The sequence below is a fragment of the Schistocerca nitens genome, chromosome 2 (assembly GCF_023898315.1).
Source record: "Schistocerca nitens isolate TAMUIC-IGC-003100 chromosome 2, iqSchNite1.1, whole genome shotgun sequence".
NCBI classification, from domain to species: domain Eukaryota; kingdom Metazoa; phylum Arthropoda; class Insecta; order Orthoptera; family Acrididae; genus Schistocerca; species Schistocerca nitens.
The window spans coordinates 639,168,705-639,240,793 of record NC_064615.1 but is presented as its reverse complement, the minus strand read 5'-3'; the positions used below and the strand labels follow the sequence as shown (position 1 = coordinate 639,240,793).

Below are 72,089 nucleotides of genomic sequence, written 5' to 3'. Positions count from 1 at the left end.
TGAGAGAGATAGTATTGAATAGCAGTGAGGCCAGGGACATGATAGGTGTTGGTGTTTACACAAATCTGTAGGACGCCACTTGGCACCCTCATGGTAGCCTCCTATGCTAACATGTTTATGAACCATCTGGGGGAAACTTTTCAAGCCTCCAAAAACCCAAACAGGGAAAGGTGTTGTGGGTTAGTATATAGCTGGTAAGCAGTATAAGGAATGAGGTAGCAGGTTTGGAGTGAGGAGGATGTTGAGAGAGATAGTATTGAATAGCAGTGAGGCCAGGGACATGATAGGTGTTGGTGTTTACACAAATCTGTAGGACGCCACTTGGCACCCTCATGGTAGTCTCCTATGCTAACCTGTTTATGAACCATCTGGGGGAAACCTTTCTAGCCTCCCAAAACCCAAACTCCTACCCTCGTGGTGATTCAGTGATGATATCTCTATGTTCTGTAACCAGAGCTGATGCCATATCCTTATTCCTCCACAACCTCTACGCCTTCTCCATTTAGCTCATTAGGTCCTCCTCAACCCAATTTTCCTCCTTCCTGGACCCACACCTCTCTGATATCCCCATCTATGTCTCTGTCTGTATTAAGTCTACTGATCATCAATAGTACCTACATTTTGACAGTTGTCACTGCGTCCACACACGCGCGGAAAAAAAAAAAAAAAAAAAAATGGACTATGCAGACAGGTTGCAGTTATTTGGCTTGAGTTCAATGGCTACTTCACAATCAGTGTTCTGTGGAATCTTCCCTCCAGCGTCAGCTTTTCTGGACTACATAGTTGGGAGATGTTCTTGCAACACATCTTTCTCTTCCGTAATACCACTAGCCTCAGTCTCTGTTAAACCATTGTCCACACAATCTCTATCTAACCGTTTTCCCTTCCTCTGTCCTGTCATTTCCTCCTAATCCACACCATCATGTCATCCTCATTGTGTGTCTCACAAAGCCACTGGCTCTGGTGCCCTTGTGGCAAATGCTTAACCTTGTACCTGCCGCCACTCCCTGCCACATTCCTGTTATGCACAGCTACTGCCTCCCTCCAAGCCACTATTTACCTGTCCCCACTCCCCCTTCTGATTCCCCCACCTCTTTAGCTCTCTAATCCCCCCCCCCCCCCACCACCACCTGACACAACCCCTGACCTCAGTCCACCTGTGACCCACACATGCACTGGTGGGTAGCCTGTAATTCTTTTTGCTGATGTTTTTCAAGCAAATAATTAAAAAAATATAATATGGAAGTTTCTGATGTAAATGTTAGAAAGGTTGAGGTGTAAATGTACCATATATTTTGGAATCAAGACTACTCCGAATGCTAGATGAACTCCCATTGTTCAACAAGGGAGTACAGAAAAAACATACATAGCTAAAAATATTAAGTTTATTTTGAAAAATTATAAATGGTTACTGGTACCTTACTACAGGTAACTGAAGGAGACAATAAAAGAACTGGAATATGGAATGTAAAATCAAACAGACCTCCTTAGTCAGATACAGATGCCACTTAGTCTTCCTAACTGGAATAGTCCACAGAGTCTGCAGTGTCACTTCACTCCCATCTAATGCATTTGTTACACACCAGTAAATTCTGAAGGCTTCATCAACTTGCTGGTAGGGGATAGGACTTGACCACCTTCAAGTAACCAATTGCCCTGCATTGGCTTCAGATGCTCTTTTTTATTTTCAATTTATAGTTATGTTAATTATGATGATACGAAAGTAAGGACAACACAACACCCAGACCCTGAGCAGAGAAAATCTCTGACCTGGCTGGGAATCAAACACAGGCCCCTTCGCTTAGCTCTCCGCTGCAGTGACTGCACAGCTACCAAGGCGGAGCAGATGTGGTATTTAAATCGCTTATTCACCACAACATCTACATTTATAGTTGCGAAGTCATGCTTTCTGGAATAACAACAAGATCTGTGTTTATTTTAAGGATTTCTGCCTTCACTGCTGGTGTCAGATGCCTCTTGAGAGCATCAATGATCAACATCCCATGATTCCTTAGAAGATCATCTGGCTTCCTGCTCAAAACAATACGGAGCCAATCCACAGCCAACTCATTGGTCATTCATTGTTTTCTGTTGCAATGAAATATGACACCAGGCAGCACCTTTCTCTTTGGCGTAGTTTTATAACTGAGGATGATGTGTGTAGTAGCCACCAGAAAGATCGCGGGAGGCGCACATTGGCACGGCGCGTCACGGGCGGTAGTTGCCGCAAGTAGACTCCTGTCCACCAGAGGGCACGCGAGAATTCGGACGCGACCTCTGCCGGCGTAACAACAAGAACAAGAACAACAACAACAACTCCAGCAGCACGGGCCGTGCCCAGTCAGTCAACATCGGGCATGCCTAGGACACAGTCCCGGTCTACGCTAAGTGAAGTGCGACGTAAACGTGAACAGTGTTACTACACAATTGGCGACGAGTAGGGTCGTTCTTTCGCGTGTTGCGTCGTTGTTCCGGTTTCGCAGTTTCTCCATGGCATGGAGGATTTGGTGCGAGTTTTGGTTGCGCAGCAGACGGAACTCATGGCCACCATGAAACAAGTGCTTCCGGCGTTGCTCTCCACGCCGTCTGCTCCGGCGCAGTTCCCTCCTCCCTTTCCCCCCGTATGACGAGACGGTGGAGGATTGGGACGCATATGAACATCGCCTTCGGCAGCATTTCCAGGCGTTTCATGTTGCCGAGGCGGAGGTATGTCGTGCTCTCTTCTTGTCTGGATATCTCCCTCGCTGTATCAAGTTTTGCGGCAGCTAGCGCCGTTGCAGGAACCCTCGTCCTTGACTTTTGACGCATTGTGTTCGTTGCTGTCTTCCTATTATCGCCGCCGCACGCATGCTGTGGCGGCTAGGGTCGAGTTCTATCAATGCAAGAAACAGCCCCATCAGTCTTACCGGGCGTGGGCCGCTACCCTGCACGGTCTTAGTCGCAAGTGTCATTTTGTCACGGAGCAGTCGCGAGAGTCGTATGCCCACGTTATGGTACGCGACGTCATAGTTCGTTCGGCCCCTGATAGGGAGGTCCGGCAACGGGCCCTGCAGTTAGAAGACCCTTCCCTCGAGGAAGTTCTGTCCATTGCTCAATCGTATGAAGTCTCTCACGCGGTAGGTCAACAGCTGGAAGCGTGGTGCGACGTCGCGGAGGTTCAGGGTGGCGCGGCCGCGTCCACTGTGTCCGGGGTGGACGACGTGCGAGCGGTACAATCCGGCCGTTACGGCCGCTTCCAAACGGCGCGTAAGCAGAATTCCGGCCGCCGGCCCCTGTTGCCGTCCTGTGCGTCGTGCTATATACATCACGATCGGTCAGAGTGCCCCCAGCGTTGGGCCGTTTGTCGCAAATGTAATAAAAAAGGTCACATTGCTAAAGTTTGCCGCTCAGCCTCAAAGGCATCGAAGGAAGCAAGTACAGAGGACATGGACGTTGACATTCAGGAAGTTTCATCGGGCCAGGCTCCCGACGCATCGGCCCACAAACTCTTTATTGAGGTGTCGGTTCGGTCGCGCCGGTTACAACTGCAAGTAGATACGGGGGCGGCAGTTTCGTTGTTGAATGCACAAACTTATTCCGACCTTGGATCGCCCCCGTTGGCGCCAGTTTACCGGCGTCTACGCGGTTATGGTAAACAGTTCATTCCCCTACTGGGTCAATTCACTGCCGACGTGACTTACAAATCAGTCACTCGGCCTATTACTTTTATTGTTGTCAGTGATGCGAGCTCCGCTAACCTTTTTGGCCTGGATGCCTTTCAGGCTTTCGGTTTTTCTATTGCTGACACCATACAGTTGGTCTCCGAAGACGTTCCCTATCACTCATTGGAATCTTTGATCTCAAACTTTCCAGATAATTTTGAGGAGGGCCTGGGGCGTGTTTCCGATTTTGAAGCTCACTTAACGTTGAAGGCGTCGGCTCGCCCGCGTTTTCTACGCGCGAGACAGATCCCCTTGGCTCTCCGCCCTCAGGTAGAGGAAGAGCTATACCGGCTGACAGCCCTAGGGATCGTTCTTCCCGTTTCTTCCGGTGAGTGGGCTTCGCCCCTCGTTATTGTCAAGAAGCCCTCAGGAAACTTACGTACTTGTGGCGATTTCAAGGCCACCATTAATTCCCAATTGGTGGTGGACACCTATCCTTTGCCTCGTGCTGATGAATTGTTCTCCGCCGTGGCGGGTGGCCAATATTTTTCGAAAATCGATCTGTCGGAGGCTTATCATCGGATACCTCTTGATGAGGACTCCAAACGGCTGGCGGTCGTCAACACCCCGTTTGGCCTTTACCAATACCAGCGGTTGGCTTTTGGAATATCCAGTGTCCCGGCGATATTCCAGCGTTATCTTGAGCATGTCACGTCAACAATCCCTCATTGTATTAATTACCTGGATTACATAACTGTCACAGGCCGCAGCACGAAGGAACACTTGCACAACCTTCGCACCCTCTTTCTCAAATTCAGGTCTGTAGGCTTGCGTTGCAACCTGCGTAAGTCAACCTTCTTCCAACCGTCCATTGAGTATGTGGGCTACACCATATCTCGGCATGGCATACAGCCACTAGGAAGTTTGGTGCAAGGTATCGTCAACCTTCCTCGGCCCACTTCGCTGAAAGAGTTACAAGCCTTTTTAGGCAAGATAGCCTATTACCACTGGTTCATTCCCAGGGCTTCCACTATAGCCCACCCCCTGTACTGCCTTCTGCACAAGGGTGTTCCTTTTGATTGGTCGCCTGCATGCGAGCGAGCGTTCACCTCGTTGAAGGGCCTCCTCACTTCAGCCCATTGTTTGGCTACTTTTGATCCCCGTAAGCCGTTGGTCCTGGCTACAGATGCTTCGCAGTGTGGGGTGGGGGCGGTCCTGGCCCATCGCAACGCAGACGGTTCCGAGCAACCACTGGCGTTTGCGTCTAAAATGCTTAGTCCCACGCAGGCCCATTACTCCCAGGTGGAAAAAGAGGCTTTGGCCATTGTCTACGCTGTTACCAAGTTTCACCCTTTCTTGTACGGCACAAAGTTTCAGTTAATCACTGACCATAAGCCGTTAATATCGTTATTTGGCCCCACCTCTCAGATTCCGGATAGGGCGGCCCACAGACTACAGCGCTGGGCCTTGTTCCTCTCTAAGTACCATTATGACATTCATTTTCGCCCTACAGGACAGCATGCCAACGCCGACGCTCTTTCCCGTCTTCCGGTGGGCCCGGATCCTACGTTCGATCGAGAGGAGATTATGTGTTTTCATTTGGATGTGGCATCCCGCCAAGCAGTTGATGGCTTTCCGATCACTAGTTCTCGAGTCGCCAGGGAAATGGCGGCTGACCCGGTTCTCCGGCAAGTAGTTCGCCTCATTCAGCAGAGGTGGTCCTCCCGCCCTCCAGGCCGGGCCTCGGACCCTCTTCGTAATTATTTTCTTCTACGAGACCACCTCTCGGTCTTGGAAGGAGTTCTCCTTCTGGCTACCGATGATACAGCTCCTCGTGTGGTTGTTCCTGCAGGTTTACGAAGGGAGGTCCTCACGTTATTACATGTGGGGCACTGGGGTGTTTCCCGTACTAAAACCTTGGCTCGCAGACATGTGTACTGGCCTGGTATTGACAGAGAAATTGAGCACTTGGTGGCCGCCTGTTCCCAGTGTGCGAGACAACAAGTATCTCCCAGGGCAGCGTTCTCTTCATGGCCGCCGGCAACACAAGCATGGGAACGTGTTCACATCGATTTTGCGGGCCCGTTTCTCAATGGCTTTTGGCTCATTGTCATTGATGCTTATTCCCGATTCCCATATGTGGTTCGCTGCTCCTCAACCACTTCAGAAGTTGCAATCCAGGCACTAGCAAAAATCTTTTCTGTGGAAGGTCTGCCAATCACCCTGGTCTCAGACAATGGACCGCAGTTTATTTCGCAGACCTTCCAGGATTTTTGTAGGCGCTTCGGTATTCGGCACGTTTGCTCTCCCCCCTTCCATCCACAATCGAATGGGGAAGCCGAGCACATGGTGCGCACATTTAAGACACAGATGAAAAAGTATGTGCACGAATTTCCTGCAGAGGAAGCCTTGACGTTTTTCTTGACGGCATACCGGACCACACCAATGGGCGACCGCAGCCCCGCAGAGCTCCTCCATGGGTGTCAACCTAGGACTCTGCTGCACCTCCTCCGGCCTGGTCCTCGCCAGTCTTCACAAAACGAAGTACCTGGCTTTCCACTGGGTATGTCGGTCTGGGCCCGTGGATTTGGTCGCAATCCACGTTGGATACCGGCGGTGGTCCTGTGCCGAAATGGCCGCCGGCTCTATACCTTCCAGGCGGGGGATCGGGTGGTATGTCGTCACCAAAATCAGCTACGTCCACGTTCGGGCACCCACCCTCCGACCTCTCGGACACCGGCTTCCCCATTGCCGGCACCTGTATTGGTTTCACAGGGGACGTTACCTCCTCTCCCCGCTGTGACTCTGCCGCACTGCGATGGTTCTCAGCCTTGGCAGCCTCCAGTAGCTCCAGCACCGGCATCGCCATCATTCGAGATGCCCCAGCGAGAGCCGGCCCCCCTAGCAGGTTCGGTTTCTCAGGGGGCTAGTTCACCTGTGGTTGTCCCTTCCCCTTCATCCCCACCACTGGGTCTTGCCCCTCCCGAGGTGGAACGGGATCCGGAGTTCGACAGCTTGTCACCCGTTCTGTCCCGAGCTCCGGTTGTGGGACGACGGGGGCCTCTTCGTGTGGGTCACTTCCAGCCGTATTCGAAGGTTCCAGCTCGAGGGTTGGCAGATCCCCTCGACTCCGGCCATCCAATGGATGTGGAGGTCATCGCTCCTGCCCGACGCTCCACCTTCTGACGCAGTGGATCACAGTGGCTTCACCCCCCGAAGGAGGAGGAGTGTAGTAGCCACCAGAAAGATCGCGGGAGGCGCACATTGGCATGGCGCGTCACGGGCGGTAGTTGCCGCAAGTAGAGTCCCGTCCACCAGAGGGCACGCGAGAATTCGGACGCGACCTCTGCCGGCATAACAACAAGAACAACAACAACAACTCCAGCAGCACGGGCCGTGCCCAGTCAGTCAACATCGGGCATGCCTAGGACACAGTCCCGGTCTACGCTAAGTGAAGTGCGACGTAAACGTGAACAGTGTTACTACAATGTGGGGTCATATCTTTTTTCCATCAGCAAGCACATACAGCATCACTGGAGATTTGTGACTTCTTATTGCCTATAGTGTGAACCAATACACTTTTGTTGCACTGGATGAAATGGTGAAGTAAACAGGAGTCTTACCAGCATTTCCAATTTGCCCAAAGAGGTAAGCAAGTTCCTTTCTCAGTCTTATAGCATGATGTTTATACTCGGCCAACTTCTCCACATGCTGGAAGATGATGAGCAAGGGCTGTTCGACATAGCAACACAAGTCCATTGCGTCACATCATTCTTGTACACCAAGCCTTAGGCTGTAAATTTTTTCATTTGATTTGGTATTCTACATCTACATCTATACTCTGCAAACTACCCTGAGGTGCATGGCAGAGGGTACATCTCATTGTACCATATATTAGAGTTTCTTCCTGTTCCATTCATATATGGAGCACAGGAAGAATGATTGTTTGAATACCTCTGTATATACATAATTATTCTAATCTTATCCTCACAATCCCTATGTGAGTGATACATAGGGAGTTTTAGTATATTCGTAGAGTTATCATTCAAAATTGGTTCTTGAAACTTTGTTAACAGACTTTATCGAGATAGTTTACGTCTATCTTCAACAGTTTTCCAATTCAGTTCCTTCAGCATCTCTGTGAGACTCTCCCATGCATTAAAGAAACCTGTGACATTTTGTGCCACCCTTCTCTGTATGTATTCAGTATCCTCTGTTAGTTCTATCTGGTACAGGTCCCGCACACTTGAGCTATATTCTAGAACTGTCGCATGAGTGATTTGTATGCAATAACCTCTGTAGACTGATTGCACTTCCTCAGTATTCTACCAATAAGCCGAAGTCTACCATCAGCTTTACCTACGACTGAACCTATGTGATCATTCCATTTCATGTTCCTACAAAATTTTACACCCAGGTATTTGTATGAGGTGGCCAATTCCAATGACTCACTGATATAATGGTCATAGGATACTAAGTTTTTTCGTTTTGTGAAGTGCAAAATTTTACAGTTCTGAACATTTAAAACAAACTGCCAATCTCTGCACCACTTTGAATTCTTATCAAGATCTGACCGAATACTTATGCAGCTTCTTTCGGTTAGTAATTCATCACAGATAACTGCAGCATCTGCAAAAAGTCTGAGGTTATTACTGATATTGTCTGCAAGGTCATAAATAAACATGAACTGCAAGAGTTCTGACACACTTCTCTAGGGTACACCCGAAGTTACTTATACATCTGATGATGGCTGTCCAGCTAAGATAACATGCTGTGTCATCCCTACCAAAAAGTTATACACTCAAAAATTTCACTTGATACCCCATATGATCAAGCTTTTGATAATAAGCATAGACATGGTATTGAGTCAAATACTTTTCGGAAATCGAGAAATACGCATCTACCTGATTGCCTTGATCCCAAGATTTTAGTATGTCGTGTGAAAAAAGTGCAAGTTAGATTTCATATGATCGTTGTTTTTGGAATCCATGCTGGCTGGCACTGAGGTCGTCATTCTGTTCGAGATACCTCATTACGTCTGAGCTTAGAATGTGTTCTAAGATTCTACAACAAATCAATGTCAAGGTTACTGGACAGTAGTTTTGTGGATTGCTTCTACTATTCTTCTTGTAGACAGGTTACCTGAGCTTTTTTCCAAGAACTGGGCACAGTCTTTTGTTAAGGCATCTATATTTAGAAGAGGGCTAACTCGGCTGCAAATTAAGTATGGAATCTGACAGAGATTCAATTGGGTCCTGGAGTTTTGTTCAGTTTTAATGATTTCAGCTGTTTCTCAACACCACTGACACTAATACTTACTTCATTCATTGTTTCAGTGGTACGGAGATTAAACTGAGGTAATTCTTCTGGGTTTTTCCTTGTAAAGGAACACTTGAAAATTGTGTTAAGCGTTTCAGCTTTTGCTTTGCTATCCTCAGTTTCAGTTTCTGTCTCATTCGCTAGGGACTTAACACTAACTTTGGAACCACTAACAGCCCTTTACATATGACCAGAATTTCTTTGGGTTCTTTGAAAGATCACTTGATAATACTCTGCTATGGTAGTCTCTGAAGGCACCACACATTACTCTCTTGACAGCCAAATGTGTTTCATTCAGAATTTCTCTGTTTACAGCCCTATGCTTTGTTTTATATCTATTATGCTGTTAGTCTCTGTTTCTTTAGAAGTTTCTTTACAGTGACTGTATACCATGGAGGTTCCCTCCCATTATGGATTGTTCTACTGGGTACATATCTATCCAGTGTGTGGTCAAATATTCTTTAAACTTGAGCCATAGTTCATCTACACCCCCCCGGCCCTGTGCTGAAAATTTCAAGTTCCTCACTGAGATATGTCACTACTGTCTTCTTATATAGTTTACTGAACATATAGGTCCTTCTTCTTCGTTTAGTTGTCCTTCGTACTTTGATAATCATTGTTGCCACAACCACACCATGGCATGATACGTTCCAATGTGGACATCCTCAAAGAGGTCAGGTCTCTGTTGCCATTAGATCCAATATGTCTCCAACATGAGTGGAGTTCCTAACTAACTGTTCTAGGCAGCTTTTAGAGAAGGCATTTAGTACTGTTTCATGAGATGTCTTCTCATGTCCACCATTAACAAAACTGTAATTTTCCCAGTTAGTCATTGGATGATTTAAGTCTCCACCAATAATTATAGTATGATTGAAGAACTGACATACAAGTGAACTGAGGTTGTTTCTAAAGTTTTCAGTTACGTCAGGAGATGAGTCTAGTGGGTGATAGAAAGATCCAGTTATCATTTTACGCCCACCACTGATACTGAGTTTTTCTCAAACAATCTCACATGCATCTTCAATTTCCGTCTCAGTACATTTGAGTTTCTTGTCCACTGCAACAAAATCACCACCTCCGTTACTTATTTGCCTATCCTTAAATTCTCCCCAAAAATATCACTAACAATAACAGCTTTCAACTACCTTTCTGTACCTAATAATATATGAGCTACACTGTTTTTCATGAGCACTTCAAACTCTGGCACTTTCTTCCGAATGCTTCAGCAGTTTGCCATTAGATTTTAATGCTCTCATCTGTGGGAGGCATTTCTTTTGATCTCACACTCATGCTTCCTGTTTTTCTATGGCTATTGTTATATGGCTCAGCTGGAGATTTGTCTAATCTAAAAAACTCTTGTGTGCACCCCACACACAGTCAGCTACCTGAGCAGCAGCCTCAGATGTATAGTACAAACCTGACATATTTTGGGGGACCCTACAGTTCTCAACTCTACGGTGCAAGTACAGGAAATCTCAGTATAGCTTGTCACAGAACCTTCAAAGTCTCTGGCTCAGTCCTTCCACTCGACTCATAACCACGATCAGTTTTGGGAACAATGCTGCAAATTGTGAACTTACTCCATACATAAGGCTGGTCTTCTTGAACTACTCCACCAGTCACTGAAATGGCTCAAGTATGACCTCGGAGTCCAGATGACAGGCATCACTTCTTCCAACATGTGCCACAATCTGCAGTTGGTTGCACATTGTTCCTCCAATGGTTGCTGGAATAGCCTCTTCAGCATGTTCAATGAGACCTCCAGCCATACACACTGAGTGCACCTCTTATACTTTCCTGTCCCTTGCTGCCATTTCCCTAAGGGGTACCATCATTCACCATATGTTTGAACTTCCGACGATTAATAGACCCCTATCCTTTTGAATTTGCCTCCTCTTGACAATGGACAAACCAGATTTCCCCAAAATAAGTGAAGTGAGTCGCAGTGGCTCCGTTTCCGTTTCAGTGAGAGGGAGCATCTGAAACTTGTTGGCTGGAGGGATCAGTTCTTCCTGGTCCCTGCATATGCTATACAGGATGCCTAGATCTACCATTGAAAAGCCACTCACAGTCAAGTGGACGAGTAATGACAGATCCTGTATTTTCTGCAGAGGAGCCAGGATCTACAGGAGAGGATAATACTTGAGGTACCTCTGACACTTCGTTGTGAATGCTTCGGCAGTGTGCCATTAGGATATTAATACTCTCACTTGTGGTAGGAATTTCTTTCCATCTTACATGGTACTTCTGGGTTTCCAACAGGTGTCGTTATCTGGAATCGAAGGTGAGTCGCCTTTTTTTTTTTAAGACCCTTGTGTGCACCCCAGCATACGCATGCAGCTAACATGAGTCAAAATAAAATTATTTTTATTTTTATATTTTCCTTTATTAGCTCTCGTTATTTGGTTATCGAATATTATGTGTTTTGCCACGAACAATTATTTCAAATACACATGTTACATGGTAGTTCAGCAATAGTTTCTGCTACAATCACGTTCTTCCCTATCAGAATAGTGTACCTCACACTTTTTTTCAGTGTCTCAGAAACTAAAATTACAAATTTCAGAAATGCCTCAGGCTCTTGACTCAATATGACCGCCACAGGGAAAGAAAATTTTTTCCGAGTGACAGAGCTCTGCTACGGACAACTCATCATTTCCCTCGAAGTTCCGCGAATCGGCTTCAAAGAAGAATGAATGATGAAAACAAATTAAAAACGACTAACCGTTGAACTACGTTGATGAACGATAGTATGCATATTGTGATGCCTTCCGTTATTAGGCTACGAATCGTTTAAAACAAAGATCTGACATTTCAGGTACATCATTATTGTCTCGATTAACATATTGCTTACGTCTTTATACCTACATTTCACGTACTCCACCGAAAAACCTACATACTAATTACTAACACCGCCAGAATTTTTCCGCATGCAAGAAAAATAGGTTTTGACAGAACGCATTGTAGTTTGTTCGCAACAGTTGGCTACCATAGAAGTAGTAGACTGTAGAGCATGGATTTACGCTTTGAATGTATCTTCAATGAAAAAAACTTTAGCGAAAATGAGGATGAAATGCAGTACTTTGCTGTAAAACATTGTTTATGAGTACCCTAAAGCGTAGGTCTACTTAAAATTTGCGTCTCAAAATTAAGACTATATTTAATATACATATTTCATACCCGCATGTATGAGAAATGTCTGGTAACTTTTGGGAGAGTTCGCACAAGTAAGTGTGCCTAGTTAGCTAAATAATCCACGAAAGTTACATTGATTTTGGAATTTCGTGTATTTGCAGGTAGTACAGAAATCTCTTGAAAATGGCTGGAAACTTTTGGCAGAGTTCTCACTAGTAAGTCGAAAACCTCGCCAATATTCCTGCAGTGGCTTTGTAAACATTGGTTTAACTAGAAAGTTACACTGATGTTTCTTCGGTGGAAAAAAGCACTTATAAGTGGAAATCAACTGATATTTATAATAGTACAAGAAAAGATTTATATTGCAAAACGAAATCACTATTTCGTGAAAAATATCTTATTCAAATTAGCGTCACGATGGATGTAAACAGTTCTTTGTAACTTTGTTATTGACCCGGCATAGTTGACATTATGGAACACTTTGTAACATTTACCAGCTAGCGTGACTCTGCATTTGCTTCTATAATTTCCACACGTTGAATCCAAGATTCGTACTCTTAAATGGCTTCCAAAATTTCGTTTTTGTGAAAGACAAATATTGTACTGGTTCAGAATATACAAAGCCTTGAATATATGAATATATAAAAAGGCAAATTTAATATAATAGTCACCTGATAAAGATAGATTCCTAGTTTAAATTGCCAGTGAATGTTGGTTGCATTTGTTCCTGTAGTGTAAGATGTGAATAGTATATGTGTTGTGTAATATGATCTTTTTTGTACGTTTGAGATAGTATAGTTAAAATGCAATTGCCAAGCCGTAACACATGGCGTTGTGTCAAGTTTTGTGCTCTTGTCAGATTAAATTCTGTGTTACTGCAATTACAGGCCTAACAAAGTTTATTTCGTGTTTGTACACATGATTCAGAGTTGATACCCAAAATTTCATGGAGCAAATATTACTTGCTATTTTTTTTCTTTTTGCATAAGGAGCAGTTTCATGTGGAATGAAGCTGTTAATTTGCACGCATTTTATGTCCATTGTATTTCACTTTGGTTATGTTTTAATTGTGTTTTTGTTACAGTCAGCAGTGGCTTCTGGATAAACAGGACCTGATCAGAGAACGGCAGTATGATTTAGGAATTTTAACTGAAGAAGAGTACCAAAAAATTTTCATCTTCTTTTGTAATTGTGAGTAATCAACTCTAAGATATAAATGATTGGCCCAATTTTTATTACTGTATGTTTTTTTTCTTTTTTGATTTTGGTGTTACCTGATTTGGTGGTTTGTGCTAATTAGCCCTACTAAATTATTGTTTTGCTAGAACTGTTTTCAATGTTTCATGGCAAAATGTGTTGATGTAAGATGTGGTATTTGCGTACTTCACATTCCTATCTTTTGTGAGTAAATTATTTAGCCAAATAAGATTTTCTTGGTGCAACATAATAACTTATACAAATTGAGTGTTCATTTCTCATGTGATATTGTGACACCTTGCACTTTTAGCTCAGACCTTCTGTTGTGTTATTGAATAATTTCAGTTGGATGTAATTGTAGTTCTCTCATCAATGCAGCATCTAGTTCTTTACCCAACATTACCCATTTGAGCAAGCCCCTATTACAGAAGACCTGTAAGCTGGCAGAATTGAACTAAAGTTTCCGAAGTGTTATCTGTGGATAGTGGTTGCATGCTGTACTGAACTTGTGGTAGCAATGCATAAACATGTCAAGTTAGAGGCACCAAGGGGGAAAATTATACGGCATAGCCAGTGACAAGCTTCTAATCCCGTAGCAGCTAAATGCTACGAGATACAGTTTGCTCACAATACTTCCTTAATTTTGCCTGTTTGCCAGATATTGACATTTTTGGTAGTGATCGCGTTCCACAGACTTGTTATGTGTAAATAGTTACTTTATATACAGAGTTTTTCTGAAATACTAGATTTAGGTTTTGTTGACACAGACTGATGTCTTTGTTAGCAAACAGGTCTGTAGGTTAGCAGTCACGCTGTGTACTATGTTAAAGTGGAAGATGATTATTTGGTTGAGAGTTGGTGAAGCAAATAATGTAGATATACAGTTTTCCAGCTTGTGACAGCTCGTACATAGCAGTGGTTAAGGTTGGTTGTTTAAGGGGGGAGGAAGGACACTGTGGTACAATGGGCAATCCCCTGTAATCTGCTGCCTTGCTGTTGGCCGGGAACTCAGAGTGTGTCTTTAGTCAGTTAGTGTCGTGAATCTCATTTGACATGAGCTACAAAAATAGGTCAGCTAAACTGTATAAAGGACAGTCCATGGGCTGTGATTGCTCACCGTATAAAGCAGATGTTGGTAATGTTTCCATGTCAAGTTGAAGGCAACCAGAGGGAGGATGATGTGTGGTAGCCAATGAACAGGTGCTACTAACATATGAATTAATTGGGTGTTCTATCCTTTACATTCTGCTGTTGATTGATGCATGCTGACATTTCTGAGATTATCAGTTCATCTGGAATATGAATCTTGATTGTGGTGACAAAATTACTTTCTCCATTTTCTGCTTTTGTCACTAATACAAGTTTCTTTTACTGTTCTGTACAGCACTGTCTGTGTTGAAATTAGTGTTAACAATTTTAACTCAAAGGTAGAATCTGTAATGTACTGATGTCTAGGTTACGTTGAAAGATAACTTTTTTGTTGAGAACTACCAAGAACTGTGAAAGTGATACCTTGGTAGAGGTGATAAAAAGAAATGCAAAGATGAGGCAAAACCAATTAATGAAAACTCAGTGTTATATTACTTATTACATGCTTCCATGCATTTGTCCCTGCAAACAAAGGGTTTTCTCCGAAAATTCAGTTTGATCACACTCTAGCAGCTAATAAGTTAAGGTGGTTGTTAAGTTAAATCTCTGATGATCAAAATGCAAGCATTGTTTTATCACTGGCTTTTCTGCCACCTTAACTTCCCCTGACCACATGTGACAGATGTTACCAACATACACTTTCAAAGTTAGAACATGGACTGCCCCTTGTGAAGTTTAACTAGTGGATCATTCATGGAAGTCTTCAAAGCTTTGATCATCACCAAGAATGCCTTAGTATGTTTCAGTCATTACTTAAAACATATAACTTCTATGATACATTATTGGGATTGTGTAAATGGTTTAATGAGTACTCTTCTACTGGGCTCTGTCTACAGTTTAGGTTTATACTTGACAATCCCATAAATATTGGACCATTATATGTGAAAGTCCCCTCATGGATGGTATGTGCTGCAGTTTCAGAATTATTCCGTATGACAGCAGAGTACTGTTTCCACTGTTATAGACCAGCCTGTTCCATGTAAATAGAAAACATGTAAGAGCAAACAAATTCAGTTAAAAGAAATATGTAAAATAGATGACAGAGAAACAAAACAAACATATTGACATTAAAACAAGAAGTAGACATAGTTGAAAGATTTGAGAACAGGAAAACTGCTGCAAAACTAAGTGCTGATTATGGTCCCTGGAATGCAGACTGTTTGGAACGTAACACTGAAGTGACAAAAGCCATGTGATGCCTCCTTTTGCCCAGCCTAGTGCAGCAATTCAGCATGGCATGGACTCAAAAAGTCATTGGAAGTCTGCACAGAAATACTTAGCTGTGCTGACTTTATTGCTGTCCATAATTGCTCAAGTGTTGCTGGTGCAGGATTTTTGTGCACAAGCGGACTTCTCGATTATGTCCCATAAATTTTTGATGGGGTTCATGTCGGGTGATCTGGGTGGCCAAATCATTCAATGTAATTGTCCAGACTGTTCTTCAGACTCACAAGCAATTGTGACCTGGTAACATGGTGTATTATCATCCATAAAAATTCCATCATTGTTTGGGAACATAATGTCTCTGAATGGCTGCTAATGGTCTCCGAGTAGCCAAAAATGACCATTTTCAGTCAATGATCGGTTCAGTTGGACTAGAGGACCCAGTCCACACCATTATGGACCACTAGCTGACACAGTGCCTTGTTGACAACTTTGGCCCATGGCTTGGTGGGGTCTGCGCCACACTTGAACCCTATCATCTGCTCTTACCAACTGTAATTGGGGCTCATCTGACAAGGCCATGGTTTTCCAGTTGTCTAGAGCCCAACTGATAGGGTTAAGAGCCCAGGAGAGGCACTGCAACAATGTCATGCTGTTAGCAAAGGCACTCGCGTTGGTTGCCTGCTACCATAGACCATTAACACCAGATTTTCATCGTACAGACAACATTAATTCCTGCCGTTATATTGCACAATGATGCTTGGCTGTTAGCACTGACACCTCTAAACAAATGCCATTGCTCTCGATTGTTAAGTGAAGGCCGCCAGTCACTGCATTTTCTATGGTGAGAGGTAATGCTTGAAATTTGGAATGCTCAGTATACTCTCGACACTGTTGATTTTGGAATGTTGTTAGGGTTAACAATTACCAGAATGGAGTGTCCCATGCACCTAGCTCCAGCTACCATTCTGCGTTCAAAGTCTATTGATTCCTGTGGTGTGGCCATAATCATGTCAGAAACCTTTTCACATAAATCACCTGATTGTCACAAATAATAGCTCCACCAACGTATTGCCTTTTTATAAATTGTGTACGCGATAAGATTGCCATCTATATATGTACGTATCACTGCCCCTTGACTTTTGTCACTTCAGTGTAAAAAGAATAAGCAGAAAATAAGATTTTGTGAGGAAATGTGATTGTAGTTCTGGACCATTTGCACAAAGAAATGAAGATATCTACATTTACATTTGATTTATTAGATACTGCTCGTTTGCAGTGGTTTAGCCAAAAACGAGCAGAAGTGTCTCATTGTTTCAGGTGCGATGTGTGCTAAAAGAGTTAAATTTTTCATGAAGCTCTGGGGTTAGAGGGAGAAGTTAATGCCTCATCTGGAAGGCTAATCAGATGCCAGACTGCCTGAGCGGCCAGAGATAGTAGTCATGCCTATGTGACGTGCTTGCTTGTGTGAATGTGTATATGTTTTTCTTTCTGAAGTAGGCTTTGCCAAAAATTCAGCATGTATCAGTTTTTGCCTTTCTGCAACTCAACAAGTTTTTTACAGTAAGTAGCAATTTATCCTTCCTAAAAAGATACCCTGAAATGAGGTCCATTCTGTCAGACATTTGCCCTTCAAACCTAGACTAGCTTTTTATTGCCTTCCTAATCTCTACAACATCCATGTCAAACCCTATGCCCATTCTGCATTGATCGCCCTACCATATGGCGCCTACCCCTGTGACCATCCCTGCTATAATACTTGCACTATGCACTCTCCTACCACCACTTGTATCAGCCCTGCCGAGCATGCTCTACAACATGACAATCATGACCTCAATGTCTGTTACACTACACCTGCCATCTGAATTCTTCCCCAAGACACCAGTTTCTCAGAAATCCACAGACGGGAATTAGTGATACATCCTTGGTTGTCGCCACCCACCTGGGCTTAATTTATTTTAATTTCTTCAGTCTCAGCATTTCTTCACAGTAACTATTGCTTTCTTCACTCCCTTTTAGTTTCCTACATCTTTCATTTTCTGACCTGTCTATTTTTTGCTGATCCCCTCCTACCCTTCCACTGGCTCCGAAAGCTGCAAACTGTAATACATTTTATATGTTTTTTCTCTTGCTGCTGCTTGGTGAGTAGATTTTTTTTATCAGTCCACTTAGATTATACTCTGTCCTTTTCATAATATTGTTGATATTCCAACCTGGGCTGTCCATTGTTTGAATATTGCAGTTAAGTATCAGGACAGTAAAAAGAAAAAAGAAAGAAAGAAAATAAGCAAGTAAGTAAGTAGATAACTATAATTGTTGTTTATTGTTGGTTTTAAATACACTGTGGTTTGAATGTGAGCTACAGTGACGTGGAGATCAGTGTCAAGGTTGGCTTTGTATTTAGAGAAGGACCAGGTGAAAGTGAATTGGGAAGAGGAGTTAAGTCATTGCTGGAAGTGTAGTAGTTGTTCCTCACTGTAAATCTGGACCACAAAGATGGCATCAATAAATGTGTACAAAGCTGAGGGGCTCAGCTTCTGGCGCTTGAGGACAGCCTCTTTCAAGTGCCCCATGAAGATTCTCATAGCAGATCCTCTGGTTTGTTTGTAGGTGTAGCCCTCAAAAGCGAAGTAGTTATGGGTGAGGGTGAAGTTGGCTAGGATGACAGTAAATGAGGTTTTAGGAAAACTTTCAGGCAGCTGTTGGTAAAGATTTCTTCTAGGGCAGAGAGACCATTTGTAACTGCGACATTTGTATAAAGTGAAAGTGCGTTAATGATGAAACTTCCTGGCAGACCAAAACTGTGTGCCGGACCGAGACTTGAACTCGGGACCTGTTGGTAATGATTTGTTCTAGAGCAGAGAGGCCATCAATAAATGTGTACAGAGCTGAGGGGCTCAGCTTCTGGCGCTTGAGGACACCCTCTTTCAAGTGCCCCATGAAGATTCCCATACCAGACTGTTCGCAGGAGAGCTTCTGTAAACTTTGGAAGGTAGGAGATGAGATACTGGCAGAAGTGAAGCTGTGAGGACGGGGCGTGAATCGTTCTGCTTGGGTAGCTCAGTTGGTAGAGCACTTGCCTGCGAAAGGCACAGGTCCTGAGTTCGAGTCTCGGTCCAGCACGCAGTTTTGGTCTGCCAGGAAGTTTCATATCAGTGCACACTCCGCTGCAGAGTGAAAATCTCATTCTGCATTAATGATGATGATATCGGTTCCAAGTGGGAGAGGGATGGGAATGGATTTCAGATGTTCCAGAAAGTGATGAGTGTCATCTATGTTGGATGAGAAGCTCTGTGTGATGGGTTCGAGGTGCTGGTCAACTAGGTCAGAGATGTGTTTGGCAGGACATTTAAAGGCAGCTGCTGTGTGACAGCTGGGATGGCTATACTTGTAAGCAGCCTAAGACAACAAAGATGATGCACCATGAAGGAATTATCCGAATTTGGCGGAAATTGGTAGATGCGATGTACATGTACAGACAAACAAATGATTCCAATTTCATAGAAACTGGATGATTTATTAACGAGAAAGGGCTTCACAAACTGAGCAAGTCAGTAATGTGTTGGTCTCTTGGCCCTCTTGCAAGCAATTATTCAGCTTGGCATTGATTGATGGAGTTGTTGAATGTCTTCCTGAAGGATATTGTGCTAAGTTCTGCCCAATTGATGCATTAGGTTTTCAAAATCCTGAGCTGGTTGCAGGGCCCTGCGTGTAATGCTCCAACCTTTCTCAATTGTGGATAGATCCGGCACCCTTTCTGGCCAAGGTAGGATTTGGCAAGGAGGAGTACAAGCAGTAGGAACCCTCGCCATGTATATGTGGACTTTAACTTGCTGGAAAGTAAGCCCAGGATGGTTTTCCATGAAGGGCAACAAACAGGGCATAGAATACCATGACGTATCACTGTGCTGTGGGGGAACGTAGATGACAACCAAAGGGGTCATGCTATGAAATGAAATACCACCCCATATCATTAGTCCTGGTTGTTTGGCCTTATGGTGGGTGAGAGTCATGTTGGTATTCCACCACTGTATGGAGCATCTGCAGACACGTCTTCGCTGGTCATTGGGGCACAGTTCAAAGTGGGAATCATGGCCAAAGACAATTCTAAGTCAGTGAGATTCAAGGCCGAAGACATGTCTGGAGACATCTTGGACACAGTGGGATACCAAACTGGCTGTTGCCTGCCATATGTCCAGACAACCAAAAGTGATGGTGTGGACTGCTATTTCTTTTCATAGCAGGACCCCTTTGGTTTCATCTGTGGCACGCTTACAGCTCAGTGGTATATAATTGATATTCTACACCTCATTTTGTTGCCTTTCATAGCAAGCCATCTGGGCTTACATTTCAGCTAGACAACGCCCATCCACAGATGGCGAGAGTTTCTATGGCTTGTTTTCATGCTTGCTAAGTCCTACCAAGGCAAGAAAGGTCACCAGATCTCTCCCCAGTTGAGAATGTTTGGAGCAGTATCTGCAGGGTTCTCCAGCCATCTTGAGATTTTTACAATTTAATGCAGTGCTGAATAATAGCTTGCATAAGGTCCAGAGGTGGACCAACTCATAATTGACTTGCTCAATTTGTGAAGTTCTTTCTCTTGAATAAATCAACCAGTTTTTCTGTAATTGTAATCATTTGTTTGCCTGTACATGTACATCACGTCTACCTCTTTCTGCCCCATTTGGATAATTCCTTCATGGTGTGTGATTTTTTTTTTTTTTTTTTTTGTCTTAGAATGTATTTTGAGAAGTAGGTAAGAAATGGGGATGTGTTGGTCAGGAGGAGTAAGGAGTTAGGTGGAATCAGTTTTGAGTCCTGAAAGCAGAAGTTTAAAAAAACACTAACAAGCAACCTCTTGAGTGTGAGGTCGCAAAATGCCAGTGGTGTTTACAGCATTTGGTGTCCCACATATTGTCTAACATGCAACCACAATATCGGCTGCTCATGGCAATGGTGGAGTGGGACTTTGAGGTATCCAGTGGTGAGCACAGCACGAGACTACGGAACGTAGTTGAACTGCTTAGTCGGCAAGTAACTTACAACAGTGGTACAGTGCTAGTAGTGTTGATAAAGAGAGAGCTGTGGCAACAATAAAAAAAGCAAATATTGCCTTATATCTAAACAGTTGCTGAAGTTGACATTTTGTTAGAAAGCACCACAAGGAATTTTGCAGAGTGAGAAAGAAGCAGCAGATGAAATATTAGCGTTTCTGCAAGATGAGTCAGTGGAATGGGGTGGTGTGTACTGTCAACTGTGAGGACAATGTACATATGGAGTACAATGATGATAATATTTGCTTAACAATTGAAATTAATTTTGAAACAGGTGTCGAGCCATGTAGTTCATCATCCTTGTTGAACAGTTAGCCACAAATCCTGTCTCCAGTGAAAAATAATAAAGGACAATCCTTGTCCAAGGAGTGGGTACTAAACATTATTACATACGTGGAAGAGTGTCTGCAGCATAATAAAAAAAGTTATGAATAGATTTCAACTATGTCTGCAGCAATATGATTGTGTAATGCATAAGAAAAACTATGGATGTTCAAGGGAAGACAAGGCACACTAGTTACAAAAACTGTTGTTGGCATGTTTCAAGGATGGTCGATACAGTTTACAGGATGTGCATGGTAGTGACCTATTACATTACGCTCATCATATTGCACGTGACATAAGTTGCAGTGATTGCAATGTAAGCTGTGTATGGTTGCACAAAACAGTGGTACAGAATTGGAAGATGTAAAATAATGAAATTTCAAACAAGGCATCAACTTAATGATGCATAGCAAACTGTAGAATTGGCCAGAAATTTTGTTGTTGTTCAGATAAACAAACTTATCCCATCATTCAGTAAGGAATTTTTCAACTCCGACAATCAAGATTTGAAGAGGAAATTAGAAGTACCAGGAGAATTGTATCAAGATCAACCAATATCAGTGCATTAATGTATTTGTATTAAATTAAGCTGGCTGTTAATCTGGCCAGTAAATTGGCTGGAAAGTTATTTATTGTGCTGCAAGGAGTTGGAGGTGCCTATGGTGCCCCTATGATTTTATCATGTGTGTGATCCTGCAAGGGCGGCAGGGAATATTTACACAACAACAACCAAAAGTGGGGAAATAGGTTTAAGATAACTAAAACAATGGTATGATAGCTGGTCAAAATAACTTGCCTTTTCTTGGTTCCTGGTGTGCATGTAAAAATCATGGTCCTTTACAGCAAACTATTCCTCCGGTAAACTGAGTAACATTGCAATTCATACCATCTGCAACAATTGGACAAATTCAGCCTCTGGACGTTTCTTTTCCCCATGCTTATGAAACATATCACACTATCTGTTACTACATCTTAAAGGATAGCCAGTGTCACGATAAGCTCCATATATTCATATTTGTTTGCATGTTATCACATTCCATCAGTTCTCATCATCCCGTTGGTTACTAGTGTGTCCCATTCATCAATTTCAAGTTAACTGTTATGACGTGGCATGTATCAAGTGCATAAGAAATGCATACATGAATGTAGGTTTTATTATTTTTAAAATTTTATTTTTTTAAACACCAATATTGTTCTATGTGCACTCTTTAAGAGTGGATACCTAGCTGAATGTCCTACACAGTTAGTAACTCCCAAGGAGTTTGCCTTCTTAATGGTGCAGACCTGTGTGATCATTATGGTGCACCATTTTTCATTTGGCATTCATTTTGCAAGTTAATGGTTTATTTTGAATGATTCTTGAATGTCGATGATGTCCATTTTGTGAAGTATAATATGTACATCTCATAAAAGGTTGAGTTGTGGACCTCCCAGACACTCATTTTCTTTTGCTGTTCTGACGCATGTGGCAAGCCATTAGCAGCTAATATTTTTTCTGTCACATTTGTTAACACTTTCCATTGAATTTTCAACATTGCACTGAAGGGGTTACTTGTGAGAACAAATGATGTGATAACGATTCAGTTGGTAGTGGATAAATCTGATCTGTTCAAGAAATTTGTGCTTGATTAACAGGTGACCAGTACTATCTGCTTTGACTTTACTTTTATAGGGTTTTGTTGAAATCATTGGTTAAAGTTCATTTTTCTGTCTAATTTCATAAGTATTGATCACATAATTGTCTTGTATTTCATATTTATAAGAATGCATGTTTATTGCACATAAGGGTGTGTGTCGTAAGACAAGGTTTAGTTACACTTTTTTATCTTGTAAAATTTTGAATCGCCATATGTTTAGAAATTTTACTTAATGAACCTGTATTGTAATGAAATATTTCTGTCACTTGTGTTACTTATTTCTCAGTGATTCAGGTACTTGGGGAGCAGCTGAAGCTTAGGCAACAAGTGATAGCCACTGCCACAGTTTTCTTCAAACGTTTCTATGCCAAGAATTCTCTGAAATGTATTGATCCTTTGTTGCTTGCTCCGACATGTGTCTTCCTTGCTTCCAAAGTTGAAGAATTTGGTGTAATATCCAATAGCAGACTTATTACTACCTGCCAGACTGTTAGTAAGTACATAATGTTGAATATACAAATAATGACTGTAGTTACAAAAAATGTAATTAAAATATGACATGAATAGTATTGTGCATGAAGAAAATTATATTAAAGTGTGTTATTGTTGAACAAAGTGGAAGTAAATCATTACCAATAAGCAATAAGCCCTCCTTCAGGAGGGAAATAACACCTGAAATTTCATAAATGCTTAATGAAAGAAAGTTGTTGGCAACAATTGTACAGGGTGGCACAGATAAAAGTAGTCCATGTAAGTGCAAAGGAAATGCAGTGAAATTACAGAAACAAAGAGCTGAAATGAACTTACTATTTATTCATAATGGAAAAAAGTGAAAAATACATTTTTAGATGATGTTGGAAGTGACCTCCTGCAACATAAATACACAGCTTTGCATGTCTAAGTGTGTTCAGATACAACCAACATGAAGTTTGGATATCAATGGCAGCAACTTCACAAGTGATAATGTCTTTTAGTTCCTATATTGGATGTGGATTTGTTTCATAGACGCTGCTCTTCGAGTGTCCCCACAAGAAAAAATGCATGTTGTTAGATCCGGCAAATGTGGTGGCCAATAATTATTGCTGACAATTTGTTCCTCAGTGAAGACATTGTGGACTCATTCCAGGGATAAATTAGATGGGTGGCACGCTGGCCTATCTTTCTGGAAGAGGCAGTATATTTTTCATATTCACCGAGTTGAACACAAAATATGCCAAAATTTCCATATATGGGTCTGTGTTGAGGGTAGTGTCAAAAAATATTGGTCTGATGATACATCGTCCTGTTACACAGCATCAAACACTGGCTGTTTTCTTCATGGAGTGGTTGCTGACACACAGTGTTAAGGTTCTCTGTTGCCCAGTACCTCTGTTATGTGAATTAAGATGACTGGAAAAATGAAACATCAGTCATGATGTAATGGAAAGGGTCTAACAAACCATCATTGATTATACTAAAAATCCACGTGCAGTAATCTACACATTTCTGAGTGACATTCTCCCATAAGGGCTGCACAACCATCACATGATATGGCTTCAAATTAAGATATTTCAGAGTCCACTGGCAACTCCTGCTACTTAAAAGTGCCTATTGGGCCAGTCTACATGCAGACTTCTTTGGCCTCTGAATAATTCTTTTGGTGAATGTCTGCAACAACTTATGGTGTTTCACATTTTGTAAAGATCTGTAGGTTTACCAGTTTTTGTACAGACTCTGTATTGCTCTCTTTACTGGTAGTCCTCTATCCGATAACTTGACATTGAAAATTTTGAGTTTCCTTAATCGAACCTATTTTCATGTATGCTTCCACAATTCTAGTTCTTTCTTCTATTAAGAAAGTCATTCAGATCACAAAGAGAAACATCCAACTTCACTGATGAAATAAACTGAAATGCTGAAGAAGAATGCTAACAATGGATTATTGTGCGAAATGTCCTTTGTTGTAGCTTTTTACTCTATTTCAGAAGACAAAACATTGCATTTGCTTTCAAAGGGGATGTGGGTTACTTTTAACTGTGGCACCCTGTTCTTCCACAACTGAACTTCAGGAAAGTTACATATTTAGCTGTCAAGCAGAAATTGAAGTGGAGAAAAACTGTATGATCATTTATTGGTTTATGGCTGATTATTCTTTGAACGTACACATTGCATTTATTCTAAGATACTTGTCATTTAGAAGAGTTCCATGGTCCATTACTGACTGCCTTAAGAGGTAATGCTGCAATTACTTATGTTACCTGCTTGAATTTAGTTTGTAATAAGAGGTTTTCCTTTTTTTACAGTAAAGAACAAATTCAGCTATGCCTATACACAGGAATTTCCTTATCGTACAAACCATATCTTAGAATGTGAATTTTATCTTTTGGAAAATTTGGATTGCTGCCTCATTGTTTACCAACCATATAGACCACTGATGCAACTAATACAAGATATTGGGCATGAAGAACAGTTACTGGGACTGGCATGGCGAGTTATAAATGATAGCCTACGTACAGACGTGTGCCTGCTATATCCACCATATCAGATAGCTTTAGGTATGGCAGCTCTTTCTTTTAAAACTATGTTTGGTTCATTCCTGTAGTTTAAAATGTCAGTAATTTGAAAGTTTTTGGAGTGTTTACAAAAGTATTTCAGTTGTCATAATAGTCATAGTTGTAAAGTACAGTGATTCATTAAAATAAGAAATTGGCTAGTATAGAAATCAGGAAGGATACAGAGGTCATGCATACTGCTATGAGCTTAAAAACATGGTGACTAATGTTTATTACTGTTCGTTGAAGGTTATGAGTAGAAATTATAGAAACTGTTAGTTATGCTTATTGTGCTTTGCATGTCTGATGGTTTTTTCAATATTATCATACATTTGAGGTTTTGAAAGTAACTGATTTATTTTAAAAACAGTCTAAGTTGTTTTACCAACATGGTAGTGGAATGCGGGTGGTGTTGTTGTCTTCAGTCCTGAGACTGGTTTGATGCAGCTCTCCATGCTACTCTATTCTGTGCAAGCTTCTTCATCTCCCAGTACTTACTGCAACCTACATCCTTCTGAATCTGCTTAGTGTATTCATCTCTTGGTCTCCCTCTACGATTTTTACCCTCCACACTGCCCTCCAATGCTAAATTTGTGATCCGTTGATGCCTCAGAACATGTCCTACCAACCGGTTCCTTCTTCTTGTCAAGTCGTGCCACAAACTCCTCTTCTCCCCAACTCTATTCAATATCTCCTCATTAGTTATGTGATCTACCCATCTAATCTTCAGCATTCTTCTGTAGTACCACATTTCGAAAGCTTCTATTCTCTTCTTGTCCAAACTATTTCTCATCCATGTTTCACTTCCATACATGGCTACACTCCATATAAATACTTTCAGAAACGACTTCCTGACACTTAAATCTATACTCGATGTTAACAAATTTCTCTTCTTGAGAAACGCTTTCCTTGCCGTTGCCAGTCTACATTTTATATCTTCTCTACTCCGACCATCATCAGTTATTTTGCTCCCCAAATAGCAAAACTCCTTTACTAATTTAAGTGTCTCATTTCCTAATCTAATTCCCTCAGCATCACCTGACTTAATTCGACTACATTCCATTATCGTCGTTTTGCTTTTGTTGATGTTCATCTTGTATCCTCCTTTCAAGACACTATCCATTCCGTTCAACTGCTCTTCCAAATCCTTTGCTGTCTCTGACAGAATTACAATGTCATTGGCGAACCTCAAAGTTTTTATTTCTTCTCCATGGATTTTAATACCTACTCTGAATTTTTCTTTTGTTTCCTTTACTGCTTGCTCAATATACAGATTGAAAAACATCGGGGAGAGGCTACAACCCTGTCTCACTCCCTTCCCAACCACTGCTTCCCTTTCATGCCCCTCGACTCTTACAACTGCCATCTGGTTTCTGTACAAATTGTAAATAGCCTTTCGCTCCCTGTATTTTACCCCTGCTACCTTTAGAATTTGAGAGAGTATTCCAGTCAACATTGTCAAAAGCTTTCTCAAAGTCTACAAATGCTAGAAACGTAGGTTTGCCTTTCCTTAATCTAGCTTCTAAGATAAGTCGTAGGGTCAGTATTACCTCACGCGTTCCAATATTTCTACGGAATCCAAACTGATCTTCCCTGAGTTCAGCTTCTACTAGTTTTTCCATTCTTCTGCAAAGAATTCGCGTTAGTATTTTGCAGCTGTGACTTATTAAACTGATAGTCGGTAATTTTCACACCTGTCAACACCTGCGTTCTTTGGGATTGGAATTATTATATTCTTCTTGAAGTCTGACGGTATTTCGCCTGTCTCATACATCTTGCTCACCAGATGGTAGAGTTTTGTCATGACTGGCTCTCCCAAGGCTGTCAGTAGTTCTAATGGAATGTTGTCTACTCCCGGGGCCTTGTTTCGACTCAGGTCTTTCAGTCCTCTGTCAAACTCTTCACGCAGTATCATATCTCCCATTTCATCTTCATCTACATCCTCTTCAATTTCCATAGTATTGTCCTCAAGTACATCACCCTTGTATAAACCCTCTATATACTCCTTCCACCTTTCTGCTTTCCTTTCTTTGCTTAGAACTGGGTTTCCATCTGAGCTCTTGATATTCATACAAGTGGTTCTCTTTTCTCCAAAGGTCTCTTTAATTTTCCTGTAGACAGTATCTATCTTACCCTACTGATATGCGCCTCTACAGCCTTGCATTTGTCCTCTAGCCATCCCTGCTTAGCCATTTTGCGTTTCCTGTCGATCTCATATTTGAGACGTTTGTATTCCTTTTCGTCTGCTTCATTTACTGCATTTTTATATTTTCTCCTTTCATCAATTAAATTCAATATTTCTTCTGTTACCCAAGGATTTCTACTAGCCCTCGTCTTTTTACCTACTTTATCCTCTGCTGCCTTCACTACTTCATCCCTCAAAGCTACCCATTCTTCTTCTACTGTATTTCTTTCCCCCATTTCTGTCAATTGTTCCCTTATGCTCTCCTTGAAACTCTGTACAACCACTGGTTTAGTCAGTTTATCCAGGTCCCATCTCCTTAAATTCCCACCTTTTTGCAGTTTCTTTAATCTACAGTGCATAACCAATAGATTGTGGTCAGAGTCCACATCTGCCCCTGAAAATGTCTTACAGTTTAAAACCTGGCTCCTAAATCTCTGTCTTACCATTATATAACCTATCTAAAACCTGTCAGTATCCCCAGGCTTCTTCAATGTATACAACCTTCTTTTATGATTCTTGAACCAAGTGTTAGCTATGATTAAGTTGTGCTCTGTGCAAAATTCTACCAGGCGGGTTCCTCTTTCATTTCTTCCCCCCAATCCATATTCACCTACTACGTTTCCTTCTCTTCCTTTTCCTACTGATGAATTCCAGTCACCCATGACTATTAAATTTTCGTCTCCCTTCACTATCTGAATAATTTCTTTTATTTCATCATACATTTCTTCAATTTCTTCGTCATCTGCAGAGCTAGTTGGCATATAAACTTGTACTACTGTGGTAGGCGTGGGCTTTGTGTCTATCTTGGCCACAATCATGCGTTCATTATGCTGTTTGTAGTAGCTTACCAGCACTCCTATTTTTTTATTCATTATTAAACCTACTCCTGCATTACCCCTATTTGATTTTGTATTTATAACCCTGTAATCACCTGACCAAAAGTCTTGTTCCTCCTGCCACCGAGCTTCACTAATTCCCACTATATCTAACTTTAACCTATCCATTTCCCTGTTTAAATTTTCTAACCTACCTGCCCGATTAAGGGATCTGACATTCCACGCTCCGATCCATAGAACACCAGTTTTCTTTCTCCTGATTATGACGTCCTCCTGAGTAGTTCCCGCCCGGAGATACGAATGGGGGACTATTGTACCTCTGGAATATTTTACCCAAGGGGACGCCATCATCATTTAACCATACAGTAAAACTGCATGCCCTCGGAAAAAATTACGGCTGTAGTTTCCCCTTGCTTTCAGCCGTTCGCAGTACCAGCACAGCAAGGCCGTTTTGGTTAATGTTACAAGGCCAGATCAATCAATCATCCAGACTGTTGCCCCTGCAACTACTGAAAAGGCTGCTGCCCCTCTTCAGAAACCACACGACTGTCTGACCTCTCAACAGATACCCCTCCGTTGTGGTTGCACCTACGGTATGGCTATCTGTATCACTGAGGCACGCAAGCCTCCCCACCAACGGCAAGGTCCATGGTTCATGGGGGGAGGATGCGGGTGGTAAGGTTTTCATTAAGGGCGAGAGGTTTAACTGATTTTGATGGTAACTCGAAGTCATAGTAGTGCAAAAGACGAGATGATTGCAGATGATAGCTAACAAATTGAAAACTGACAGCCAAAGAAAGTTGGGTAACCTAATGAATTATAATGAATACTATTTTAGAAAAGATGAGATTTTTGACATTGATTATGGTAAATTGGTTAAAACAGATGAAAATGCTTAACATTAATAAACCAATCTTGCTGCATGCTAATGGAAAGGCAAGGAAACACCTAATTTAGTTGCTCAACACCAAGCTGCTTCATATCAGGGAAAGCAAAAACTGCCAGAGGTATTTGGGACATGCTACATAAGATTTATGAAGTTCACTCAGCTGAAAACATTGATTTACTTACACACACATTTCGTATCATCATCTGTACAAGGTCATCTAGCCTAATTTGAAGAAATACAAACTCAACTTCCTCTGTTAGACAAGCGAATCAATGACGGTGAACCTTGTATACGATTTTTGCAAACTCTGCCAAAAAAAAGTTCAATTGCATTTGTTACATAGCCTGATTTATCTGCTGAAGGGAAAACATGGAATACATTACAAAAATTGAATTTAAATTCTGAGTTGAGAATAACAGGTCATGATGATGAAAGTGTTGCTGCAGCAGTGATGATGGAAATGTAGGCTAACAAACAGCAGTGAGGACCCAATAAGACTACATGTGAAACAGATGTATTAAAAAATCTCATTGTAAAACAGATGAAAATAGAAAAAAGTTTTATGTGTGAGACTGGTCATTTACCAAAATAATGTAACACAGATTTTGTGTGTTTTAGCAGTAAGAAAATGGGCACTCAGTCAAATGAGTGCCCTAGCTTAGAGAAAAGAAAGGGTTGTGCTATGTTGTCCACTTTCATAACATCAATGGGAAATTGAAGAAATTTGACCCCACAGATATTTTGAAAATTGAGAAGACAGTTTCATTGTGAGAGATGACGTTTTTTCTGTAGTTACAAACAAACTGGTTAGTAAAGAGGGGTACATTGATGTACATTCTTTGTGTTCTGTACACTACGTATGAGCCATGTGAAACTCTGAGAAAAATGGATAGTGCCCAAAATGATGTACAGATTTAAGCATTTGTTACTGGTCAAATTAATGTATTGTTATAAGTGGACAGAAATTGAAAGAGCGATATTTTGATGATGTTTGGTTTTGTCCATACGAATGTTGTGGTTTATTTTCTCTTAAGAAAGTTGCACAGAAAGGAATAGATCAAAAAATGGAAAATGATGACGAGTGTGCGTATTTTTCAAAAACAATATTGCAATTGCTGTTGCTGTAGTCATTGTTGAAAATGAGTTTTATGATTGAGCTTAGAAGGTTGTTCATCAAAAAAAGCCTTTCGTTGTCATTGAAATTGATGATGCCTTATAGAGACTGCATGGAAAAATATGTCATCGAAATGAATGCTTTGTGCACCAGTTTTTGAAAGGCCGTGGTAAAAAGAGAATGATTTATACCAGCTTCTGTGAGGGGGTGTATCTGTGGTAAAAATCATCAGCTGGTATTTGGAGAAAAGAGTGCAGAAACCCACCAAATGCGGAGAATTAGTTCACACAGATGTTTGTGGACAAGTAGAAGAAAATGGTTTGCATGGTCATTGATACTTTCCTGTTTTTAACGCTTTGGCACCAGTGAACTCCTGTAGAAGTTGGGAGGTACTGTGCCCTTCAGCTGGAGGACTGCTGTAGCAGTTCCATCTCTCTTGGTATTTCTCCACTTCACTACGCTCGGCTTCCGTTGAACTTTGACCTATGCGGCATCTGGTGGCCATCTTGTAAGATTGTAATTAGCAGTAAAGTTGCATTCAGTTTCAAGGTGTAGTTTCAGCTTCTGTTGCACTACTGATTTCCCACCTTATTTCTGTTCTGTACTGCGTTCCTCACTTAGTTTCTACCAAGATTAATATGGCAGAGAAGTGATATACTGTGGAGGGCGTTGGCACCTCTGGAGATGTTGTAGCTACAGTGGTAGAGCCATATTCACGAGAGGGAGACACCCAGTACTGTGACAACAGGTACTTTTGTTGGTTGTATGACTGAACAACCAATGCACGTGGTACAGTCAAACACACAAAGAAAGATATAACTAATGTGGCTGAAAAATTAAAGCAAAGTGAGCTTACTTTCTGTTCTGCATCGTGATTACTGTTGGCACTACAATGGTGTGACAAAAGATAGGTATGAATGCTTTTGACAGTCTACTCTGCAGAAATGGTGGAAACATTGAAGGTGGATCGTCAAACAGGGTCGAAGAAATTGAAACTTGCAGCAATATTGACTTTAATAAATCTGTGGATAAAGGTGACATGGATTAGACAGTTGAAAGCATCAGAAAATCCACCAAATGGTACTGCAAGTTGTTCATTCACATTGTGGACATGTCACTTTTTAAGTCTTATTGCCTATACAAGAATTTATAAGGAAAACTAGTTGTGCCAATTTTCAAGTGGGAGTCATACAGGAAATCTAGAAAAAGATAAACTAGAGAAAAGAAGGTCTGGTGGAGAAAAGAGATCTGAACTCCCCTCGAGACTAATAACAAGTCCTCATCTGCCTGACGAGTGGAGCAGATACAGAACTTGCATTATCTGTAAGGAGCAGAAGAGGAGGAAGCAAATCAAAATGTGATGTAAGGAATGCAATACAACACTGGGCACCTTTTCCTGTTTCAAGATTTGCGATACATGGAAGAATTTTTGAAATGTAACGCTCTGTGCGATGAAATTGACGTAATGTAATGTATTGAAATGTAATGTGAACCAAATGTAAATTAACATTACTATACATGTGAAAACAGAAATAATGTTAACCCTACATTTTAAATAAAGAGAACCCACCCCACTAGTGCTGTGTCCAAACCTACAGACCTGAAAAAAGGCATGGGAAAAATTGCACAAATTGTCTAAAAGAATATCCTTTTTATTCAAAATGAAGAAAAACACATTTCATCTACATCTACATTTATACTCCGCAAGCCACCCAACGGTGCGTGGCGTAGGGCACTTTACGTGCCACTGTCATTACCTCCCTTTCCTGTTCCAGTCGCGTATTGTTCGCGGGAAGAACGACTGTCTGAAAGCCTCCGTGCGCGCTCTAATCTCTCTAATTTTACATTCGTGATCTCCTCGGGAGGTGTAAGTAGGGGGAAGCAATATATTCGATACCTCATCCAGAAACGCACCCTCTCGAAACCTGGCGAGCAAGCTACACCGCGATGCAGAGCGCCTCTCTTGCAGAGTCTGCCACTTGAGTTTATTAAACATCTCCGTAACGCTATCACGGTTACCAAATAACCCTGTGACGAAACGTGCCGCTCTTCTTTGGATCTTCTCTATCTCTTCCGTCAACCCGATCTGGTACGGATCCCACATTGATGAGCAATACTCAAGTATAGGTCGAATGAGTGTTTTGTAAGCCACCTTCTTTGTTGATGGACTACATTTTCTAAGCACTCTCCCAATGAATCTCAACCTGGTACCCACCTTACCAACAATTAATTTTATATGATCATTCCAATTCAAATCGTTCCGCACGCATACTCCCAGATATTTTACAGAAGTAACTGCTACCAGTGTTTGTTCCGCTATCATATAATCATACAATAAAGGATCCTTCTTTCTATGTATTCGCAATACATTACATTTGTCTATGTTAAGGGACAGTTGCCACTCCCTGCACCAAGTGCCTATCCGCTGCAGATCTTCCTGCATTTCGCTACAATTTTCTAATGCTGCAACTTCTCTGTATACTACAGCATCATCTGCGAAAAGCTGCATGCAACTTCCGACACTATCTACTAGGTCATTTATATATATTTGAAAAGCAATGGTCCCATAACACTCCCCTGTGGCACGCCAGAGATTACCTTAACGTCTGTAGACGTCTCTCCATTGATAACAACATGCTGTGTTATGTTTGCTAAAAACTCTTCAATCCAGCCACACAGCTGGTTTCATATTCCGTAGGCTCTTACTTTATCAGGCGACAGTGCGGAACTGTACCGAACGCCTTCCGGAAGTCAAGAAAAATAGCATCTACCTGGGAGCCTGTATCTAATATTTTCTGGGTCTCATGAACAAATAAATCGAGTTGGGTCTCACACGATCGCTCTTTCTGGAATCCATGTTGATTCCTACATAGTAGATTCTGGGTTTCCAAAAACGACATGATACTCGAGCAAAAAACATATTCTAAAATTCTACAACAGATCGACGTCAGAGATATAGGTCTATAGTTTTGCGCATCTGCTTGACGACCCTTCTTGAAGACTGGGACTACCTGTGCTCTTTTCCAATCATTTGGAACCCTCCGTTCCTCTACAGACTTGCGGTACACGGCTGTTAGACGGAGGGCAAGTTCTTTCGCGTACTCTGTGTAGAATCGAATTGGTATCCCGTCAGGTCCAGTGGACTTTCCTCTGTTCAGTGATTCCAGTTGCTTTTCTACTCCTTGGACACTTATTTCGATGTCAGCCATTTTTTTTTTGTTTGTGCGAGGATTTAGAGAAGGAACTGCAGTGCGGTCTTCCTCTGTGAAACACCTTTGGAAAAAGGTGTTTAGAATTTCAGCTTTACGCGTGTCATCCTCTGTTTCAATGCCATCATCATCCCGGAGTGTCTGGATATGCTGCTTCGAGCCACTTACTGATTTAACGTAAGACCAGAACTTCCTAGGATTTTCTGTCAAGTCGGTACATAGAATTTTACTTTTGAATTCACTGAACGCTTCACGCATAGCCCTCCTTACGCTAACTTTGACATCGTTTAGCTTCTGTTTGTCTGAGAGGTTTTGGCTGCGTTTAAACTTGGAGTGAAGCTCTCTTTGCTTTCGCAGTAGTTTCCTAACTTTGTTGTTGTACCACGGTGGGTTTTTCCCGTCCCTCACAGTTTTACTCGGCACGTACCTGTCTAAAACGCATTTTACGATTGCCTTGAACTTTTTCCATAAACACTCAACATTGTCAGTGTCGGAACAGAAATTTTCGTTTTGATCTGTTAGGTAGTCTGAAATCTGCCTTCTATTACTCTTGCTAAACAGATAAACCTTCCTCCCTTTTTTTATATTCCTATTAACTTCCATATTCAGGGATGCTGCAACGGCCTTATGATCACTGATTCCCTGTTCTGCACATACAGAGTCGAAAAGTTCAGGTCTGTTTGTTATCAGTAGGTCCAAGATGTTATCTCCACAGAGTCGGTTCTCTGTTTAATTGCTCGAGGTAACTTTCGGATAGTGCACTCACTATAATGTCACTCGATGCTCTGTCCCTACCACCCGTCCTAAACATCTGAGTGTCCCAGTCTATATGTGGTAAATTGAAATCTCCACCTAAGACTATAACATGCTGAGAAAATTTATGTGAAATGTATTCCAAATTTTCTCTCAGTTGTTCTGCCACTAATGCTGCTGAGTCGGGAGGTCGGTAAAAGGAGCCAATTATTAACCTAGCTCGGTTGTTGAGTGTAACCTCCACCCATAATAATTCAAAGGAACTATCCACTTCTACTTCACTACAGGATAAACTACTACTAACAGTGACGAACACTCCACCACTGGTTGCATGCAATCTATCATTTATAAATACCGTCTGTACCTTTGTAAAAATTTCGGCAGAATTTATCTCTGGCTTCAGCCAGCTTTCTGTACTTATAACTATCTCAGCTTCGGTGCTTTCTATCAGCGCTTGAAGTTCCGGTACTTTACCAACGCAGCTTCGACAGTTGACAATTACAATACCGATTACTGCTTGGTCCCCGCATGTCCTGACTTTGCCCCGCACCCGTTGAGGCTGTTGCCCTTTCTGTACTTGCCCAAGGCCATCTAACCTAAAAAACTGCCCAGCCCACGCCACACAACCCCTGCTACCCGTGTAGCCGCTTGTTGCGTGTAGTGTACTCCTGACCTATCCAGCGGAACCCGAAACCCCACCACCCTATGGCGCAAGTCGAGGAATCTGCAGCCCACACGGTCGCAGAACCGTCTCAGCCTCTGATTCAGACCCTCCACTCGGCTCTGTACCAAAGGTCCGCAGTCAGTCCTGTCGACGATGCTGCAGATGGTGAGCTCTGTTTTCATCCCGCTAGCGAGACTGGCAGTCTTCACCAAATCAGATAGCTGCCGGAAGCCAGAGAGGATTTCCTCCAATCCGTAGCGACACACGTCATTGGTGCCGACATGAGCGACCACCTGCAGATGGGTGCACCCTGTACATCTGCTGTATTTGAATATATGTATAAATATTTTCCTAACTAAGTATATGTTATAAAGTCTTATCATTGTGATTAAACTGAGAGCGTGAAAGCAGGGACAGAGAAGTACTGGTGGGATGGGAAAAGATGCTTTATGGCATGCACAGTCAGGCAGGACAGCCTTGTGTCCTCAGCACATGACTCGACTTCACTTCGCAGGCATTTTTCCATTTTGAGAGTAGCCTATGTTTTACTACGCTAGGGTGAAATTAAAGAAAAGTTACCACTGGCTATTATTATTATAAAGATTGAAGTTGAAATTCCTGTGAAAGAATTAAGGGTATACGGAACGCCCTATGCTTACAATGTTAAATTGAGCTAAAAGTTAGGAACATTTTCTCATTTGTTATTTGGACGATACTCTTGATTTTTTCACAGAACGCAGAAATATGTTCTGCTTTTATGCTGAATTATTAATTTTGAAAAAATAATGTATAGTTTTTCAGATATTTTATTTTTTGTAAATTTTAAAAAAGTTATACATTTTAACAAGTATTTTAAAATTTACATCCATTAATACAAAATAATTCCACATATCTTTTAATTCAGATATATTAGAAGGTCTTAAGGAACAACTACAGAAAATTTCATCTTTCTACTATAAATAGGCCCTGAGAAAATGTACCTTATACACAAAAAAAACTAAAGTTATGGGAAATTAGCTTCAAAGTTTTTACTTCAGTACAAGCCTGCTCCATAGCTTGTATCATCAGAATCGTCCAACAGCTTCCTCTTGATGGCTCTGCTATGCTGTCAAGCCATCTTTGAATATACTTTTATGCCATTATCTGAAGACCTGAGCCGTTCCTTGTCCAAACAAACCATAGCTGCGGCAGTTCGTGGTCCTACGCAGAGCCACAACTTCTGCAGAACTTTGCACTTTGTTATATTACCCTGATTGAATGATGAAACAGCATCATAAACGCCAAAGTGAAGTGTGTTTATACCCACAAACACAGTTTCAGGTAGTCTATTCCATATCACATGGTTCACACACTCATTTGGATTTTGAATCCGGCCATGAAGACATTTCTTTAGTAGACTAATATCTACGAGGTCTCGGAATATTGGTTTTATTTCATCCATTATGGCAGGTGGCAGGTGATGAGGGTGATTGTATTGTTTCTTAGTTACCTTGCCTCTGTTGTACTTGCACCAACTATCGTCTCCTTTTGGACATAGCCCATGTTGGGGATTCTCATTGTTTGAAGCTGTATGAAAAAACAGAGCCCAGACTGCTCTTCTCATTAATTCTGCATCTGCTGTATTCTGTCTTATTGCTAGACCACAGCACTTCTGAATATGATCTATTGTAGCATCTTGTCAGTCTATTTTTCCCATCTAAAGTTTTTCCATCGCTCAATTTCTTGCCTTTCATGCTAGCCTTGAGCCGTCGAAGTCTTGATCCCATCCTTTTCTGAACATGGCCAACACACTCCAGTTTGGAAATTTTCACATCGTTACCATAGGGTCTCAGTTCCTCAATTTCTTTGAAAGCCTTTGAGTCACCATCTCCAAGATAATTTATGTATCTAACGTTGTACCATTTTACTGAGTGTTGATAAATACTTCTTACACCAGCAACTTCCATACCACCACTTGACACATAGTAATTTGCCATGCACTCCTCTTCATGTTTATTTTTCATTTTCTCCTTGCATCTGCAATGCTTGGAAAGTATTGCCACATCAACTGCCTTACCAGTGTCCACACTTGTAGCTGTTACTACACCACTCAGAGATGTGTGGCCTCTCTTCTGCCAGCTTCCATCAAAAGCTATGGACAAGTATCTGGTATTATTATTTTCAACAACTGCTTCCTCAACAGCATCTTTCATGTTTTCCTGTGCCACATCTTCTACAGCAGAGCCTGTTGCAATTATGTGTTTGTTAAATTTGGAAGGTGGAGGAGGGAGGTTCATCACACCACACAACATGGCACCTGCAGCCCTGCGCTTTCCTATACACCGTAATCCATAAACCAGTCTAATGTTTATATTGTATAGTTTACCTGTATCTGCAGTAACATGTGAGGAATTGAAGAAAGTAACACTGTTTTTGCAATAACTGCACATCAACTCTAATTCACAAGCAAGTCCTACATGTAAGTTTGTTTTCAATGAAACACCACATTTTCACCATTGTTTGCAGCACACATTGTTCTCCAATATGTCTGATAATAAAGAGACGTTAATTACCTCATATTTTGTAGTCCCAGCATTTAGTTTCTTGTATTCTTCTTCAATTCCAGCTAGTTTTCTTCTTGAAGCACTTTCCGGTGTAGTGGCAGCAGCATCACTCAATGTATCGCTACCAATGTTGAGGTTAGTCGCTACTGGGACACCAGATACTGATGAAGATGAATCAGACGAATTTTTAGTACACTTTACTTTCTTGTGCCAATGTACACGCTTTCTAAAGACCTTCAGACTAGGTCTTGGCATGTTGAAGGAAAGAAAACTCAATGACTTCTCCACATAAGACTTTCACAACAATGACATGGATGTACTCACAAAGGAAACAATACAAATGGTGCAGAATCTATTGTCAACTATCTAGCAGTGTAGCCAACAGAAAATCTAACTCTCTTGTGCTCAATTATATCTCTGGCAAGGCTGTCTATATCAGGTATATTTCGCGTCTCATATACAAGGTGCGGAACATCGTGTGTCGAAATTATTTTAAAAAATTATTTAAAATAGTTCTATTCATGTCATCCAAATATTTTATACATGGTATTAAACGGGAGAGTCTAAATTTTTCGAAAATGCATTTACCCGAAAATAGATTTTTTCATCGAAAAACTCATTCCGTATACACTTAAGTACTGATGATAGCAAGAAGCTCCATAATAAAGATGAACAAAGGTTTGCTGAATCAGTTGGACTGAAATAATTCACTTACTGCACCATATGCTCCACAGCAGACTGGTGTTGGTGAGTGGGAAAATAGAATCCTATGTGAGATGACATGTTTTTGGCTCTACTTTGCAGATCATGTGTGAAAAGTGTTGTGGGATGAGGCAAATCTGGCTGTAACAGACGTTCTGAATCGTTATGATCCCACAAAGATTAAAAGTAAAACTCCAGTTACAACATTCGGAAATAAGGGACATCTGCTGAAATTTTATTTTTGCATGTAAAATCTCCACACCTAATACATTGGGAGTGCTGAAGTTGGATTTGTGTAGATGTTCCATGGACGTAGCCTGGGTTGTTTATTTTTTGTGTGACAGCTTATTTTTTATATATCTCATCATGTTATGGGTCCAGAATAATTGCACAATTCCGGTACATGGGTTTCATATATGATTAGAGTTGCTCTATGCAATATGTGTGAGTTTTCTTTTTCCCTTGTACCGTGTCAGATGAAGGGATCAAAAGCAGCATTATGAAATTCAACGGATCAAATTCAGGCTACAGCATTAGAGATGTTGTGGACGGCCAGAGAGCAAAACCTGAGGATTTGACAGTGTCCGATGGAACACTGTGAGTAAAAGACAATGCTCGTGCCAAGTGTTGCATTTCAACCATGATTGAGTACCCACAACTTGAATTTTTGATAAAGTGAAGTGAATGACTGTCTCACACAAAAATCTTCCACATCAGCAAACGATCCGGAAACTCCAAGAATGGCTCAGTACTGAAGAAAAATGACTGTGACATGGAGGAAGCGTGCATCATGCTGGCAGCGACTTCATCACAAGGCTGGAAGAAAGAGCATATGAGTGTGAAGGAAAAGAATCCGAATCGGGAGAATTTGAGAGGAAAATTTACTTACTGGACCTTTGGGAAGGAAGGCCGTCTGCCGAGAAATTGACACTATAAGCAGATGGAAAACAACGAGCAAGAAGAAGGTAATGTAAATAACGTAAATGCTTTTGTTGTCACTGATGGAGGGTCATACGAAAGAGTTCTGCATGTAAAGTGATTTGTGAGAATTTGCTGAACGCTGATGTAAGTGATGTCGTGACTGCCAACAGTGGGGCATCGCTGCACGTCACTTTTTGGCGGGAGTGGTTCAGTGAAATTTACGAGTTTCAAGACATTGAAATTTCACTTGAGACAGTGCTAAATGTTAAGCACAAAGAAGCAGATCAATTAAAATAAAGAAATTTGTAAATGGGCATTGGGTAGATGAATTGACGATGTGTTGTGTGTCCCTAAAATAAGAAAGTATTTGTTTTCTTTCTGTGTTTGTACGATGAATGGGTTTGAAGTAAACTTTGTAGATAAGTTTGTAAACCTATCTCGTGATGATTGTGTCATTGCTCAAGGGATAAAACAAGAAAACCAGATTTACAGAATGCTGTGTTTGTATCAAACACCCAGTGTGATGTGAATTTGACAACCATGAACATCTGGCATGAAGGATTGGGTCATAAAAATGTTAAAACAGGTCTTGTTAAGGGAATAAGCATGTCTGATGTGGCATCATTCTCTTGTGAAACGTATCAGTATGGAAAGTCTCACAGTTTGTCTTTTAACAAGAAATTCGGAAATTGGTGATTTCATACACAGTGATGTATGTGGACCAATGCAAGTCTAATCACTTGGTGATGCAAAGTATTTTGTAACATTCATGGATGACAGCTAGTTTTTGTCATGTCTGTTTTTTTGAGAAATAAATCCGACATTTGTGATCATTTCCAGGAATTTGAGAAGTTGGTATGTCGAACAGGCTGTGTAAAACTATGAAGATCCTGAGGATCAATAGAGGTACTGAATACTTGAACAAGAATATGAAGAGCTCTCTCATCAAATGTGAGATAGCGTTCACGACAATGGCACCTTATACTCCTCAACAAAATGGGAAGTCAGAATGCGAAAACAGAACCATTGTCAAGTCCATGAGGTCTAAGATTATTGCGGCAAATATTCCAAAAATTTTGTCGGCAGAATCAGTTAAGACCACTGTTTATATACTGATTCAGACTTGATTCAAAACGGAAGAAATGCAACACCATACGAATTATGGACAGATAAAAACCCCAAATTTCACATGAGAGAACTTTTGAACAAGCAGTGTTTGTCCCTGTTCCTAAATTGCTCTGCTGGCAGCTGGAACTGAAGGCCAAGAAAATGACCATGGTAGGATATCAGGGAGAATCTTGCAATTACAGACTTTTTGATCCAGAAAACAAGAAAATCGTTAAATCCCACAATGTGACTTTCAATGAGGGCACCATGACCATCCATAAACCTGTTTTGAAGCAAGATTGTGTTGATTTATGTCTTTTAGTTTTGTATTTTGGACACGAACACCGAAGAGCGAGAGGAAAGTACAAGTAGAGAGGGATCAAGATAATGAATAACCACTTGAAGATCAACAGGAGTCTTGCAGATTACATGACAGGATCCAGTCTCAACCCCTGGACAGACATTACGTGAACCATGCAGATTATTTTGAACCGAACACTGTTGAAGAGGAAATCTGGTGTTCAGACAATGAAAAGTGCAAACGAGCAATTGAAGAGTAATTTGAAGCACATCAAATGAATGAAACTTGGATCATCATGCCAAAAGAGACTCAAAGCGGGTTTTCAAAATTCAAGCACTGAAAACTAAAAATGGTTCCCAATATAAAGATCGACTTGTCGCATGAGGATTTATTCAACATCATGGACTGGACTATGACAAAACTTTCCTACTGGTAGTGAGATGTGACTCACTATGCACATTTCTCATGATTGTGGCTGAAGATGATTTTGAAATGTTGCAGTTTGATGTAAAAATTGCCTTTTTATATGGAAAACTGAATGAGGAAATTTATATGTCGGTACCACAAGATGTAATGCTGGACAAGAACAAATATGTATGCAAGCTTAAAAAGTCAATGAATGGTTTAAAGCAGGTCTCATGTTGTTGGAATCGAACACTTTGTTAGTTCTTGAGAAAGTTTGATTTTTAAAGAGAGCAACACAGATAATTGTATTTTCACTGGGAAAGTTGGAAATGATCGGTTTTCTTGGCTTCTTATGGAGACGATGTCCGCCTCGATAGCTGAGTGATCAGCTTGACGGATTGCAGTCCTACAGGCCCGGGTTCGATTCCTGGCTGGGTCGGGAATTTTCTCCGCTCAGGGACTGGATGTTGTGTTGTCTTCATCTTCATTTCATCCCCATCCGGTGCACAGGTCGCCCAATGTGGCATTGAATGTAATAAGACCTGCACCAAGGCGGCCGGACCTGCCCCCTAAGGGGCCTCCCGGCCGATGACGCCAAACGCTCATTTCCATTTCCATGGAGACATTCGGTTATTGATTGGAAAAAGCAAAGAATCTGTCAAAGTCATTATAGACAAAGTGGCAAAAAGTTTGTAATAACAGTTTCAAAAGAGAGTCTTTTGCGGAATGGAAATTGAGCGAAGTGGAGAAGAAAAAACGCTTGTGCACCAAACAGCATATGTAACATGAATCTTGAAACGTTTTAGCATGGAAAATTCAAATCCTTTATCTATTTCAGTGAATCCAAATGTGGAATTGTACTCACTGGATTAAAATGAATAATTTATAGTGAAATTTCCATTCAGGGAAGCAAATGATTCACTTTTATTTCTTGCTACTCTTAATCAACCAAATCTGGCGTTCATAGTGTGTGCAGTGAGAAAATACTTGAACACTTATGATGAGAGCCATTATGAAGCTGTCATAGGCATGTTCAAGTACTTGCAGTGCTTGATAGATTTTGATATCCTGTACAGAACGGGTGAAGGAAAGATGAGTCTGTTTGGTATAGTGACAGGGGCTATGCTGGAGCCGTAGAAACAAGACTATCTACTTCTGGTTTTATTTTTCTGTTAGCAAGTGGACTGATAACGTGATCCTCTCAGCATCAAAGAATGGTGTCTTTATTCACCACGGAAACAGAATATGTGACAGCTAGCATGGCTGTAAAAGACATGATGTGTTAGCCAAAGTTTGAGTCATTTTAGAAATCAGTGTGATGAAGCAACAAAAATCTATTTGGATAATCAGACTGTGATAATACTCATAAAAAAAATCCAGAATTTCACAAAAGATTGAAACACATTGATATCAGATATCATTTCATAAGAGAGAAGTATGAAGAGGGAGTGATCATTCTCTGGTATGTTCCAAGTGAAAAACAGTATATGGTCATTTTAACCAAACTACTGAGCAAGGATAGGTTTCTGATGTTGGTACAAGTTTGAACATAGTCAGAAATGGATTTTAAGATGCTGAAACAGTGGGAGTGTTGAAATTTCATTTATGTGTTTAAAGTCTCTCAGACATTGATAGTGCTGAAGATGCATTTATGTAGATGTTCCATGGGCGTAGCTCTTTTTGCTTATTCTTTGTGTGTCCCTTATCTTTACGTTTTGCATTTTATTGTAAAACGCAAAAAGTTTTGTCTATTGTATTCCTGTTTCTGAAACTGAATCCCATGTGTGTCATCAAGGTTGTTTTGATAATTTGGTGATATGTGGTACAGAATGCAGTGCGTGGATTCCCACGCAAAAATGGAAGAAGTTTAATGCTAAATCGTCAAAATGATAGGTGGTTGCTTATGAGTAGTGTGGGTATCGTGTTTATTTTTGTGAAAAAAGGTTTCCTGTCTGAAGAAATGTACAGCTCAGTTGTAAAAAAGTTACAGAAACAACAGAATTGTGACTAAAAGGATTGCCGATGTGTCAGATATAGATGAAAAGGAAGAAGTTACAGAAAGTGAATGAGAAAACATTGACTTTGATGATGATAGTCAGTGAATTGTATGAATCAATATGTAAGTAACTAAAAGGTTAGCAACTATTTGTATGATACTGAGGGACAATTTGAGAGCAACTCAAATCATTAAATGAAGACAGAGAACGCAATTCAAATTTTGACAGCCCATCAACAAGGAATGATGCTTCTTTGCGAGACACCAAGGAATTGTAAAGAAGCAGTGCGGTCTGAAATTCGTGAACACCAGAAGACGGAAGAAAGCAGTGGAGGAAGAAACGAATTCTCTGAAGAAAACTAAAACATGGGAATTAATTTTGCTACAAAATTAAATGCAAATCATGAAGTGGTTCTGTATAAGGTTCTGTTGGTGGCAAAAGAATTTGCTGAACTATTTGGAACGGGTTATGTTCATATATTTAGCCCTGTAGCAAGATTTGAGATGATGAGAGCCCTCTTGAGTGTTGGAATTCAGTAGGATTGGAGTAGAAGGCAATTTGATGTAATGGCATAATATCACAATGGCACTTTGAAGGGGGAAATTTACATGTATTAACCAGAGGCCTATGATGATGGCACATGACGGGTTTGTGGACAGCTGAAGAGTCTCTACAGTTTAAAGAAAGCCTCAAAATGCTGGTGTGAATGTCTTGTTAAATTTATTAATGAATGTAATTTACTGGAGAACTGTTCAAATTCATGTATGTTCTGTAATGGAAACCTGGTATTGCTGTACCTATTTATAAATATAACACAGCATACATACCCCGGCGGGGTCAGGGATTTTCTCTGCCTCGTGATGGCTGGGTGTTGTGTGCTGTCCTTTGGTTAGTTAGGTTTAAGTAGTTCTAAGTTCTAGGGGACTTATGACCACAGCAGTTGAGTCCCATAGCCTATGGAGATAGGACAGGTGGTCAGTTGTGGCTCTGTTTAAGGAACCATCCTGCCATAAGCCTTAGTGATCCAGGAAAACTCAAATCAGGATGGCCGGACAGAGCAGCTCAAACCTCCCACATATGAGGTCAGTGTCCTAACAGCTGCAGTGCCTCATTCAGTAATTCTCTAATTAATAATATTTCTTCACTTAACACACAAATTTTATCATGTAACTTGCCATATGGAACACAGTTTTCTTCTTCACTACCCACCGATGACTCCTGAACTGAGAAGATGCTGCTGTGCCCCATGACTCAGTTCTGGACTCCATATTCAATTATGTTCTACTATCCACCTGAAAAATTAAGCCAATAGGTATTACTGTCATGCATTATACATCATGACACATGATATTTGTGAAAGCAGTAAACCATAATCAAGTATTGAATGTGACAAGGTGCTGTATTTATCCCCTTTCATTACTATCCACTACTGTGGGTCCCCTAAGTAATCTTTGATTGTGTAATATACATTACTTGTGTAGAACATTTTAGCTGCCTTTTTAAAAACATGTTGTAGTAATCTTTTTCACTTCTTTTGTATGATTTTATCCCCACATATAAAATGTTGTGTGTGTTTCTTTGTTTTTCTCGGGTAAATGTAACTCCCAACTTGCTCTTGTTTCATGATTATTTTATTTATTTATTTATTTTTTTTTTTTAATAGCTCCGTAGATTGAGCCCAACGACTATTTTCAGTTATGATTCTCATGGCCCTTTTATACAGTTCAAAAACTGCTTCCATGTTTAGTGTCTTTTATCCCCAGAAAATAATCCCATAGCTAAGAATTTAGTGTATGTAGGCATAGTGTGCCACCGTAAGACATTGGCTGTTACAAACTGATGCTAAAATCTAAGAGCATAGCACACTGATGACATTATTTTTGTCAGTTTCTTTGATTGTTCACTCCATGTTAGCTGACAATGTTTACCCCTAAAAATTTTGTGTTTGCTGTGCACTCTATTGATTTATCATCTATGCTTAAAGTGACAGAGTTGCTTTCTCTCATCATGCTGAAGCACTTACTGTTAGTTTTCTTGATGTTAAAAGTTAATTTATTACATGCTGCCTGATTATAAACATCCTTGGGGATTTCATTTGCTTTCCCTAATAGGAGTTGTGATGTTTTACTAGTGTCTATAATGTTGGTGTCATTGGCAAAGAGAACTTTTTCTCTATGTCTTGAACTGTCTGGAAAATCATCGATATACCTCAAGAACAGGATTAGACCCAATGCACTAACCTGAGGAGCAGCTATATTTATGTATTTTTTGTCTGACAGTTCTTCTACTAAAGTTTTATCATTATAAGACTTGTGAACGATATCTTTGTACTGAATCCTGTTTTCCAAATAAGGTTGAAACCATTCATTCATTATTTGTCTTGTATCTAGCATTCCTAACTTCCTCAATAGTATTTTGTCAGCTGTGTTAAAAGCCTTGGACAAGTATAGGAAAACGCCTGTAACATAATCATCCCTATAAAGTGCTCCAAGTTTCGCTTTTGTGTACTCTGCAATGGCTGATATTGTACTTCTTCCACTTGTGAAACCAAACTGTGCTTCATTAAAGAGGCTGTATTTATTCAAGTAACTTATCAGTCCTTCGTTCATGATGTTGTTGTTGTGGTCTTTAGTCCTGAGACTGGTTTGATGCAGCTCTCCATGCTACTCTATCCTGTGCAAGCTTCTTCATCTCCCAGTACCTACTGCAACCTACATCCTTCTGAATCTGCTTAGCGTATTCATCTCTTGGTCTCCCTCTACGATTTTTACCCTCCACGCTGCCCTCCAATGCTAAATTTGTGCCCGCATCTCGTGGTCGTGCGGTAGCGTTCTCGCTTCCCACGCCCGGGTTCCCGGGTTCGATTCCCGGCGGGGTCAGGGATTTTCTCTGCCTCGTGATGGCTGGGTGTTGTGTGCTGTCCTTTGGTTAGTTAGGTTTAAGTAGTTCTAAGTTCTAGGGGACTTATGACCACAGCAGTTGAGTCCCATAGTGCTCAGAGCCATTTTTGCTAAATTTGTGATCCCTTGATGCCTCAAAACATGTCCTACCAACTGATCCCTTCTTCTAGTCAAGTTGTGCCACAAACTTCTCTTCTCCCCAATCCTATTCAATACCTCCTCATTAGTTACGTGATCTACCCACCTTATCTTCAGCATTCTTCTGTAGCACCACATTTCGAAAGCTTCTATTCTCTTCTTGTCCAAACTAGTTATTGTCCATGTTTCACTTCCATACATGGCTACACTCCATACAAATACTTTCAGAAACGACTTCCTGACACTTAAATCTATACTCGATGTTAACAAATTTCTCTTCTTGAGAAACGCTTTCCTTGCCATTGCCAGTCTGCATTTTATATCCTCTCTACTTCGACCATCATCAGTTATTTTACTCCCTAAATAGCAAAACTCCTTTACTAATTTAAGTGTCTCATTTCCTAATCTAATTCCCTCAGCATCACCCGACTTAATTTGACTACATTCCATTATCCCCGTTTTGCTTTTGTTGATGTTCATCTTATATCCTCCTTTCAAGACACTGTCCATTCCGTTCAACTGCTCTTCCAAGTCCTTTGCTGTCTCTGACAGAATCACAATGTCATCGGCGAACCTCAAAGTTTTTACTTCTTCTCCATGAATTTTAATACCTACTCTGAATTTTTCTTTTGTTTCCTTTACTGCTTGCTCAATATACAGATTGAATAACATCGGGGAGAGGCTACAACCCTGTCTCACTCCTTTCCCAACCACTGCTTCCCTTTCATGCCCCTCGACTCTTACAACTGCCATCTGGTTTCTATACAAATTGTAAATAGCCTTTCGCTCCCTGTATTTTACCCCTGCCACCTTCAGAATTTGAAAGAGAGTATTCCAGTTAACATTTTCAAAAGCTTTCTCTAAGTCTACAAATGCTAGAAACGTAGGTTTGCCTTTTCTTAATCTTTCTTCTAAGGTAAGTCGTAAGGTTAGTATTGCCTCACGTGTTCCAACATTTCTACGGAATCCAAACTGATCTTCCCCGAGGTCGGCTTCTACCAGTTTTTCCATTCGTCAGTAAAGAATTCGCGTTAGTATTTTGCAGCTGTGACTTATTAAACTAATAGTTCGGTAATTTTCACATCTCTCAACACCTGCTTTCTTTGGGATTGGAATTATTATATTCTTCTTGAAGTCTGAGGGTATTTCGCCTGTCTCATACATCTTGCTCATCAGATGGTAGAGTTTTGTCATGACTGGCTCTCCCAAGGCCATCAGTAGTTCTAATGGAATGTTGTCTACTCCCGGGGCCTTGTTTTGACTCAGGTCTTTCAGTGCTCTGTCAAACTCTTCATGCAGTATCTTATCTCCCATTTCGTCTACATCTACATCCTCTTCCATTTCCATAATATTGTCCTCAAGAACATCGCCCTTGTATAAACCCTCTGTATACTCCTTCCTCCTTTCTGCCTTCCCTTCTTTGCTTAGAACTGGGTTGCCATCTGAGCTCTTGATATTCATACAAGTGGTTCTCTTCTCTCCAAAGGTCTCTTTAATGTTCCTGTAGGCAGTATCTATCTTACCCATAGTGAGACAAGCCTCTACATCCTTACATTTGTCCTCTAGCCATCCCTGCTTAGCCATTTTGCACTTCCTGTCGATATCATTTTTGAGACGTTTGTATTCCTTTTTGCCTGCTTCATTTACTGCATTTTTATATTTTCTCCTTTCATCAATTAAATTCAATATTTCTTCTGTTATCCAAGGATTTCTATTAGCCCTCGTCTTTTTACCTACTTGATTGTCTGCTGCCTTCACTACTTCATCCCTCAGAGCTACCCATTCTTCTTCTACTGTATTTCTTTCCCCCATTCCTGTCAATTGTTCCCTTATGCTCTCCCTGAAACTCTACAACCTCTGGTTCTTTTAGTTTATCCAGGTCCCATCTCCTTAAATTCCCACCTTTTTGCAGTTTCTTCAGTTTCAATCTGCAGTTCATAACCAATAGATTGTGGTCAGAATCCACATCTGCCCCTGGAAATGTCTTACAATTTAAAACCTGGTTTCTAAATCTCTGTCTTACCATTATATAATATATCTGATACCTTTTAGTATCTCCAGGATTCTTCCAGGTATACAACCTTCTTTTATGATTCTTGAACCAAGTGTTAGCTATGATTAAGTTATGCTCCGTGCAAAATTCTACAAGGCAGCTTCCTCTTTCATTTCTTCCCCCCAATCCATATTCACCTACTATGTTTCCTTCTCTCCCTTTTCCTACTGATGAATTCCAGTCACCCATGACTATTAAATTGTCGTCTCCCTTCACTACCTGAATAATTTCTTTTATCTCGTCATACATTTAATCTATTTCTTCATCATCTGCAGAGCTAGTTGGCATATAGACTTGTACTACTGTAGTAGGCATGGGCTTTGTGTCTATCTTGGCCACAATAATGCGTTCACTATGCTGTTTGTAGTAGCTAACCCGCACTCCTATGAAAATGAAGACAGCAGTGGAACAAGCCTATAGTTTTCCATACTTTCTGCGTTATCTTACTTTAGTAAGGGCACTGCTCATGCACACTTTAGGTACTGTGGGAAATATCTGAACTAAAGGATTCGGCGCGGATAACCATGCCTTCTTCGGAACACACTAAAACTACAAACTGCCTAAATAGGCATGGTCCCACATTAATACAGAATGCGCAAAAGGGCAAAAGACTTGCATAAAATGTAAAATAAATGGTACATGTGTACCATGTCAATAGCTGTACTTAGCTCAAACGTCAGAAGCGAACTTCCTCACCCCAGCCAACGTTCGGTGGGCCGCGGGCTCTCAGGTAAACTGAGGTGGTGCCAGCAGCTAGGCTGTGAGAATGTCAGAAAGGAACGCGCATGCGCAAATTGAGAAATCGTCTTCTTCCATGTGATTGGCATAAAATGTGTTACTAAAGTGATCCGATGACTGGGTCACAGGCGCAGGAAGTTAATGCATGTGTATGTATAATGTCCTAGATTGAGGACAATTTTATAGAACTATAGAACATGGATAGGCTGAAACTATATATGTGGGATAGCAAATTCCACGGATGGTCAAAACGCATGCACGCAGGACAGACAAAATGCCATAAGCTAGAAGCAGGCTAAAAATATGGGGGATGAATAACCCACTTTTTCAATGACTTGGGGTTGGTGATAGTATTTGATGACTATGCTTGGATAGGCGTGTAAAGTTACTATATCAAATTCTAAGCGCTATTGACTAGAAAAGGGTCCAAATAGTATGACAGGCTGAATGTAATTGCGTGAGAGGATGTACAATGTCACCTTCATCGCCCTTAATACCTAATGACTGACAGAGGTAATTTTGAATAGTGCTATCAGATATGTACCAAAATAGTGTAAAAAGAACCTAAAGCTAAACTAGTTTCTTAAAATCAGGTACTTGAGATATTGGAGCATGAAGCTTAATCAAGTGAGATCTGTGAACGCGTATAGCTTGGAACAGACAAACTACCTTTATGTTCTAATATCTGTTGACGTGAAAGGTCAAATAATGTAATGGGCTTAATATACATGCGTGAAAGGACGTACAGCGTTGCTTTCATTGCCCTTATTATCTATCGACTGACAGAGGTCAAAGTGATTAGTGCTATCAGGCGTTACCAAAATGGTAGCAAAGTTACATGTATATGCGTGAAGAGACGTACGACGCCACTTCAACATTTTTTAAAAAAGGTTAAAGATTTATTTCCTAATTTTAGGCCAGAGCTTGGACTTGGACTTGGACTTGGACTTGGACTTGGACTTGGACTTGGACTTGGACTTGGACTTGGACTTGGACTTGGACTTGGACTTGGACTTGGACTTGGACTTGGACTTGGACTTGGACTTGGACTTGGACTTGGACTTGCATCACCATATTCAACTTCGATAATAATAACTAAGTGGAATGGCTATTTGGACCATATTAGAAATATTGGAGCGTGTAAGAAGTGAGAATACTGGGAACATGTACAAGAATCACTCATTATAAGGCGTTAAATGAAAGAAAAAAGCTTGTGTATTGTATTAGTGTGCCCACATTTGTAAGGGCAGCCGTCGTAACTAAAATTAAGGGAACATTTTATACAAATGGCTCACGCACCTAATCCCCCGGCCAGTGCCGAGCTGCTTTATTCTGAAGTTAAGGGTATGAAATTAGACATATTAGAAGAAATGGAGATTTTTAAACATCTATGGTATGACAAAGACTGCATCGTTAATGACCCTTGCTCAGTGCTTCACATTCTACCATACGACACAGAAGATAGCCGATGCATTGATGCGGTCGCTTGGTGTCACGGATGGTCAGTTCGGCGCCACCTCAGTTTACCTGAGAGCCCGTGGCCCACCAAACACTGGTGGGGTGAGGAAGCTTGCTTCTGACATTTGAGCTAGTACAGCTATTGACATGGTACACACGTACCGTTTATTTTGCATTTTATGCAAATCTTTTGCCCTTTTGGGCATTCTCTATTAATGTTGGATCATGCCTCTTTAGGCAGTTTGTAGTTTTAGTGTGTTCCGAAGAAGGCGTGGTTATCCGCGCCGAAACCTAGGTCAACATCTGGTTTCTGTTTGCAATCGAGGAGGATTCTTTATAATCATTAAATTCTTTTATTGTGTATTTGTTAATGGGCATTGTATGACATTCAGGTCAGAGACAGGAACTTCATCTATGCTTGCTGACCTCTTACAATTCTTGTACTGTCTTCTTAATTTCAAGCTCTGTTGTTGGAAACATTTCCACTTTGGTTGTTGTGTAAGTCATTGTGGGTGCTACATGTGTTTTAGGAAGATTTTGCTGCAGCTTCTCCACAAACATCAGAGAAATATTTCCAAAATTCCCTAATTCCTGAGGACTTTCTTATAGTATCTCCATCTTTAATTTGTATGTTGTCATACTTGTCTACCTTTCTCAGTTTCTTATTGTACAACGCTCCACACAACTTTGCTTTTATTTTCTGCATTATATACTAATGTGTCATTGAATGATGTTTTGCCCCAAGCAGTACCCTCCTGTATATTTTTGTATACCTGTGATAGTGCTCAAGGAACTGTGGATTAGGCTTCTGCAAAGAACTGAGAAATTTGAGGACTTTCTCACACCCGCAGTTGTCCATCCATTTTCCTTAGCTGCTGCAGTTGAAATAGCTACTTTTGAAAATGTCACTTCAAAAACCAATTTAATAAATGTGCAAAATTTAGAGAACGTAACATCTACATTGCTTTCTGTACATGCCTCATACCAGGTTCGATTTGCCAATGCTGTAGAAAAAGTATGTATCTTATGACCTGAGAAAATGCTTTTGTAGGCCTGCAGTTTTGCAGGTTTCACTGAGCCTGTCTTTAGCTTTATTGTCTAGCAGTAATAATACAAAATGCCTGGACCTAATTAGTATTTTACAATTTTCGCTGTCAATGTCTGTAAGTATATGGCCCAAAATTGAAGCTGAACTTTTTCAAACCCTTGTGGCAGTGTTTACCATTTGTGCCACAACGAAAGTCTCAAAATGTTTAGGAAGTTATTACTAATTTCACACTGAACTCCTGTATTAATATTCATGTCTCAACATACTATTAGGCTAGTTTTGGGGACGGAAACCCCTTCCAAGGCTTTAGTTAATTTATTGAAGAAAGTGTCCACATTACTCTATACACATACTGATCACCTTCTTGTAATCAGCTAGCTTTGTTTCTTCAATGGCTGACAGTTCTTAGTGTTTATAGACACTAAGTGTAGGTAGATCTACTCACTTTAAATTGTGTGCCACCTCTGATATAGATAATGAATCCCCACCCTTCAAGGTAAACCTTAGTAGTATCTTGCACATTCATATGATGATAATACTGCAGGATGTTCACAAATTCCCATTATAAATTTCTAGGCTTTTAGGGGGGAGTGAGTACATAATATTTTGAATGGGAACATCTGGAAACATACTGTTTCCTTTTTACGAATTAGGCGTGTCCGTTTGACAGGAAACATAATGAAACATCTGTTATCTCTTAAGCACATTTGCTTGTATTAACACTTGAACATTATGTGTGTACATTATTCCAAAATAGAAAACAATCCAGCGTAGTGTACTTACATAACAGTACTGATATATTACAACAGTGGCTCAATGTGCCGAACACCAGTGTACCTAAGAAGCATGACCGGGTACACACTATCCATCTCACCTGGTGTCTCTTCAGTTTCTAGTACAGCAGCCAGAACTCGTGCCAGCAGATCTTCCTCTGTCTCTACAGGAGTCTCGTAAATTAAACTTTGCATATAACCCCAGAGGTAGTAATCTATACAGGTGATGGTCTGCTGTGGTACATGTCATACTGTCTACCCTATTGCGTGCCAGGACAAGCAACTCTGAGCCTTTTTCTCTTTCCATCACCAGACGTGGATGCATTAGATGTCTGAATTGAAATCATCATAGAATGTAAACGGTATGTTTCTGGACATGGGTTCCTGTTAAAAATATTATGTACTCACTCCCCTCTATAATTCCTAGAAGTTTGTAAATGAAATTTGTGAACACCCCAGCGAGCGAGGTGGCGCAGTGGTAAGACACTGGACTCGCATTCGGGAGGACGACGGTTCAATCCCGCGTCCGGTCATCCTGATTTAGGTTTTCCGTGATTTCCCTAAATCACTCCAGGCAAATGCCGGGATGGTTCCTCTGAAAGGGCACGGCCGACTTCCTTCCCCATCCTTCCCTAATCCGATGAGACCGATGACCACGCTGTCTGGTCTCCTTCCCCAAAACCAACCAACCTTGTGAACACCCTATCAATGCTGTAATTCATAGTCTCTACTCCAGTGCCCAGTAACACACATTATGATGCTGTTTAAGGTCTTCAACTTTAAGCTGATGTATTTTATTTTTATTGGACTGCACATTTTGATGAATAATAGATAATTCTGAGCAAATCTCCATTGTGCTTGCACACTCTAGTGTGGTACATTCTATTTCCAACATTCACCATGCAGAAGTCTCTCAGACAGCTGAGATATTTTTAAGTGGTTTATCCTAAAAAAGGCCTACTTCTCCTGCCGATGACAGCATGTATTACACCATGTGTACACCCACCCAACATACTCACACTGATTGACTCCACCAACCTCCCTTTCCCAAACTTGTCGAGTTGCAGACCATGCCTAATGTAGCCCCGTCTCCCAATAGCCCCACTGGCACTATCACAGTGTGCGCCCTGCCAGCAGTCGTTAACACCCCCTCCAGCTCTGCATTGACATGCCTTACAGCATGATCACACTGCTGGAACAGCCCCTATACGACCCCTAAAAACACTCCATTTCAAATACGCCTTCTCCATGGTGTCACATTTGAAACAGTCAGCCTACTAGTTGTAAGCAACAGGGTTATAAATAATATCACTACTCATTTCACTCACAGCGTTTTTGAGTTATGCACTTAGGTTCCTACCTAACCTAACCATCAACAGACTTGCCACATTACAAAAACAGCCAAATAATTGTGAGAAAGAACATTATAACAATCTAATTCTGCTCTTAGATCCCTGTCTAATGTTACCCTTGGAAATCATTCCAGATATGTAAACAGCCAGTGAAACATTTCCGAGAAACAGGAATATAAGAATAATTGCTACTAGTTTCTCTAGCAACAGTTAAGCTGTGCTTTAAGGTTCCACCCTAACCACACCCTCGTAAACCGTGACACATTTTGAATAAATAGTGTAGTTTACAGTCATCATAGGTTACACCAGTTACTAAGTGAATCACAGATAACATTTAATAACTGGACACTTACATCCTTTGCATTGTTAACTCGTGATCTCGCACAGCACATTGGGTTAAGGCAGACAGGTGGTATTGGACCATATGCTTGACCCATGTTTTATTTTAAAACCAGTCTATTGTGTTTTACTAACAATTATCTAGACTGTACTACTTGTTTGTCTTCATTCCATTTCGATGGTCAAAATCACATATTTTGAGTTTGCTGTAAACTGACTTTTTCCCCTTGGTTGGACAAATGCATTGACTGCAAAATCATGCAATCAGAATAAAAATACTAAAACTGCAACACAAGTTTATAATGTGTCACACTAAATTTGAAAACAGCATTTGAATGTACACCACAGTACAGAAATTTGTATTGTATTTTAAAGAGACATTGTAAAACATTACACAGACACAAATGTTTCACAATAAATGAGGGCTGCAACTTGCTTCTACAGCAGTATCCTTAATTCATCTAATTTCTCAGTATCTGAATCCTTGTTTTATGCTTTCTCTTCTTTACGAACATTTGTCATTAAAAGAATAAAAGGGTGAGTTATCATTGACACTAAATACACTATCTCATCGAAAGTATCTGGGCATCTGTTAGTGGATATCAATATGAGGTGATACCTTTATGATAGCTTGAACTCTGTTGGGGACTCTTGCAACTGAATGTGAAACCTGAGTTTCTCCCGGTATGTAGAATGTTCGAATAACTTATAGGAATGCAGTAAGATGACATCTTCAACAACTGCTGATATTTTGATGGGTGCACACCCTATCATTTTCATTTTCAAGGCACAAATGCAGGCGGGAAGTGCTGTGTAAGGGAATTTAAAACTGGTTTGCAGAGAATATCCAGAAAGCCATCTCTGTTTATAAGGTCACTCGCTAATTTAATTTAAACTGGTTCCTTAATAACACTATTGCAGTAGCTGGAAGTGCATGCCAGACTCTTTATGTTGTTATATCACATAGAATGACTGGTGCCAAGCCAGTGTCCCTCAATAGAATATGGTACTGGACAAGCAGGATTATGTTCAGGAGATGCAGTGTTTACTGTCTGATACAGTGTATTGTAGGATCAGTGCTGACCTTAGAAAAAGTGTTGAGAGACAGACTAACAATCTCCTGAAGAAAAGTTCCTTGTCACAGGAGATTATCAAGAGATTTAATTCTTATTGTAATGACACTCCTAGCCTTTAAGATCCATAAGGAAGGTGTTCCTCTTAGACTGACTATGAGTAACATTGGTGCTCCAACATATTGTGTAGCAAAATATGTTGCTACTGTGTAGAGCCCACCGGTAGGTTGTTGAGAGCATCACATTAAGAATTCGCTGGATTTCGTACAGAAATTACAGGGAATGCCTCTGAAGGATTCTGATATTTTAGTACATTGTGATGCAGTTTCTCTCTTCACTCATGGTCCTCTGTCTGACTGGTTATGGTTAATTGAGGTTAGGTTTGGTGTTGATATAATGAACATATTTTGACAATAGCAAGCCATTTGTCACTACTTACTGTCAATTTGTTTATGGAAGACTTCAAGGAATGTGTCTTGGAACTGATGAATAACCATTTCATGATAGAGATGCAAAAGGATGTTAACCTTCGCTTCTTTGATGTGTTTGGTGAGGAGGAAGGTTGATGGTATGTTGGGACATGCCATTTATAGGAAGTCAGTGTACACAGAGTTGTATCTGCAGGCTGATAACTGTTACCATCAGGCTCAGCATGAAGAGGTATTTTGTACACTGGGTCACAGGACCCATGTCATGTCAGATCCTGAAAGTTTGTCAGCTGAGGTAGCCCACCCTTTCATCAGAATGGTTGTAATGAAAGACAAATCAGACATGCAATGCACTATCGACCAACCCATGAGTGGTGATAGTATGAAGGTAGCACCAAAGGCTACAGTCTTTTTGTGTTACACAGGATATTTCCAACACAGTTGGCCGTATTTTGTGGAAATATGATGTGAAATGTGTTTTTTAACCATCACCCAAGATTAAGACACTTTTTTAGGATTCAAAGAGACTGATCTTGATTTTGTAAGGCAGGTGTCTGTCACATTCCGTGCAGTTGTGGCATATCATCATATATATTGGTCAGACCATCAGGATCATCAAGGATCAGTGAACTGACGATAAGGATCACACACACACACTTACAACATCTGAGGAAATCTGCTTTTACAGAGCATTGTATTGGCATCAGTCATCCTGTGGAAAATAACAGCAGGAAGATTCTTCCACGCATTTCCAGCTGTTGGGATAGTGTTATTAAGGAAACAGTTCAGTATTAAAATCAACAGCATTAAAAAGGCAGCAAAGGAAATATGGTTACAAATAAAGAACTACAGTAATTGGCTGAGCAAACATATAATACTTCTTCCAAATAATAACTGGTGTTAACACTTAGGCGCCGACGCCCGTAAAAATACAGGCGTACGCGGCCTGCCCGAAAGTCCGGCGCCCGTAATTTTATGGGCACATGTTCTCGTTCTTCCCCTTCCTTTCTTTGTGTGTTCTTATGGCTCCCGCTTGTGTGGGAGGTGCTGCATGGACTGTAGTTCGAGTATTGGTCACTAGATGGTGCAGGCATGCTTTTGTGAGCAGCGATTTTTTTCCCGTGTGGTCTCAATAGCGTCGACATGGCGAAGCGTGGCTTGACGGATGAAGAAATTGCTCGCGAGTTATATCGTGATTTAGAAGAAAGTGACATTGATTTGTCAGAGGAAGATATTGTAGATGACTCTGATGATGATGTGGTCTATGTTCAAGAAGAAGTTTGTGGCAGTTCAGGTAAAGAACTCTGACAACAAAACATGTATAATTTTTGTTCAGATTGTCACTGAAAAAACTCTCAGTATGTAATTATGATTTTATTTGCAAATACTACTCTTCTGATAGATTCAGAAGAGGAGAGCAGGTGTCCAAGCACTTCGGCAGCAAGTAATCCCGTCGATATTGTGGCTGTAGAATGAGCGAGACTGACGGCGAGGGGGAAGCCGAGACCTGCGCACCGCACCGATTCTGAGGAAGGTTGGACGACTACTGATCGTGGACCAGATATCTTCTCAGGACAATCCGGAATATGCAATGTTGTCAGTTTAGACCAGAACAGTGCACCTCTAGAATTTTTTTCATATTTCCTGGCAGACAGTATGATGAAACATATAAAGGAACAAACTAATCTGTATGCTCAACAATGCATCAGGAAATTATGAAGCACAAATTCCCTTTCACCCACCTGCTCATTATCAAAGTGGAAAGGAGTTACACTTCTGGAAATAAGGAAGTTTCTGGCAATTGTAGTCCATATGTGTGTAAGTGTGAGGCCACGTATACAAGAGCACTGGTCCAAGAACCCTCTTGTGTCGTGTAATTTCTGTCCAAACGTCTTGAGCCGCGACAGATTTCTTTCTATTTTGAGAAACTTCCACCTTAGTGATAATTCCTTAGCTAAGAGGAAAGGAGAAACTGGCTATGACCCACTGCACAAGGTGAGACTCCTCCTAGATAATGTGTGTGCTAATTTCCAGTGTGCGTATACACCATCTCAAAAAATTGCAATAGATGAAGGCGTGTAAATTTCGAGGTCGTGTGTATTTCAAACAGTACATGGCACAAAAACCAAATAAATACGGTATGAAACTGTACATGTTATCCGAGTCTGACACAGGTTACATCTGGAATTTCTCTGTTTACGCGGGTGAAAGGTCTGACACAGTGACTCTGGTAAAGACATTGCTTGCAAAACTGTTAGGAAAAGGCTACACTTTGTTTACGGACAGATTCTACAGAAGTCCAATACTTGCTTCAGAACTGGAAGCTGCAAAAACTGCTCTTGTGGGAACAACAAGAAAATCTCGGCAGGGATTGCCTCGTGCGATAAAAGATCCGAACCTTGAGCGAGGTGAACTTATTTTCAGGCGTAAAGGAAATATGTTAGCACTGTGTTGGAAGGACAAAAGAAATGTGCATATGATAAGTACAAGGCACACTGCTGAGATGGTCACTTTCACTGATCAGAGAGGAAGAGAGAAGTCAAAGCCAGCCTGTGTAGTGGATTACAATAAAAACAAGTTTGGTGTTGACTTATCAGATCAGCGATTGTCATACGGCGCATTTGTGAACATTGAACTGTGAAGTGGTGGAGAAAGTTGGCATTCCATATTATACTAATGGCGATTGTAAATTCGTGCATATTATACAATAAGGTTACTGGAAAACGCCTCACAACATCTCACTTCATGACAGTTATCTGTGCAGATCTTGCACAAAGCAAAGATCTTGAACCCCAACCTGGTCCATCTGGACTCTCAAGACTATCAACTGGAAATCATTTCCTGGAAAAGATTGAGAGAGAAGTAGGTAAGAAACAGAAACAAAAGCAGTGTGTAGTGTGGTCTCTGAGAGGAAAAAAACTGACTGGAAAAGTGTGGCAAAAAGTCACAAGCTACCAGTGTAGTGAATGTAAAGTAGCATTGTGCAAAATGCCGTGCTTCAAAATTTACCACACAAAGAGCAGAATTGCATCCTAAAATAGTTACAGAAGGTTACTGGATAAGACATACTGTATCCATCATAATTACAATTTTTGTGTAAAATAAAAAAAAAAATTCCTTCTAGAAAATACAGTGAATATACCTTTGATCAATTTTTCCTTTTTTCAAAAACAGTGTTATAATAATAACGCTTGTCAAAAGTATGTATTAATTCAAGAGAAAGGTATTATACGTGGTTTTAAACAAGAAAGTCTAGGTTTTCCAATAAGAGTAATTTTATTGCTATAACTGAAACCTTTCATGAGTTGTAGTAGTTTAAAATATGTTAAAATCAGCCAGTCTTTATGGTAGATACCTGCGCGCAATGGCTCAGGACCCAAAATGTCAACAACCGAAACTGCAAGTACTTTCTTCCTTCTCGTTTTGTGATAGTTCATCATTCCTGAATCTGATAATGAAATAGACTCTTAATCTTACAAAATACTTTACAATAAGCAGGTTTATTTCCTCACAACAGCCATTAGGAAAACCTGCAACTGGGCAATTCCATTCACAGATATTTCTGAAATTTTGTGGGAACATTTCCATATATTACCAATGAACATTGGTAAAGTTTTACTTTCACCAGTTTAATACTTGGTGAAGTATAGTCATTTGTTTGACCCCATAGCCCACGCATTTTTGGCAACTTCAAGGCACAATATCTCCGGAAATATGTTATTGAAAGACACAAAACTATGCCGTCTTGTACAACCTTTTGTGCTCTTTTAAATGAAATACTAAAAGAAATTTCTGAATGATTTGCATATGGTTAATTTGAAGCAAAGTTGCCCGAAAAAATATACTCTCTGAAAAAATGTGAAGCTTATCTTTTTATATCACCGGAAGTAATTGCGGAATACACCTGAAAATTTGCATGTAGTAGCTTTCCAAAAGTATACAAATTGAGGGCAAAGTGGACGATTTTTCTAAAAATGTCAAAAATGACAACTTTGCCTCACTTTTCCAAAACCACCCAAAAACTATATTTGGTATTGAACTGCAAACATATAAGGCCCTAAAAAACGACGACAAGTTGGAGAGCCAATATTCTGCTGTTACTCAAATCTGATATCTTTTATGTTCTAAAGTTGTTTAGCGCTCTCTGTAGGAGATAATCTCAAAAATCTTGATGACTGAAGTGAGCTTGAGTCAGTTAAACTGCAAGTAATTTATTTTTTGTTTTAATTTGATTTAATTTATTTATTTGCACATATCTACAGCATTCAACTCTACAAAATTATTTTTCTAAAACTGAACTGGAATAAGGGATACAATAAAAAAATAGTTTTCTCTTTTTTGTGAATCTAATAATTTGAGGTACAGCAGAGTCTTGACAGTTCGAGGTGAAAGGGACCAAGACCACCTCAAACTGTTGAAAACTCATATTGTCGAAATGCATGTAGGGAAGTTGAAAAGAATAAATCATGTAAAAGCCTCACTTGTTATCTCAAACTCCAACTTCTATATAGTTTTTGGTTGACAGATTCTTCAGAGCATTTCTTTGAGGAAAACTGTTCAAATTTAAATTGCTTTCTTTGCGCATCACCAACAGTAACTTTGTGGTCACAGTATACGAGTGCAAATTGTTTTATCGTTTCAATGTTTCTGACTTAACAATCAAAGACATGAATTTCTTTTCTTTGTTACAGCACTCATTTTTAGAAGGTTTACACACAAAACCAGTCAAGAAAGAAAACTAAACACATCTCTATACTGTATCAACAACGTCAAATGTAAAACATCAGTTACAACAGGTGGTTTGGCTGAGTATACATTTAAATACCAGGAGAAGCATATGCGCGAGGTCATTGACAAAGACGCAAAAAGGGGGAGTGAGTAGTTTGGCAGGTGTTGTGCCATGAGTGGGTGGGGGAAACGTCGAGGATCTCTATGCAGTACAGTAATCCCCCCCCCCTTTTTATGCAGCTCAAATTTATACGAAAATCATAATTCCGAGACTTGAATTATCGAAGCACATTATTTCAAAAGTCTAACTTTTTGTGTTCTCTTTTATTACAACTTTTTTCCCCAAACATTTGCATCATTGACATTATGTGGTCTGTAGAATAGGTTTCCTCATGACATTCTGCAGCAAATTAATGAAACCTATAAAAAATTAAAGTAGCTTGAAGTAAACATAAGGTTAGGATCCTAAAAGAGACCTCTTCAAGCTTTGGCCTCTGGCACTTACAGAAGTTTATCATCAGTTTGGGATCCTGCATTAAAAAAATCCTTATCAGGTTTGGGAACCTGTTGTACAGAAACCCCTATGACAATAGGGATGCTGGTTTTCTCCTTTAAAAGGAACTAATAGTGGTTAAGGCTTCATGGGCCATAGTGTGACATTTACACAATTTTTCTTGTCTACACTAATTTTTCACATTAACCCACATTAACCACAAAATATGGTAACACAAAGTATGCTATACCTTATCCTGAATTAAACTAGCATATCAGTAGCATTACACAATAAAAAGACATACTGATAATTCTATAAATCCATTCCATAAGAAAAGTCAGGAAGTCTGCTGCGAATTTCACCAAAATTTATACAATGTAAAACACATTTACACATTGTAAAATCTGCTGGCTATTTACATGATGTATGCTGCAGCTGATAAGCAACAATTTCACTATCATCTCCATTGCCTTGGTAATGCACAGTTAAACTTTGAAGGTTATTACCAGTTTGACTCTGTAGTTATAGCAGAAAAACATACTTAAATACATCACAATGAATAGTGACAAAAGGCACCCCTGTTTAAGTTTTTAGATTTATTAGGACTTTCTCACTTTCTGGTCATCAAGACTTTTGATATTGCCTTCCTCACATAGTACTCAACAATTGTAGAACGTAATGAAAGATGCAAAATTTAATTTGAGTACAAGCGGAATATGGATCCATTTTCATTGCACCTCCATCTTGTCATTGGTGCTTGCACTGCAAAACCAAATACAGTTGTTTAGGTGGTTTAGAACATGGTCTTCCTAATGAAAATGGTTCAAAATAGTTTGGGGCAGACTCTTTTTTTGTAAAAGTGGGCTAAAACTTGCCATTTGTGGCATTTTTAGAAAAATCATCAACTTTGCGCTCACTTTGTAAACTATTGGAAAGCAGCAGGAGAGTGAAATTTTATATTGCAGGTCCTTGTGTTGGTAAGTTATTTTGTGCACGGTTTCTGGCATATCCCACAATTACTTGTGGAGATATAAAAGCTACATCTAGACGTACATCTACATTTAAGTGCCTGGCAGAGGGTTCATCGAACCACCACCACACTAATTCTTTATTACTCCAATCCCGTACAGAGTGTGGAAAAAACAAACACCTATATCTTTCCGTGTGAGCTCTGATTTCCCTTATTTTATTACGATGATCGTTTCTCCCGTTGTAGGTCGGCGTCAACAAAATAGTTTCGCATTCGGAGGAGAAATTTGGTGATTGAAATTTCATGTGAAGATTCTGCTGCAGTGAAACACGCCTTTATTTTAATTATGTCCACCCCACATCTTGTATCATTTCAGTGACACTCTATCCCCTGTTTCGTGATAATACAAAATTTGTTGTCCTTCTATGAACTTCCTCAATGTACTCTGTCAGTCATATCTGGTACGGATTCCACTCTGCGCACTAGCATTCTAAAAGAGGTTGTACAAGCATAGTGTAGGCAGTGTCTTTAGTAGATCTGTTACATTTTTTAAGTGTCCTACCAATAAAATGCAGTCTTTGGTTAGCCCTCCCCACAACACTTTCTGTGTGTTCCTTCCAATTTAACTTATTTTTAATTGTAATTACTAGGTATTTAGTTGAATTTATGACCTTTAGATTTGACTGATTTATCATGTAATCAAAGTTTAATGGATTGCTTTTATCGCTCATCTGGATGACCTCACACTTTTTGTTATTTAGCGTCAATTGCCAATTTTTGCACCATACAGTTATCTTTTCTAAATCATTTTGCAATTACTTTTGATCTTCTGATGACTTTACTAGTTGATAAATGACAGCATCATCTACAAACAACCTAAGGTGGCTGCTCAGATTGTCTCCTGAATTATTTATATAGATGAGGAACAGCAAAGGGTCTATAACACTATTTTGGGGAACACCAGAAATCACTTCTGTTTTACTCGATGATATTCCGTCAACTACTATGAACTGTGACCCCTCTGACAGGAAGTCAGGAATCCAGCCACATTCAAGTGAACAGTTGTATGTGATTGTTAAGTATGGAGCTATTGTATCAGCATACTCTGAAAGGAACCTAACCCGTATACAGTCTGGACCGGAAGACTTGCTTTTGTTAAGTGATTTCATTTGCTTCACTACTCCAAGGATATCTATTTCTGTGTTACTCATGTTTGCAGCTGTTCTCGATTTGAATTCTGGAATATTTACATTGCCTTCTTTGGTGAAGTAATTTCAGAAGGCTGTGTTTAGTAACTCTGCTTTGGCAGTACAGTCATTGATATTATTTCCATTGCTGTTGGGCAGAGAAGGTATTGATTGTGTCTTGCCACTAGCATACTTCACATATGAACAGAATCTCTGTATTTTCTGCCAGGTTTTGAGACAGCTTCATTGTGGAAACTATTACAAGCATCTCATATTTTTAGCTTCTATAAAGGATCACAAATCTTGGGGATTTTGCATCCATTTAAATTTGGCATAACCCATTTTGTGTGCCAATAAAACTTCACTTTTTTTCTAGTGTCTGTTTTGTTGGCTGACTTTGCTTTAAATCTTCCATACGCAAATTACTCAGGAATTTTTTCTTTTATTACTTCACTTAAGAGAATGCATGAAGTTGTACAATGTGGTCTAGTTTTGTTTCTTTCAAGAAAATATTGCTGGAGATATGTCTCAAAGTTGCCAAAAACTCATGGGTGCACTGTTGATAGCTGCACTGTGGGATCAAACAAATGACTGCATCTCCTGGAGTATTGAATTAATTATTGTGAAACTTTACCAATGTTAATTGGGGATATATGTGATTGATTGTTGCTACAAAATTTTATAAAAATCCATGATGGTCATGCAGTAATCTCTAGACCACTTGGCATGGAATGACCCAACTTCCATTAAAATCTTAAAATTGTGCTGATGGTTATTAACACACTTCTCAATGATACTAGCCAATACAGTTTCATGTTTTACCAAGAAACTGCTCAGTTCTTCACTGCACACAATTAAACTACCAAAAGTTCCATCATCCTTATTATGGTCTCTGAAGTAGATGTGCTGTTCATTACAGTTATCAAATGTATTGCTACTATTAGTTAAAAAGCAGAACATATTTCACATTTATGAAATGCCAAAGTTTTTCTCACAATGATGCCTCAACACATCTCACAAGGAACTACTTGAGTTCTAAGTCGTAAAAGACCTATGATGTTTACGGCATTTGACACCCCAGGTGCAGTATACCATGAAACCACAATATTGGCTGCTAATGGGAACATAGGATGGGACTGGAGGCATCCAATGGTGAGCACAGCTTGAGGCTACAGAGCATAGGGAGATCCGGGTTGTAGGGTGGATAAGAAAGAACAGTTCAATAAAGTTTTGTGGTGATGTTTGACAAAAAATTGTTACGATCAGCCTCATAATGTGCAAGCAATTCTACACAGATGGTCCTTCATTGCTCTTTATGGTTTTCTGTTAGGCAGCGGAGAATCCAGCTATCGCACACTTTTGAGTACCCCAACTGGTGGAAGGGTGTATCAGCTCTACCAAGAGAGAGACGTCCAGTTGAGCAATGAGGTGTTTGATTGTGATCCATCAAACACCTTAATGAGAGTGTTCACTCATTTCAAAGTTGCAGGAGTCAGCTGTGTGCAGATGGCTGCCATGCAGAAAATTGGATAAGTTTGTGCAACTTCTTGCAGTGAATACAGATGCCTTGCCCAATGACTCACTGTGCTTTTGGGCACTGGCAGATCTCCGTAGACATTCTGCAAGTGCCCATGAATACCTGTGATGCTCTGGTTTTCTGTCAAAAGAACTCCATGACAGCTCTGTGCTTGGAATGCACCTCCATTACAGATGTCATCTTGAAGGCTACATATAGCACCACCATCTACCAGAACTTCATGAAACTGTAGGGGTTGAAGTGGAAGTAATCCATGGTGTCCCACAACAGAGTCTGCATTTTTCAACCAAAATTGGCCAAGAAAAAAGAAGTGTTGTGTTACTTAATGAACGCTCCTTGTACTTTTTAAACTATATGCATCTTTGTCACAAATGAATAATCTTAGCAGCTTTATACAATTGCTCCTGCTGGTGATCAATTGTTTCTTTAAATTATTTCTTCCTTACATGAACTGAGTGGTGCACCTGATGAATCAATGAGTGGTGCACCTGAATCAATGAGTGCATCCTCCCCTCCACGGGGGTGTGTATTATGGGCACATACTGCTGTACTCAATTCACTTCCATCAGTTACATCCACAGAGCATGATGCTTTTTGCTCCTATTGTACTAGCACAGTGCATCTGTTGGGCAATTTGTGTTTGAGTGAAATATCTGGGGTTTGGTTTGGTAGATCAGATGATATTGCCACTCCATTCCACACAAATTTCTTCTTGCCTGCATTCATAAACAGCATGCCTCAAAGTGGAGAGCATAAATCCTGATATTCTTGTACAGATATTGTGTGTCCTTCATCATAAGGTTGACGCTTCTTGTATTTCTAAGTGAAAATAAAAGATTTCTCAATGGGAAAAATCCATGTATATTGTACTACAAAACATTTTAGCACTATCTGTAAACTATTATAACTGCCACTTTTAGATCACATAACATAGCATAATGCAACCAAAAATGTTTCCTTGCTTTCATGAACTGCCTTATGACCTGCCAGTTCTAATTATTTATTGGCAGTTTATACATGGCCATATCAATTACTTACAAAAGGACCTACACATTTCCTCACTTAGTCTAGTAGGTAACTGGAAAAATATATCATAGTATACAGTTGTAGCCTGATATGCTTATCTGCAGTTGAGAAACGTTCAGACATTTATACAGTAGTAACACCCGAAAAAGTGGTTCTGAAGACATTAAGAGTGAATGGAAATGTTAAATATTTTCTCACAGGCCTTAAAGTATAACTAACCATCCTAAAATGAGCATGTATTATTCATGTACTGGTGCCTCTTGGCATCCTTGGAAATCAGAAAAGTGATGTTATATTTTTGATTGCTGCTACAATTTATAGCACCACAATAAACTCTGAAATAAGACTGCATTTGCATTTTAAATGTTCCTCTGCACTCCACATACACAATACACAACCATTTCACAGTATGTTTATATGTGCCAGACACTTGGCAGTGCTGCAGTAGCGAAGTAGCAAAAACACTGTGGGGGTTGTGTGACTTATTATATTGGACTATGATAAAACAACAAAGATGTTGAAAGTTGTAAGACCCAAAACTTAGGCACAGGGAAAAAGACACCCATGCCAGCACAGAGAGATTAAAACTGAAGGTTTGATTTGAAGGGGAGAGGAGACTGCACTGTAATGAGTTGCATCAGATTGTGATAAACAGTTTTAGCAGAAATTGTGTGTCCCATGTAAATCATGCTTCATTGTAAAAGGGATAACACACAATCATTTGTTGCAGTGTATGGTAAAGAAAACTTTATAACACGTGCATTTTCCGTGTCTCCTATTCCTCTTAAAATCACTGCTGCGTTCTTCTTTATGTAACCTACTCTATTATACATTGCCGTTAAAACCATTACATGATATCCACAAATAGCTAGTAGTTAATATTGTCTGTGTATTCCCTTGGAAGACAGTTCATATTATTTTCTCTACAGTTAGTTGTGGGAAGCATAAATCCTCCCAGTAGAACTCATAAGGAGTCTATTGTGTGTATCTACAACACTTGTGCCAATAAAATAAACCCATTACAAAAGAATCCTTTGAACTACATCAGTTTCAAAATTATTTTCAGCATAGTAAAGATTCCACACGTGTTGCAGTGAATTTGTGCATAGTTGGTAAACCATTAATTTCTGTTACAGGCAAAAATTTTCTGCTTATTCTCAACTTTTACAATGTTCCTCACAAGATATTATGTTATTGTAAATCAGAGAATTGTCTTTTAATTAAGTGGGTGTACTGCACTTCCCTAATACATGCTTGATAGTGTTTGGTTTGTCTCAGTTTAGCTTTATTTTTCATCTGATCTTACATAAACGTATAGCTTATTGATTTTGTATTAGTATGCAACTTTATCAGAAGCTTTTTTAAAAGTAAGAAAAGAAAGTCTACCTGACTATTGTCTGCAGTAATATAAAATGTAATGCGAAAAAAATTATAAATGAGTTTCAGGGAAAAAGATTTATAATTCAGTGGATTGATCTTATAACTGATCTTGAATATCAGAATGCCTTAGACATCCCTTAGAAGTAAAAGATCAAAAGAAAAGAGGGGGGAAAAAGAAACTACATAGAAATGACACAATAGAAGATACAGTAAAACGGAGAGAAGAATGGGGAACATTCATTATTTATTAAAAGCAGCGAAAAATGGCTCAGATTCTGCTCTCATGTGCTGACTATCTTTAATTTTGATGTTCAGTATGGTTTTTTAAATTCCTTGGTTGATACCACTTCATCTTCCACCCACTTGCCTGTTTTTGTATGTTTGAAGACTTGCCTCTTTTCTGTCGCTGCAAACCAGTTCAAATGCCTTTGCTTTTTGAATGCAGTATTATCTCATTCTATTAAAATGAGAAAATATTATACACAGTTTCATCGTTTACTTGTGTGGAACTGCTGGCAGTTTCACAAACATATCCTGGGATCATGCTCTACTGTCTGCAGTTTGCACACTCGCTGAAATATCTTCTAACAAGTCATCAAATATTATACAAGGTCAGGCCTAATTAAGAGTATTATTAAAATGTTGCATCAATCATTTACTGCTTGCCTTGTAGTATAGTATGAGTGAACTCTTCTTCACTCTAACAATATGATATGAGATTCAGCCTGTGGTACTACTAATTTCATATCTCATGTTTGTGTAAGGCATCTGTTTAGGGTCTATTACCACAGTCACAAATTGTGTGCAGTATAAAATATTTTTCAGCTGTGATGTTGGTTATTACCCACAGTCTAGATTTTCTTGCTCATCCACTGTGACTGGCCGTGTGTCCTATCACTTCATAGTATGATTTTAGCCATATTGTAGGCCTCATATGAACTTACTTTTGAAACTTTCTGAGTTTAATGGTTACAGAACTGAAAATAGATGACACTATAATGTCATTGAATTCTTTGTGTAAAGTATCTTAATCTCATTGTTCACATTTTGCATTCGTAGAGAACAGTGTTCCAAATATACCTTTTTGTGAATCTTTCTCGGGTTTTGAAATAGGTGGAGTTTAATTTTAAGACTTCATATTCAGCAGATTCCATACTACCTTTTCTGATAGTTAAAATAGGCAACAAACATTTAAGTGACAAGCTGCCTAGCTCAAAAATGCCAGTTGCAATGGACATATACACAGTTTTGAGTTTAGAAATATCAACAATAAAACATGTCCCCTGGCAGATTGGGATGTAAGCAAAGAAAGTCTCCTCACACAGTCAGCATATGTTTGTATTTAAGCCCTTGATAAAATATGAGTTCGAAACTTGTGCATGGAGTAAATGTTTTCATTGATCAGCAAGTTTAGTGTATTTTTGCTAAATACAAATTCTTAATTATAATTATCTGCATTTCAGGGTGCCTTCAGATTGCTTGTGTAATTCTCCACAAGGACTTAAAAACGTGGTTTGCTGAGCTGAATGTTGATATAGAGAAAATACAGGAAATTGCTAGGTATGTAATTAACCTATTTGAGCTATGGAAATCATATGACGAGAAGAAAGATATACAAGCTTTGCTTGCCAAGATGCCTAAGCCCAAAACACAACCTAGCAGATAATGAACTTAAGGTTCTTAGAGGCATTCAACAATCATGGTGATACATATAGATATATGAATTGAACGGCAGCATTATTTTATTATTGTACTAATTATTATAATGCATTATGCATTATAAAATAATTGACCAAATGTTTATGTTAAACATTTTTGATGAAACAGAAATTGTGATATCTGAGATATTGAGTATGTACTCCTGACTCTTTTATATCACTATGTGCATTTAAGAAATAAAATATTTTTAACGTATTCGCTTGTTACTTTATTGGACTGAGTTATTCCAAAGCCCCTGCCATTGTTGCTCATATTTCATGCAATATTTTGTCTCCATCCCATCCAGTTGCCTACATTGCACACTGCAGGAGAACTGAAGATTTCACTGCAATATGTAGTTTGGGTTGTGTGTTATAGTCCAGTTGTTCATGCTTAACTCCCTATAATTTCACACTGTACCCAGAAGTTAAGAGTGAGATTTATTTTGCAGTGAATAAGTGATGTGGAATACGTAGCAAATAATTTACAACAAATCTGGACCATACCATTACTTCTAGTGCTCCAAAAAATGGCCATAAACTTTTAAACTGATATTCAGGGCAAACATCACATACATTCAACAAATCATAACACACTTTCCTAGTGTAAAATGTGGTCATGCTACAATAAAATGTCAATTGATATTAATGAATTATAATCGGCAAAAAATGCTCCTATCAGACCACAAAAAGTTGAATATATTCCTATTCAAAAGACTCGGACAGGAAAGTGGGAAATCAGCTGCCTCAGTCCTCATCCCGCCTTCCTTCCCAAAAATTTTGGCATGTAGAATAATGCGTTCATGCTCTTTTAACCTGGAACATTCTAAATCCTTTTACTCAGTTTCTCTGTGTAGTTAATTACTTACACTGTCTCACTTTGTCTTTCTTTCTCCTTGCTACTCTGTCCACCATACCTTGACAGATCAAAAATTGTGTAGTATTCAACTTATTTTGTCCTTTACACCCAAGTGTTTAAAATTTTGATTCAGAATGCATCCTTCCCTATACCTATGTGGTAAAGCGTGCTGGTGTGGAAAGGTTCAGACCCTCCAAACCTATGTATGGTCTCCACTCGTCCATATTTTTCATTTTCACTGTCTCCACTCTCTTACACTCCCTTTGCTTCTATCTCCTTTCTCTTTTACTGCTACTGTCTCTCACTGACCATCAATATCCCCTTTCTCTTTGGCTCCCACTGCTGTTGTATTCATCCATCTTTCTTGTTTACTACCACTTTCTCTCTCGTGCAGTCACTGTCCCCTCTCTATTCCACCATTATTGTTCTCTCTGCTACTCTCATTCAACACAAAAAAGAAAAGAAAAAAAAGCTATGCTGGCTTGCCAAAACTTTCGGTAAGGAAGGCGGAATGAGGACTGAGGCAGCTGGTTCACACTTTTCTGTAAGAGTCTTTTGAAGAGGAACATATTTGCCTTTTTGTGCTCCGAGAGGAGCATTTTTGTGCTGGTTCCCTGCTTTTCCCTGCTATGGTAGGGTGTGCTCTTTATATAAAACGAATACTATAGGTTGGTAAAGTTTTGACAGTTTATTTCCTTCAACACTTTTATAGACACTAAACTCTTGATAGTAATAATGAAAGTGACAAAGGAGAGGGCATAAAGATTTCTCACACTGCTGATGCTGAAGCTGCAGACATCTTCCTGGAGTACATTATGCAACAACCAGATACATGCAGTGTGAATATAATGCTTGTAAATAGGTTGCATGCCGGGGTTGTGTATCATCATTACAACAAATAAAGATTCGAGGCATGTTTAGAAATGAATGTATCCTTGGATTTAATATAGTCCTAATGAGTCCAAACAAAATTTCAGGCACTTCCACTTATTCAGCGCCTGTACCTGCAAGGAGTGGGTGGGGTTAGTGAGAATCTAGTATACTTGGACACATATAAACAATATATAACTTGCATAATACAAGATTAACACAAAATTGTTTGCCTTATGTTTTTTTCTGGATACTTTGCGTATCAATCACAGTTCATCGAAAATGCCTGGATTATGATTTGTATCTTAAGAGAGCAAAAATGTTGTTAGAAGTATTTTCCTGACTTTGCAGTCTTTCCAATTTTAAGTAATTTTTGACAGTCATTTTAAGGTTTTTTAAAGCATGTTAAGAACCTTTTTAGCCCTTTTCTTGTCACTGCTGTACCACTTTGGGCATGGCTAGGCAAAGGCTCTGAGTTCGAGTTTTGGTCTGGTGCACAGTTTTAATTTGCCAGGAAGTTCACTTTGGGCATATTTGTACAGGCATCAAGTGCCCATTATACAGAGACAGTGCAACATAAAATTTTATTGGTGAAAAATGCTGGCTAAAAACATCATTTGGTGACCTCAGAGCCCTTGTGATTACCCTAGAACATGTTCCATCTGCTCACTATGTCAGTAAAAACTACATTTACGCCTCAGACTGGATATTATGTGCATATGTATGGTTACTTTGAACCTTTGGATCTTGGTGAAGCATAATCATACCGAAAAACGTTTTAAAGCTCCCCAAGAATATCATCTTAAGAACATATGGTAAAAATTTTTATGATCTGCCATAAATATAAATTACAGAAGTTGCCATCCCCACAACTGGTACTCTTTGTACCCGAAAGTCGTGGTTTTTTGGGATTTATACAGGAAATGCCTGTAAACAATCGGTGCTTTTATAAGGCACCTAAGATACATCCTAGATCATACCTGATGTAAAAGAACCAACAGATCTGCTCAATCTCCCCGGGCCAGGGAAAGTGTCTAATATTTTAATTTTGACCCTGTACTATAGCATACCTGCAGTGTGCCTATTCTTCCAATAAGTATACAAATGGTTGCTAGGCCAAGGGCTATCCAGAAATCTTGACCCCTTATTTCTGTCATCAATAGAACCCGCGGTATGACTGTTTGAAATATCACAAGCTCGCACATGGCTTTTTGGTACATATTTGTACTGTACATGGACTGCTAAGGCTGACAAGGTGAAGGAGAAGTGGCAGTGAAGAACACAATAAAGTACATAACTGTAGAAATAGAGTAGCCACCTACTTCCATACTCTCACTTGATTCACTAATACTGCGAGAGTATATCAGTGAAGGATTTTTCAGCTTAAAAGTATGACTTTTCATTCTTCATTCAATGCACTGTTACAAATGTGAACACTTTTGGCAAACCAGCTGATCCAGTATGGAGCTGTGAATATTCAGTTAACATTGCAAAATGAAATACATAAGATTTTAAAGTTACTAGAAACACCACGTGAAATGCTTGCTTGAACATAAATGCAGATGCTAGTCAAGCCTGCAGGTTGTGCTATTGTATTTGAACACAAACAGTACCTTGCAATATCCTCAATATGTAGCAGGAATCAGTCATGGCCAAAACAGTGTTCTTTGTAGTTGTGAGTACTTTATGTCAGAGCTAAATGAATTCGATCATGGGCAAATTGTTGGTACTCACATGATGGGTGCTTTCATACCTAGAGTAGTCGAGGTGTTTGATGTTTCAAGTGGCATGATATCAAAGATTTATACTGCATACAGGGAAAGTGGAAAAATGTCACCCGCTAAGTCACAACTCTGATGAAAGTGTTTATGTTGAGTGATCATGACAAAAGGTCGCAGAAGAGGATGGTGACTAGAAATAATAGGATGACAGCTGCAAATGTCACTGCAGAACTGCATGTCACATTTGCGAACGCCGTCAGCATCAAAACAACATGAAGGGACCTCTACAAGCTGGGAATTGCAGGGTGAGCTAGAATTCCAAAACCACATATCAGCAATGAAAATGCCCGTAATAGGGAAATGTGGTGCCAAAGCCATGAAACCTGGACTGTGGAGCAATGGAAGGAAGTCGTGTGATTGGATGAGCCTTGTTTCACATGGTTTTCAACTTTGGGCTGAGTTTAAATCCCAAGAGTGAAACATGGTAAGGGTTTGATGGTGATGTAGGCAATCATATTGTGGTATTCCACGAGCCTCATGGCTA

The 72,089-nt window shown here is 40.1% G+C and overlaps 1 protein-coding gene across 2 annotated transcripts; it reads left to right on the top strand.

The window, feature by feature from the left end:
• Positions 1-11,967: 11,967 nt before the first annotated feature.
• On the top strand, positions 11,968-68,273 carry LOC126236751 (cyclin-C). Of its 2 annotated transcripts, XM_049946288.1 has the most exons (6): positions 11,978-12,082; positions 12,261-12,310; positions 13,180-13,286; positions 22,907-23,113; positions 24,903-25,154; positions 67,862-68,273. In XM_049946288.1, exons 2-6 carry the CDS (start codon positions 12,279-12,281, stop codon positions 68,062-68,064), a joined length of 801 nt encoding a protein of 266 aa, XP_049802245.1. In that variant the 5' UTR covers positions 11,978-12,082; positions 12,261-12,278; the 3' UTR covers positions 68,065-68,273. The 2 variants fall into 2 exon arrangements, with proteins under 2 accessions (XP_049802246.1, XP_049802245.1); XM_049946289.1 differs by lacking the exon at positions 12,261-12,310 and having other exon boundaries at positions 11,968-12,187; positions 67,862-68,271.
• The last annotated feature ends 3,816 nt before the right edge of the window (positions 68,274-72,089 follow it).

Excerpts from the sequence above, each read along its gene's own strand:
- LOC126236751 (XM_049946288.1), top strand. The coding sequence starts at position 12,279 with ATGGCTGGAAACTTTTGGCAGAGTTCTCACTA. Across the intron at positions 12,311-13,179 it reads TTTTGGCAGAGTTCTCACTA|TCAGCAGTGGCTTCTGGATA; the intron begins GTAAGTCGAAAA and ends TTTTTGTTACAG. Across the intron at positions 25,155-67,861 it reads ACCATATCAGATAGCTTTAG|GGTGCCTTCAGATTGCTTGT; the intron begins GTATGGCAGCTC and ends TCTGCATTTCAG.